A 59,841-nucleotide genomic window follows, 5' to 3' on the forward strand; every position below is an offset into this window, starting at 1 on the left:
TCCAAGATCCCTTCCAACGCTGTCATTCTATGTTCTATGTTGTCTTCATTAAGCTCAGTTTCTGCCCACGGAGGATTACAGGTTGATTCCATGTGGCTGAGTCACTTTCTAGAACAGGGGTCTCCAACCTTGGCAACTTTAAGATTTGTGGACTTCAACTCCCAGAATTCCTCAGCCAGCTATCCAACCTTGGCAACTTTAAGACTTGTGGAGTTCAACTCCCAGAATTCTGGGAATTGAAATCCACAAGTCTTAAAGTTGCCAAGGTTGGAGACCCCTGTTCTAGAATGGTGGCAAACAGAAGATCATCGCCACTCTCTGCCTCCTTGGAGCAGAACTCCAAATGAAGTCCTAATTATTTCAATTATCCAGCCTGCTGAAAAGTGGGAACTGGGAAAGGACAGTTTTGTTCAAAAAAGCAGCTTGCCCCTGAAATGGACCCATTGCTCACTCCCAATAGTCATGACCATAGTTATGGGTAAAGGGAGAGAAGATAGGAAAGATAGAAAAGAGCAAGAGGAAAAGAAAAAAGGAAGGGAAGGGAACTTGCAGGAACTACGTCTGTCTAGCCTAGTACAAAGAAGGACTAAGGGAGACATGACAGCAGTGTTCCAGTATTTGAGGGGCTCCTACAACCTGTTTTCTAAAGCACCAGAAGGCATGACAAGAAACAATAGATGGAAACTAATCAAGGAGAGAGCCTTGGTGGCGCAGCAGACTAAAGTGCTGTTAAGTAGCACCAGCTGCCTGCAATTACTGCAAGTTCAAATCTCACCAGGCTCAAGGTTGACTCAGCCTTCCATCCTTTCGAGGTAGGTAAAATGAGGACCTAGATTGTGGGGGCAATAAGCTGACTTATTGCCGCTTAGGGGGAGCCAAAAGCCCTACTAAGCAGGTATATACAAAAGTATGAAAGCTATTGCTTAACGCATTGTAAGCCGCCCTGAGTCTCCGGAGAAGAGCGGCATATAAATCGAACCAATAAATAAATAAATAAATAAACAACCAAGAACTAAGGAGAAATTTCCCAACAAGTGAGAACAATTAACCAGTGGAACAGACGTTGCCTTCAGAAGTTGTGGGGGCTCCATCACTGGAGGCTTTGAAGAAGAGACTGGACAGCCATTTGTCAGAAATGGTCTAGTCTCTCTTACTTGAGTAGGGGATCAGAATAGATGAACGCCAAGATCCCTTCCAACTCTGTTATTCTATGTTCTAGACCAGGGGTGTCTAACTGGCATGTCTGACTCTTGGCCAGGACTCTTAGCCAGATGTTAAACAGGGGACGAGTGTGTGTTTGTTTGTTTTTAATTGAAAAGCAAAAATTCATTTATGGGTTATTGGTTTTATTTAGATTAAGAGATCACAATATTACATATTGCTGTTATTCCTTGATTGTTCGATACGTATTTTTTTTGGTATTTTAGCTTTGTTTTTCATTGTACAAAAATAAAAGCATATTATATCTTAGGATCGCATCCATACTGAAGAAAATTGAAAGTACCTTTTTAAATGTTATTATGGGGGAGGGGAGTTGTATCCCTTTTTAAATTTTTGCCTGATGGAAGAAAATTCTGGTTCATTCCAGGCCAGGTTTCCAAAGAGCCCAGGATGAACACTTCAAGCGGAAGTGAAGTTTATTGGAGAGCATGACAGACACTCACAATGGAATGAAGGAGGCCATGAAATTACAGGGTTGACCTTTTTCTCGTCCCAGAAAGAGCCTGTGAACTCAGCCTGCCTTCTGGGCGTTACTGGGAAAGACAGCCGGTCAGGCAAGAAGGAAAATGCGATTGGCAATCTTGACTTTTGTGAGTCAAGTTGGGGGCCTTGTCTAACATTGGAATGAGGAACTTGTCATATCTAGAGGGGATTTTCTGATTTAGTTAAGTTGCTGATATTTGCCAGTTTTAACGATGGGAAAAGGCACTTTCTTATTTTCAGCCTAGGTGTCCAAAGGCTTAAGTGGTCTTTTCTTTTACTTTCAGGGTTCATTAGAAGGCCAGGTAAGCAGAAGGAGCAAAGATGACACGGGAGGAGGTCCTCTGGCCCTCCTTGTCCCACTCCCTACTTAAAATTTTGTATTTTAGCTTTCTTATATCTTTGCAATTAGATAGCAGTGTTCCAGTCTTTGAGGGGCTGCCACAAACAAGAGGGGGTCAAATTATTCTCCAAAGCACCAGAGGGCAGGACAAGAAGCAATGGATGGAAACTAATCAAGGAGAGAAGCAACCTGGAATTGAGGAGAAACTTCCTAACAGTGAGGACAATTAACCGGTGGAACAGCTTGCCTTCAGAAATCCTGGGCGCTCTATCACTGGAGGTTTTTAAGAAGAGTCTAGACAGTCACTTATCTGAAATGGTATAGGTTCTCTTGCTTTAACAGGGGGCTGGACTAGAAGACCTCCAAGGTCTCTTCCAGCTCTATTCTGTTCTGTTCTGTTCTAAATTTAATAAAATTTGTAAGAAGGCCAAAAAGTAAAGGATTCCAGTGTTAAGGAGAATTAAACCTTCAGGAAAAACAGGTGCTAACATTTCATAAGGGTTTCTCACCTGGACAATCAAAACTCCCTTACTGGACAAATCCTTAGGTGGAAAAGTGAAGGCCTTTGTGTAAGAGAGCTGTCTGGCAGCGGAAATGTGGCCATTCCCAAAGGTGTTGAATAGGTGTCTATGCAGAGTCTCAGTCATCCAGGTCCTGGTTGTCCCAAAGGTGCTTTTTCAGGAGGCAACTGTACTTTCTTGTTTTTTCTTTTTAAGACGTTTTGCTTCTCATCCAAGAAGCTTCTTCAGCTCTGACCGGATGGTGGGGAATGGAAGGATTGATAATCCTTGCAGACAGCTGGTCATTTGCATCCTTTTAACGAGTCATTGAGGCCACCTAGAAGTTTATCTGTGTCAACTCGTCAGGGTCACCTGAGTGGTGCAAATGAGTGCAATTTTTCTGGAAATCCATTCATACTCCTGCAGCATTTTGTTATGGAATGATGAGACCAAACATTCCTGGTCAGCCAGAGACAGTTTATTGCGCAGTTTCAGAATCAGATTTGTATCTGCAATTCTGAACCAAGAAGAGCTCTGATACAACTGCTTTTATACATATCCAAGACAAAGGATTTTGTGAGCACAGCCGTTTTCCATATATGGTTAACGTACATTTGTTATATGATAATTGATACTTTCTAAATTACTAAATTCCTACATTATTTTCTAGTTCATGAGATTATCTTAGCTAAACAACCTTCCTCAGTTCTGTGATTGCTGATGCGTAGATTCATGGCTGCTTTGGATAATAAGTAACTTTTGTTTCATATGGATGTCCTTGCATCTTTGACAACTAGGCCCCTCAGAAGATATATATTACCAAGAATGGAATTTAGCTAATTTAGTGTAATCTCTAAACAAGCACATTTCTTTCTTATAATAATGTGAATAAAGAGGGTCCTCCAGTGTTCATATAGCTGACCCTGTATTCCTACATCATTCACATTAATTTGAAGGGTGTCCGTCCCAAAGTGCATAGCTAAATGTCACCATGACCTGGATGACTGAGACTCTCCATAGACAAATGTGGCAATTCTTGGCTCCTGCAGTAAAGTGGGGAGGGAGGGGAGGGCTGGACCTGCCTTACCTTTCCAGATGGGAGAAGCAGGAAAGGTCAGAGGGAGAGGCGGGGGAGAGTTTGCAATGGGAGAGGCAGAGAGGAAGGGGCATAAAGGAAGGCAGGGGGAAGAGTGTGCAGCCTCTATCCATCACAGAGAAATATAAAAAACACATTAAAAGAAAAACTCATGTTGAACATTTCTATGCTTGACATGAGTTATGAACGTGTAAGACCAAAAGAAACAAAAATTAAAAATTGAACCGAAAAAAATGGACCGGCTAAATGAATATAAATTGCCTAAATATATCATCAATCCAGTCAATCGTGTAATAGCAATATATCAAATTGTTCATAAGAATTGTCTGTCCTTGCAAAATATCGTGTAATTTATGTCAAAGGGAAATGTATTGTTTTATTCTTTGTGTAGTGTGGAAGATACCCTTTTGACAAATGTGTAAATTACAGATTTGAATTCAGTTTTATAGCCAGAAAAATAGCACCTTTCCAATCTTAAATCTTTCTCACTTACTCCCCACACCCAATACAATTTGCGGCCCTCAACAATTGTTAGAGTTCACAATTTGGGATGATAATTCAAAATAACACTGATATTTTTAACTTGAAAATAATTACCCAGATATTTACCCATATATACTGCAATATTCTTCCAGAAAGAAACCAAAACCAGGCCTAATCAAACCACGGGAGTTAATATATCCTTACATTGCTAGCAGAGAAACTCTACAATCCCTCCTTTCTGACAAATCCTTTGAAGCATCCGACAGACTTGGAATAAAATCTTTCATGGATTAATTTCAACTTCAGGTCCAAAGAAGCAGATTTAATATTTGTAAAACTTGGTGTCAAGACTGACTCACACTTTCACCTACATTCTTCCTCACTCATAGCTTGGCAATGAAAGGGAGGGGGTAGAATAAAATGCAAGGATTGGGAGGGGGAGGAATGATCTCCAAGCATCCCTCGGTTCTCGTGAGACATTGCTCCCATCACAAGGACACCCTGAGCAGATCTCCCAGGGTGGCTGGCAGGTTCCCATAACAAAATGAGCAGAAGTGATTGGTGGATGTAATGGACTGTGAGTGGCCCGTAGGGAAAGGGGGAATTAATCATGCTTGGGGGTTGTTGTTGGAGTGGTAGAAAGTTAGTTCCATATTCAAGGACTTTTGCCTGTCTTGGACAATTGGACAATGTGATGAACTTGTGGGTGTGGGGCAGGGCTGTGAACTGTTATCTGAGTGGAGAAAACCTGGAAGCTTTCAGATTCGGGTTTTCCCAGATGTTCCAACATGACATCTCTAATGTTGACCTCCGGGTTCCGTCAGCTAAACAATGCCGGCTGGCATTGGCCTTCCAAAAAGCGGTGAAGACCTGGCTTTTCCGGCAGGCCTGGGGCCGTTGATCTCGCTCTTGTGATCTGGCGAGATCCAGCCATGAATGGCGTGAATGAATTTTAATGTTTTTAATGTTTTTAATTTTTAAATTTTTTTTATAATGATTTTTTAAAATATATTGTGAGCCGCCCTGAGTCTTCGGAGAGGGGCGGCATATAATTTGAATTAATTAAATTAAATTAAATTAAATTAAATTAAATTAAATTAAATTAAATTAAATTAAATTAAATTAAATTAAATTAAATTAAATTAAATTAAATTAAATTAAATTAAATTAAATTAAATTAAATTAAATTAAATTAAATTAAATTAAATTAAATTAATAAATTGGAACTTTGAGGAACCTCAGGCCTCAGAGCTTTATTTCATTGGGGGTGTTCCTTGGAACCCTGACAATGCTTGCTTTTGCGCGGGAAACCCAGAGCTGGTTTCGCTTCTTCTGTGCCAATGTGGTTTAGTCACTAAAGTTTATATTCTTAGTAAAATAATGTCCCAGGAGTTTCTTTTTCTGGATTTCCCAACTGGACAGTTGACATTTGGTTCCATTGATCTTCCATTATCAAGTATTGTCAGTGCCTTGAGACCAGACTAGGACACCAAAATCATTGAGGAGAATACTACTTTTATTATAAAGTAGTAGTAACCACGTCTTGCAAAGCTGAATATGTTTCTCTCTACCCCCCCCCCACTTTACCTGTGCAAGAACAAGGGAGAGTCTTACCTGAAACGTATCTCAAGTTTGTGCCCCAGAATCAGGTTTCTTATATCTGACAACAATCTTGGTGTCTCCTGTTCCTCAAAGTCATTCCTTCTATCCATTACAGGTATTCCAACTCTACTCCATAAGTCATAAATATTTGTAATGTTGATGTCAGGGTTCCAAGTACCACCCCCAATGAAAGAAGACTCCAAGGCTAGAAGTTCCTCAAAGTTCCATTTTATTAGAGATGTCATATTGGCACATCTGGAGAAACCTGAATCTGAAGATTCCAGGTTTTCCCCACCCAAAAGAAAGTCCAAGTCCCTTCCCCTGCACCCACACATGTCCATCACATGGTCCAATCAATGTACCGTCCCCACTGGAGGTGCCTCCCAGTCATGCCACTCCAGATGCAGGGCGGGATGTCCTTGACTCTCAGAGAAAAGAATATTACTATGGCTAGATATCTCCCCAACTCCATGCAATCCCCCTCCCAGTTTCCCACAGCACTAAATGTGGCAGCCCTGAAAATCCAAAGAAAGATGGCCTCCAAGGGCTGACAGGTTTGAATGATTTGAAAAGCATGTTTAAATTTCTGATATAATTTGGTAGTTGGTTGAATTTCAAAAACAGGCTCAATGGAACATCTGGCTTATTTGGCTGGGAAATGGATAAAGCAGAATTTTTCTTAAGATTCCAAAATGTCATGGAAGAAAAAGGGGAGGATCTAGCGGAGATTATGATTACAATTTTAGCTGAGGCTCTAGAAGTAACTAAAGAAAAGATGATGGAAGGAATTGATGAAATTTATCGAGTCTATACTGGATATGCGATGTGTAATAAGCTTCCAAGAGAAGTACATATAAGATTCACCAAGAAATCAATCAAGACACAAATTTTGCAGGCTGCTCGTGATAAGGCTTTGAAATACAAAGAGAAAGAAGTGATAGTTCTGAGACAAATTCCAAGGAAAGTGAGAGACTTAAGAAGAAGATACCAATTCCTGACTAAAGTTCTATTGCAAAATGGGATTAATTACAGATGGTTGTTTCCAGAAGGAGTAAGCTTAACATGGCAATCTCAAAGATATAGGCTGAACGACTAGAGCAACAAAACCCATTTATAAAGTATGAATATGGAAGAAAGGAAATTAATTTCAATAAACGTAAATGGACTCAATTCAGCCTGTAAAAGAAGAATAGTATTTCATAAATTGGAAAAACTAAAATTTGATATAATTTGCCTACAGGAAGTGCATATTAAAAAGCAACATGAACAACTATTGATTCAACCAAAACTTGGAAAAACTTTTTTATCATTGTCACAAAGCAAAAAAAGAGGAGTTGCTCTGTATATTAGAAATGTACTAACAGCAGAACAGAAATATGCTGATTCAGAAGGTAGAATTTTGATGTTGGAATTAATTGATAACAATACAAAATTACTTTTAGTTGCAATTTACGCTCCAAACAACAATCAAAGTGACTTTTACAGAAAACTACATAATAAGATAATTGAAATGGATTATGAAAATGTCTGTATCATGGGAGATTTTAATGGAATTGTGGACGAAAAATTGGACTACAAAACACATAAAACAACAAAACATAGTAGAAAGGTACTGTCAAGAACTTTTTTTAAAATGATAGAGGAAATAAACTTGAAAGATATATGGAGGGAGAGAAATGGGGAAGGTAAACAATATACTTTCTACTCTGATAGACATTTATCTTGGTCCAGATTAGACATGATATGGACAACAATGGAACTGACTTTAAATATTGAACAAGTGAAAATAGATACTAACCTATGGGCGGACCATAATCCGGTGATTGCTATCTGGAAAGGATGAAAAGGTAGATCTAGATGGACTTTAAACAACACAATATTAAAAGAGAAAGACTTCATACAGAAAATGAAGCGAGAATTGGACTTTTTCTTCAAGGAAAACAAGAAAGAAACATCAACACAAAATCGCTGGGACACAATGAAGGCCTTTGCCAGAGGACTAATTATTGATTATACAAGAAAAAGAAACCTGAAGAAAAGACAAACCCTTAAAATACTGACAGATGATCATAAAAGACTTGAAAAGAAATTCCAGAAAGTTCCAAATAAGAAAGATGTAAAAATTAAAATGGATATTATAAAGCAGAAAATGGATCTACTGGAGAAGGAAGAACTAGTTCAAAAAATAAGAGCTGCCAAACAGAATTATTTTGAAAATGCAAATAAACCTGACAGATGGTTAGCATTTAAATTGAAAAAAGAAAGAGAATTGAGAAAAATAATACAATTAATTGATCATCAAGGACTGAGTAGATTTGGAAATAAAGAGATGGGGGAAATAATACAGGAATACTATATACAATTGTATAAAAAAGACATAATAGAGGAGGATAAAGTGGCAAGGTACTTACAAAAAGCAAAACTACCACAAATCCCCAAAGACATTGAGGAGCTGTTGGATGGAAACATAACGATGATGGAATTGACTGAGGCAATTAAGAAACAGAAAAATGGAAAGGCACCAGGACCAGATGGTCTACCAGCTGAATATTATAGGATATTACAATAATCCTTATCAATCCCAATGCTGGAGGTGATGAATGAAGTAATGACAAAAAGAGAAATACCCAAAACATGGATTGAGGCTTATATTACATTAATCCACAAAGAAGAGACAGACCCACAATTAATCAAAAACTATAGACCTATATCCCTGCTTAATGCGGATTATAAAATCTTTGCTACAATATTGGCAGAAAGGCTTAAGAGATATTTGAATAATTTTATACACTCTGATCAAAATGGATTTCTGCCGAAAAGACAAATTCGAGACAACATAAGAATAATTTTGAATACTTTAGAATATTACGAAGACCATCCGGAAAAGCAGATGGCCTTGATATTTTTAGATGCACAAAAAGCTTTTGACAATGTGAACTGGCGGTTTATGATGTTACAAATGGAGGAGATGGGCTTCGGAAAGAAATTTTTACAGGCAATTGAAGCTATATATTCCAAACAAAAGGCTAAGGTCATGATAAATGGCGAATTGACAGACTTTATTGAAATAGAAAAAGGCGGTAGACAAGGATGTCCACTGTCCCCACTATTGTTTGTACTGACACTGGAAGTTTTAAATAGAAATATTAGAGAAGAAAAAGAGATAAAAGGTATGAAAATTCGGAAAGAAGAATATAAGTTGCAAGCTTTTGCAGATGACCTGGTTTTTATTATTGAAGAACCATTAATGTCAATAAATAAATTGTTAGAAAATATTGGAGAGTTTGGGGAAGTAGCTGGTTTGAAAATTAATAAAGAAAAGACAAAGATAATGACTAAAAATATGTTGAAAAAACAGAGAGAAGAATTGATGGAGACTTCTAATATGCAGGTCATGAATAAGGTAAAATATTTGGGGATACAATTGACAACAAGGTGTAGTTCTCTTAAAGAAAATAATTACAACAAGGTTAAACGACAGATAGGACAAGATTTGGAAAAATGGGGAAACTTGCAACTATCTTTAATTGGGAGAATTGCAACCATTAAGATGAATATTTTGCCTAGAATGTTGTATTTGTTTCAGACAATCCCGATAAAGTTGGACAAGGATTTTTTTACAGATTTGAATAAAATGATATTGAAATATATTTGGCAAGGGAAAAAGGCAAGAATAAAAATTAAGTTGTTACAAGATGCTAAAGTGGGGGGCGGTTTTGGTTTACCTAACTTTGAATTATACTACCAAGCAGCTAGTTTAATGTGGATTAAAGAACGGGTAACATTGAAAAATACTAGATTATTGAATTTGGAGGGACATGATTTGTTGATGGGGTGGCATGCCTTTTTATGGTACAAAGGAACTAAAATACAGGGATATTTTAGAAGACATCAGATACGTGAAGCTTTGCTTTTGAATTGGGAGAGGATTAAAAAATATCATTATTTGAAGATTCCAGTCTGGGTATCTACATTGAAGCTTTTTCATACCCAGTGATATTTAAAGGGGAACAAATTGTTAGATATAGTGAATTATTGGATGAAAAGGGTGAACTTAAATTAAAGCAAGACTTAGAAGATCAGGGATTTAAGATGGATTGGTTTTCATATATGCAAATATTTTCTAGATATCGAGAAGATCTCAAACAAGAAGGTTTTTATAATGTTTTGACTACTTTAGATAAGATATTGATGGGCTCTGATGACCATGTAATTAAAAAATTGTATGGACATTTGTTAGAGGCAAAACTTGAAGAAGAACAAGTTAAAGAATCAATGATAGCATAGGGACAAAATTTTGGTTATGGTATTGATTTAGATAAATGGCAAAAATTGTGGTCATGTAATTATAAAATCACAACGTGTACGGCATATAAGGAGAATTTGTATAAGATGTTTTACAGGTGGCATTTAACCCCGACGAGGATAGCCAGAATGTTCAAGAACAAATCGGAGAAGTGCTGGAAGTGCCATCAGACCCCAGGATCTTATTACCATATGTGGTGGACATGCGTAGAAGCAAGGAGATATTGGACTAAGATACACACGTGGTTGGAAAAAATGACAATACCAGAAGCACTTCTGTTCAACTTTGTCAAATATAATGAAATATGGGAGTCGTTTATACAAAATACAGTGGGTTAAAAACACGATAGTATATAAATAATTAGAAATATATACGTACTTGAATTGCTTTAGATAAGTATATACTGTATATAGTACTGTAACCATTTATTGTTAAATGATATATGTTTTTATATGTTTTGTTGTATTTTTTCACTTTAAAAAAAAAGCATTTTCTGTATGATTTTCCCCCCTTTTCTTTGACAATATATGCAATTCTATCTTAACTATTTTGTGTTTTGCTTTCCCTCACCCTTTTTTGTTATTATTTTAAAAGCAATAAAAAAAACATCTAAAGGCTGAACCTATCTTGAATTCTATCTAAAATATTTATTATTTAATGTAAGTGGTCCAATGCTGGTTTATTTCTGATAAAGATGGACCCCCACCCCCGAGCATGAAGTTCGCTGAAGGGAAAGGGCACTGGTTTCTCTGACTGTTATTTTATTTATTTATTTATTGGTTCGATTTATATGCCGCCCTTCTCCGGAGACTCAGGGCGGCTTACAATGCGTTAAGCAATAGCCTTCATACTTTTGTATATACCTGCTTAGTAGGGCTTTCGGCCCCCCCCAAGCGGTGTTCTTTTTTATACTGTTGCGATATTTTCAGGATCAGACTCAATAAATAATTTGAGAATTAAGAGTTCAAATATATCTCTCTTTATTTACATAAGGCATTCTATATTCACTGAATATTCACAGATAGAAGCGAAGAAGGGATGTATGCAGCTCCTTATATATACAATGGGTGGAGCTAGATATGGGAGTGGTAAAGTATGAATACATTAAGAAGTGAAGAATAAGTTAACCCCTGATACCCTGTTCATGTACTATTTACATAATGGAGAATAAGGCATTTACTTGTGACAAATCCCTCTCTAAATGCCGATTCGATATATTACACCAATTACATTCAGATTCAGAACAATATAAAACATATAACTTAGAAGTCAAGTATTTATGTTGCTTAGACGGCAAAGGCTTTGTTAATACGTCAGCTATTTGCTCTGATGTTTCGCAATGAACTGCTTTGATAAATCCATCCTGAGATAACTGTCTCACATGTTTAAATTTTATATCTATATGTCTGGACCTTTGCCCAATAGCATCAGATCTAGATATTTCGATAGCAGCTTTGTTATCTTCATGCATGATAAATGGCAAAGTGGGTTTTTTCCAAATGTCAGAAAGTAAATCATTAAACCATACAAGGTTATTTGCTGCTTTAGATAGACAAACATATTCTGCCTCAGTAGTTGAAGTGGCTACTAAATCTTGTTTGCCAGTGTACCAGTAAACTGGACAACCGTTAAGGAGGAATATATAACCAGATGTACTTTTTCTACATGAAGTATCGCCAGCCCAATCCGCATCAGCGTAACATGTGAGGATGGGCTCCTTGACATTATTAGGTTCCAATAACAAACAAAAGTCTAAACTATTCTTTAAATATCTTAATATCCTTTTGACAGCTTCCCAATGGTATAGTGTTGGTTTGCTGACATGTCTGGACAATAAGTTGAGAGGCAAGGCAATATCAGGTCTAGTCCAATTGGAAATGTAAAGAAGGGAACCTATGATTGACCTATAAAATGTATTATCTTTGAATTCAGGAGATGATTCGTCTGCATTCTTTAGAAAATCAGTTTGCATGGGAGTGTCACAGGGCTTAGCATCACTTAGATTACATTTATTCAAGAGTTCTATGATCTTATCTCTTTGGGAAAGTTTGAATCCTCTTCTAGTTTTACTGATTTGAACACCAAGATACTTATTTACTTTGCCCAAAGATTTCAGTGAGAAATGTTCATTTAGTTTTGTTACAAATGTTTCTCTCCTCTCTTTATGTTTACCTATGTACAAAATATCATCCACATAGATCAATACGAATTCTATGGAATCATCATCCTTTTTTACAAAGAAACAGTTATCAGCAGTAGTGGCACTGAAATCCATAGTTTTAAGTACTTTTACTAAACAATCATACCATCGTTTACCAGATTGTTTCAACCCGTATAAACTTTTGTTTAATAACCAAGTCTCATTTTTGTTTGTGTATTGACTGTGAGGTGCTCTTACATATATTTCCTTATCTAATTTTGCGTGTAAATACGCAGTCTGTATGTCATATTGGAACACATCGAGATTGAGTGCTGATGCTATAACTAGAGCTGTTTTGACACTCTCAGTTCTTACTGTGGGAGAGTATGTGTCTGTATAATCCTCGGGATATTTCTGTGCATAACCTTGTGCAACTAATCTAGCTTTGTATAGGGTATTGCCTCCCTCTAAATTTTTAACTTTATATATCCACCTAGTGCCAATGATGGTTTTGTCCTTTGGTGCAACTGCAGGTGTAAATACATTTAGCCCTCGTAAACTATCCATCTCTTTAGTCATTGCTGATTCCCATTTTTCCTTTTCTTTAGGAGGAAGTTTTAACACTTCCTCATATGTACTGGGTGTTGTTGATTCTCCATCCATATGCATTACATAATCCTTGTATTTGTTTGGCATTTGATTTCTGGTACTTCTGATTGCTTTTTTAGGCTTACTATCATTGTCATGTAAATACCTTGCTTCCTTTTTTGTTAATGAATCTGTTTTTATTTTGTGTTGACTGTTTGTCCATGTTTTGGTTTTGTTTCTATGCATGTTGTTATTGTGTTCTACTATAGTCCTTCTTCCTTGGATTTTGGTATCTGTGTTGGTGTTTGGGAATATTTCATTAAGATGTATTTTAGACCAGTTGGCCTGTTCATGGAACACAGCCGTTCTGGAAACTATAAATTTGTTATTATTATCGATGAATCTGTATCCTTTTGTACCTGTCTCGTATCCCATAAATCTAAGTCTTCTGGATACGTTTTCTCCTTTTCGCCTCAATTGTTTAGGTATGTGTACGTCTGCAGTGACTCCAAATATGTGCATGTGTGCTAATTTTGGTTTCCTATTATACATTACTTCATATGGTGTCTTATTTACAATGCTGGACCAAGTTCTATTTTGTGTGTAATTGGAATATTGTAGGGCTTCTGACCAGAATTGTTTGCCTAAGCCAGCATCTTCTAATGTGCATCTAATCATGGTTTGTAATGTTGAGTTCTTTCTCTCTACCACTCCATTCTGGAATGCAGAAAATGGGCTAGATGTGTAATGTAACATTCCTTTGTCCTTTAGCCATTGGGAGAATTCCTTAGACATGAATTCACATCCCCTATCTGTCATGATTTGCTTTATTTTAATATTGTGCTGTGTTTCTATACGTTTGTAAAACTCTTTAAATTTCTGAAAGGTTTCATCTTTATGTTTTAATGTGTAAACAAATCCATAACGACTATAATCATCCACAATGGTTAGAAAATAACGTTTTTTATAAGTAATTGATGGTGTTAGTGGACCAACTAGGTCCATGTGTACCAGATCAAAAATTTTGTTGGTTGACCTTGTTGATTTTCTAGGTCTGGGACTAGTTTTAAGCTTTGTAGACTTACATACTGAGCATTCCAAATAGTTTTCACAATTTTTTATTTTAACACCTTCTGCGTGTTCAGTCATCTTTTGTACTACAGGAAAACTGGCATGTCCTAACTTCCTATGTAAAACATGAGCACACTCATCGTGAATTGGCTTACCTATTTTAGGTTTTTTTTTTATCATGTGTATCTTTGTGATTATGAGTTACTTTACATTCATCATTGTCACTGTTACTATTGTTTCCATTATCTATTTCAATACTATCTTCCATATTTGAATCAATGTTGTGTAACCATTTCTCCTTTGTTATTAAATAAGGTAGGCCTCCTTTGATTATTACTGTACCTATATCTATTCTATTTTTCTCTAATGTTGCTTTTCCCTTTGAGAACACAATGTTAATATCAGAATCTCTGCTTAGTTTTATGGCACTAAGTATGTTATGAGGTATTTCAGGTATTAGTAATACCCCCTCTATTTTTCCTAGGCCAGGTAAGGTTACATTCCCTCTACCTATTACTTGGACTTTTTCTTGGTTAGCTACTTTTATTACAAATTTATCCTCTACAAATGAAGACAATATATTTCTATTATTTGTAGTGTGATTAGTTGCTCCAGAATCAATAAGCCAATTATTGTTCTCTGGTTGTTGTATGTTAGTGTTGTCTTGTTTGTTTAGTCCATTCAGTGAACCAGATTTTCTATCCTTTGAATTATCTCTGCCCCCTCTATGTTCTTTATAATTGGGTGGACTTCTATACCTATGTCTATCAATGGAAGACTGTCTGTTGTTGTACTTATTTCTATATTCTGACCTATGTCTTTCTTTTGGAATTTTAGGGCAATCCCTCCTATTATGTTCTTTGGACCCACAATTGTGGCATTTAAATGTTTCATGATATCTTTCTTGAAATGCTACCTTTCTATATAGTTTGTGTTCTATGTGGTTGTTAGAGCGACTCCTCCTTGAATTGTCTTCAGCTATTAACTTATTTGATAGACTTTCTATGGATAAGTATCCTAGATTGATTGTGTCTAAATGTGACATATAATTATCCCATGATGGGTCAAGTGAGTTGATGATAACACTTTTCATCGTTTGATCTGAAATCACCTCCCCCCTTAAATGTAGTTCTGCTCTAATTTTGTTTACGGATATTAAATGTTCACTTATGGTAACCCCTGGTTTTATCCTAGAAGAGAAGAAATCTTTAGACATTCTTGTGGTAGTAGCTACACTATCACTGTGAAACAAATTGAACATGCATTGAATAATTTCTGAGACAGTCAGATTTTGCTTAATGCTGTGATACATTGCAGGAGATACACTGGAAATTAATAAGAAAAATGCTCTATGGTGTAAGCAATCTATCTTTAGAGTCCAAGGTCTTTTTGGGGGATTAGTGATAAAAAACAGTAAGTTTTCTTTCATAAAGACAACCTGGAGCTGCTGATACCATTCTTGCAAATTAATGCCATCTATTCTCAGCTTTGGGAAGTCACTGGGTAAATTTCCAACATTGTTGGGTCCATTACTTACAACCGGGGGTAGTCCGTGGTCTCGTAAATGCTGGAAGTTACAAAACGGCGTGGGAATGCTCGCAACGAGTCTGCACGATTCTCTCCGTGTCTCATGTCTTCCTGGGCCGTCCTCGTAGTCTTGCGCACGCGCGTTGCTCATTTCGTTCCTGGAGTCGTCGTGAGAGGTTCTCGTCGCTGCGGCTCATTCGCTTTGTTCTTCTTCCGATGAATCGGTCTCCGGTTCGATCTTGGGAGTCCTGGTGGTAGCGGGTGCTCGTTTCCTTCTATTGAAAGCGCTGGTCCTTGGATCGGTCTGCGGCGTGGGGTGGTATCTGCAGGGCTCTCTGGGTTCAGGTGTCGGTGCTCTCGTGGTCTGGATAGGAGCGGGTAGATTTTGAGGCGTTGGCTTGCTTGCTTGTTTTTTGGTTGATTTTTTAGTAATCTTCAGTTTCGGTCCAAATGCAGCAAAAAGCGTTTTCATTGCTGACTTTATTTGCATGTCTGTTGAATCTTCTTCGTTCTCTGATTCTGATTCTTCTGAGGTATATATTTTTTCTTTTTCATTTTCTTTATCGAGTAATGCCTTTCGCGCCAGAAATTTTGAATCAAGCTTTCTGATTGGCTCTGCTTCGCTCACCTTGGAGGTCTGTTGAAACCAAGATGGCTGCCATTCGAAATTTTGCGCGGGATCGTTGTTTTTCTTCTTCACTGCGTTTTTGTCTGTAAGCGTATCACTCACTATTTTTGAATCTTTTGGCTTTTCAGTAGCGATGTGCTTCTCTCGCGCTGCTCCGTTGTTTTTTAGCATATCTTGGAGGTTCGCGATGAGGCTTTCATCGCTCTTTTGGCTTTTTAAAAGTTTTAGTATCTCTGACCTGAGTTCGTTGCTTTCTATTTCGTTTTCCTCTTGGTCATCATTTTCATTTATTATTTCTTCGTCTTCTGTGGTGTATTCTTCAGATTCTCTCGAAATTGCGTTCGTGGACTCATCGATTATTTCTTTATCCGTTTCCATTTCTTTGCTGTATGCCCTGGTGTTGGACCTATCTCTTTTAGACATATTTAAGTTTTTATTGAGTCAATTCAACCATCCTCTGCTACCAGCTTGTTGCGATATTTTCAGGATCAGACTCAATAAATAATTTGAGAATTAAGAGTTCAAATATATCTCTCTTTATTTACATAAGGCATTCTATATTCACTGAATATTCACAGATAGAAGCGAAGAAGGGATGTATGCAGCTCCTTATATATACAATGGGTGGAGCTAGATATGGGAGTGGTAAAGTATGAATACATTAAGAAGTGAAGAATAAGTTAACCCCTGATACCCTGTTCATGTACTATTTACATAATGGAGAATAAGGCATTTACTTGTGACATATACAAAGTCAGCTTATTGCCCCCACAAACCGGGTCCCATTTTACCTACCTCGGAAGGATGGAAGGCTGAGTCAACCTTGAGCCTGGTGAGATTTGAACTTGCAGTAATTGCAGGCAGCTGGTCCTACTTAACAGCCTTAAGTCTGCTGCGCCACCAAGACTCTTCTATTTTGTCCCTCTTTATCCAATTATCCAATTGCATCCAAATTTCAGACTTCCTAAATTATCTCTCTTCATTCTTTCTATGTTTTATCATTTAGGTTAACATTTCCAGGCTTAAAGTAATACGGTAAGGCTTAAAGATTTTGCTTGACAGAATGTCTCCAGCTTGTCCTTTGTCATCCTCATTTTCTAGTACCTCCAACCTTTCCTCACATAACTGATTTTTCTAAGGAATTTGATTGTACGATACTACCAAATTAGACAGCCGTCACTTCTTAGTTTTAGCTTCCAGTGATATTTCTGCAGTCTAAAATCTTGTTATTTTTGCTCTCCAAGATGTGTATGTGGAGCAGCCAGCTCCAAAGCCATATTCATGATGAGCCTGGTTTTCTTCCTTCAGCCATTCATTGGTATATTTTTAATATAATGTTTTAATGACTGCCATTGGTACTGATTTGCACAATTCTGAGGGCATGTCCCTGGCAGATTGATCAGACTGCTGCACATCTAATACCACATGCAAAATTTGGCCACGCTTAAGGCAATTAAATAAAATCATTTGAATCCGAAAGGAAAAGTTTTTAATAAAACTGACCAGGATGTCAGCCTTCGCTTTTTCTTTACTTGCTTGCTCGGCTGCCGTTGTAACGGGGGGAGGGGGGAGTTATTGGAATGTCTGGGAGGGGGGAAGTGAGCTAGTAGAAAAGAGAAGGGAAAGTTTTCTTCAGCGTTTTCTTTGAAGCTGATAACAACTCAAGGTCGACCGTCGTGGTAGAGCAGGAGGATGGCACCATTGGACATTGCACCTCACATGACCCCTGGGGGGAATGTTGATTGGATAATTTTCACTGGACGGTTGGGGGAAGGATTTTGGGGATGCTTTCTATATGTATTTTTCGCACCTTTTGCCTCAGACCTTGCTTTTCTTTGGTTGCATTCAGTTCATACTCAGTAAAAGTACCTTTCTCTATGAAAATGGAGTCGGGGTTTTTCTTTCTTGGATATTGAAAGGAGGCGTACCTGACACAGGATATCTAATTATGTCTGGGGTTAACAGCTCACACTGAGTGTTTGGTGTAAAATGAATAGTAAAATAAAACAAGTCTGGTTGAGTCAATGGCTCCTTAAACACATGGCAAAGCCTGGAAGTGAATGGATGGTATCGGATAGGATATGGAATATTTGGAACAGCCTAATGAAAAGGCGGCAGCATTCATTTTTGTTTAGATTACGAGAAAGCCTTTGACACTTTAAATTGGCCTTTTCTGTTTAAAGTGTTAGTAGATGTAAACTTTGGAGAGAGACCCAGGTGATTACTCATGAGAGACTCACAAATAACAACTGCCACACCCCACCGCTGCCCTGCCGTTGCGGCTCGTGCCGCCCTCAAAACCCAGGAAAGCAGATTTCTGTCCCGGCCTCAGAGCCAGACACCAAGAAGCAGGACAAACACCCCTCAGCCAGAGAATTCAGCACCCCCAAAGTGGGCACCTTGTGAGTAAGCAGCATGAGGCTGACTCTGCAAAAAGCCAGATGGATAGATGACCTACAACAGAGGTGTCAAACCAGGGGTGAAATGCTCCCGATTCGGACCGGGTCGCCTGATGTGGTAGCAATGGAGGCGGGTGGTTCGGAGAACCGGTAGCAAAAATCCCTGCCTGCCCCCCTCTCCCCATGCCCAGCTGAGCTGCATAATCATCAGAGGCTTTTTTATAACTTTTAAAAGCATTTTTTCTACAACCTCTTCCACTGAAAAAAATGCTTTTAAAAGTAAAAAAAGCCTCTGATGATCGTGCAGCTCAGCTGGGATCGTCAGAGGCATTTAAAAGAAAAAAAGCCTCTGCTGATCAGGCAACTCAGCTTGGATCGTCAGAGCCTTTTGAAAGCATTTTTTTACAACCTCTTTGGCAAAGAGGTTATAAAAAAACTGGTTTTAATTTTTTTTTAATGGCCACGCCCACCCAGTCACATTACCCGCCCTCCCACCAAGCCACGTCCACAGAACCGGTAGTAACTAATTTTAGATTTCACCACTGTGTCAAACCCAATTTCATTTGAGGGCCGCATCAGGGTTGTATTTGACCTCAGAGGGCCATGTCGGTGGGTGTGGACGGGGATGGGCATGGCCAGGGTGGGCGTGGGCATGCTGAAGGCCGTGGATGCCAAAAATGGGCCATGTGGGAGCCTTGCGGGACCTCCGCATGGCCTGTTTTTGGCCGGCAGAGGCACCGCGGACAAATCCTTTGATATTTCCCAGTTGGCCCTGTGGGCCAGATTTAAGCACCCCATGGACCAGATCCGGCCTGCGGGCCTTGAATTTGACACCCCTGACCTACAAGGCCCCTTCCAACTCTGTTAATCTGTTAAAGAAGCATAGTCAGTCTCATGCTGCTTACTTACTTACTTTGGGGGTGCAGAATTCTCCAACTGAGGGGTGTTTGTCCCACTAACCGGGTAAGGATCTAAACTGCCTTGGATTGCGGGAAGCAACTTTTGCATCTGATTTTTTGCCTCATGAAATCCCGTTCTTGTCTCCTGCTGGGCGTTGACATGTTGCTAGCCATGTCTCCATTTTGTCTCTCGGTGCTTTTCAAGTTATTGTATGTTATTGGATTACTGTCTGTTGGATTACGTCCTCTAATAAACCATTGTGCTCTTTTTTTTTTCCCTGCTTCCACAACTCCTCTTCTGTTCTTAAACTCTCCCCACCCCCCACCCCACCCCCCACCCCACCCCCCCACCTGTCTTTTAAGGCCAGTCTCTCCCTCCCCACCCCCATTTACAAGCCTTGCTGCAAACCTATTGCTCCCAAATGTTTGACTCCTTTCAGAGTGGGTGCATTCACATGCAGCACCTCTGTGGGCCATACCTAAGGTGACCAGACGTCCCGCTTTTGGCGGGACAGTCCCGCTTTTGAGCAATTTGTCCCGCGTCCCGCGGCGTTTCAAAAAAGTCCCGATTTTTCTTGAGCCCCAGCTGATGGCTAGAAGAAAAAAAAACTGTTTAAACTCTTGCCCGGGGCTTCAAAGGGCCGCCCTACAGGCAATCAGTGTAAAGCAGTTTTTTTTTCCCCTAGCTAAGCTTCAGAAACGAAACCGAAACCAGGGTCTTTGGTGCAGCGTGACAAAATGAGGCAGAGAGAGATTTATTTTTATTTTTATTTTTCCTCCCCAAAAAAGGTAGGTGAAAAACTGCAAACAATGGGAAATTTAGGAGGAGACTTCAAGATTTTAAAACACAAAGGAAAAAAAGCTGTATTTAACTAGGGAATTGTAATAATTGAGATACTATTAATTGTATATTGTGTTGAAAGCAGAAATGGTTAAGTTGTGGTTCGGAGGAATATATGGGAGAAATTATTTGGTTTATTATTGGTAAATATAATTAATTGATTTGTAAGAAATTGGATTGCATGGAAATAATTGGAATATTCATGTTCATATTGATTAATATACAAAAAAGATAGTTTTATAACTAATTGATTTATATTAAAATGTTGAATTTGTATTAAACAACTGTATTACATAATTACATAATTAAACAATGTGAGGATGGATATAAAAATAGATGATAATGGGAAGGGGTATAATATAGAATAGAAGGGAAAAATTGAATTTGATTAAGATTAGAGATGAGGATGAAGGGTAATATTGGTTTTTTTAAAAAATAGATGAGGAATAAATATGGCAAAAAGGAAATATAGAAATTGTAAATTTAATTGAAATGACTAAACGCTGTTTAAATTTGTGAACCAGCCAAATATTCTGTTCAAAGAAAATACATTGTATGTTTGTATGTGTGTTTCTAATTATTGCTATTTATTCATATTTGTTCTCTTTTATTCTTTAAAGTTTAACAATTCATTCTTTATCTTAATATCTTTATATTTGCTTGGGGTTGGCTTTCTTCCCTTTCATCTTTTTTATTGTACAGCAATCTTTCTCCTCAAACCTACCACCTCTCTCTTTTCTTTCCTTCTTACTTTCTCTTCCCCCCACCCTCTTTTTCTCCTCCCTACTTCCTCTTTCTTTCTCCTTCTCCTCCTCTCTTCCTCCCTCTCTTACCCTCACTCCTACTCTAATTTCCATTCCTTCATCCCTCTCTATTGCTGTAATCCTTTAATGCATATGGACTACTCAGAGGGCTGAAAAAGTTATTTTTGACTGGTCCTCACACTTTTGACCAGTCCTCGAACTTACGACTGTCCTCACATTTTACATTTTTGCCCTATCTTGTCATCATGGTGAAGAGAAGCAGTTGTGAAATGAGTGACGTGGTTGTTAAGAATACTGCACGGGCATAAATGTGAGGATGGTCATAAGTGTGAGGACCAGTCAAAAGTGCGAGGACCTGTCAGAAATGACTTTTTTCAGCCCTCTGGTTAGTCCTTTTGTGCATATGGACTACTCAGAGGGCTGAAAAAGTTATTTTTGACTGGTCCTCGCACTTTTGACCAGTCCTCGAACTTACGACTGTCCTCACATTTTACATTTTTGCCCTATCTTGTCATCATGGTGAAGAGAAGCAGTTGTGAAATGAGTGACGTGGTTGTTAAGAATACTGCACGGGCATAAATGTGAGGATGGTCATAAGTGTGAGGACCAGTCAAAAGTGCGAGGACCTGTCAGAAATGACTTTTTTCAGCCCTCTGGTTAGTCCTTTTGTGCATATGGACTACTCAGAGGGCTGAAAAAGTTATTTTTGACTGGTCCTCGCACTTTTGACCAGTCCTCGAACTTACGACTGTCCTCACATTTTACATTTTTGCCCTATCTTGTCATCATGGTGAAGAGAAGCAGTTGTGAAATGAGTGACATGGTTGTTAAGAATGCTGCACGGGCATAAATGTGAGGATGGTCATAAGTATGAGGACCAGTCAAAAGTGTGAGGACCTGTCAGAAATGACTTTCCAGCCCTCTGAGTAGTCCCTATACACATAGCCATGGCCACCCGGTCACATGACCAGCTAGCCACGCCCACCCAGTCACATGGCCTCCAAGCCACGCCCACACAATAAGCCACGCCCACAATGGTGTCCCTCTTACCAATGTTAAAATCTGTTCACCTTACCCTATACACATAGCCATGGCCACCCGGTCACATGACCAGCTAGCCACGCCCACCCAGTCACATGACCAGCTAGCCACACCCACAAAATAAGCCACGCCCACAATGTCCCTCTTTACCAATGTTAAAATCTGGTCACCTTAGCCATACCCCAAGTGTCTGCATCACACCCATATCAGCCGGCTAATTGCATGAATGTTTTTCTCCCTTGGATGAAGCCAGGAGATGAAAATTTCAGAGGGAGAAACCCCCTTTAATGTTCAACCACCTCTCACCATTACAAGCCAGGTCAGCTTTTCATTGCAAGAAGAAATAATAAGATAAAAAATAAAAATAAGAGAAGAAACAATATTTGAGGGGCTGCCACAAAGAAGTGGGGGGGGTCATTCTTTTCTCCACAGCACCTGAAGGCAAGACAAGAAACAATGGATGGAAACTAATCAAGGAAAGAACCAACTTAGAAGAAATCACCTGACAGAACAATTAACCGGTGGAAGGGCTTGCCTTCAGAGGTTGTGGGCACTCCATCTCTGGAAGCTTTCAAGAAGAGACTGGACAGACACTTGTCTGGAATGGTATAGTCTTGCTTGGGCAGAGGGTTGGACTAGAAGACCTCTAAGGTCCCTTCCAACTCTGTAATTAAGTCAACCTGACCCGAACCAGGGTCACCAAAGCTCCAGGAAGCAGGTTCTGGGGTTGAATAGGGGGCTAGAATGTAGTACCGATAGTAAACATATTCCTTATCCTGCCATACTTAAAAATAAATCCCTATTAGTTTCCAATGCACAGGTTCAGCATCTGAGAGAGAGAGAAAGAGAGAGAGAGAGAGAGAAAGAAGGAAGGAAGGAAGGAAGGAAGGAAGGAAGGAAGGAAGGAAGAAAGAAAGAAAGAAAGAAAGAAAGAAAGAAAGAAAGAAAGAAAGAAAGAAAGAAAGAATAGTGACATTTCTCCCTTCCATCCAGGCAATAAACTGCTACTTCAAATCTTTCATTTCTGCCCAGGGAGAACTGGATTAACACTTTGAACATCTCTTGAGTGCTCAGTCATTATTTATTTATAATTTCGACTTAAAATTCATGTCGTTCAGATATGATACCCTGTATTTCAGCAGATATAGACCTCTTTTTTTTTTTTAAACCGGTTGACTAAGACCAATTCACCCTTGCCCACATCCAGAGCTAAGAACTGAAAGTCAGTCATGTATGCTCACCCTCAACATCTCCCTTGTCATGTTTATCCGATATCAGAGTTGGCTATCACCCATTTTGCGGGATTATTAAATGCTTTCATATAACTGCCAGTATCCAGGATGTTCTGCTACAGAAAAGTAATCAATCATTTTGCAGCTCCTCCACAGGCCATTTATAATTCCCCTCACGGGAGCAATTGGTGGAAAATTCTACCTGCCTTAAAAGGGCTAGTATAATTCATACTGAATAAAAAAGGCCACACATGCCACAATTATGATCCACAACATAATTGTCAGGAAGGCACAACGCACTGTGATTGGAGAAGAGAGGCTGTTATCATTCCCCTTGCGCTTCTGAGGTGGACAGCAGTGGCTCCTTTATGACCTATGGACTGCAATTTCCAGAATTCTTGAGCCAATAAAGGGGCCATAGTTACCCACCCCTGCCCATGTTTAAGGACCCAGATGTTGTCATGCAGAAGAACCAGAGGAGCAGCACCCAAATGCCCGCCACCCAGAGAGCCTCTGTGTTCTGCCCGAGCTTCAGATTCCCAGAGAATGTGACACACACCAAGCTTCGCAAACACTGTTTAATTCCAAACAAACCTCTTTCAAGAATGCAGGCTTCCCGTGCAAAGGGTCCTTATCAAAGTTATTAAGAACAAAGTCCGATAAAGGTTGGCAACCAGCCCAGAAAACCAGATATGAGAAGTCGCTCGCTTTCAAAGATACTCTGTAGTAATGAGACGTTGTTTCTAGCAAGAAAGCACTAGCTATGTGCGACTTAAATAGGCTAAGGGAGTGGCCAATTATCCTCAACCCCTACTCTCAAGTAGACCTCCTCCTCCTGAGTAGCCACTCCTGCCTTTTGGCAGCCCTGCGTGCCCGAGCATTGAGGAGAGGCTCCTCCACTTTGCTCTCTCCACTGGAAGGAGCCTCTGGACGTTCTAAAAGCCCTGCCTCTGGCATCACATCCTCTTCAGCCTCCTCGCTGTCCAGTGCGAGCGCCGGCTGCGCAGGCTGCTGGTGCAACACCACACCAGCCTCCTCGTCGGGATCAGCCACGATCCGCACAGGCCGCTAGCGGGCCACAACACTCTGCCTGCTTCTAACGCAGTGGCCCTGATCCCAGCTTTGGATCCCACCCTGACCACTGGATCCAAGGTCAACGGTATCAGCAGTAAAGTCTTTCACGTTTTGGGTTTTATAATCTCCCAGGACCCTTAACATTAGAACCATCATTAAAAAGGCACAACAAAGGTGGTTTTTCTTCCTGGGTGAACTCAGGAAGGTCAGAAGCCCCAGGAGCTGCTGATACTCTTTTGCAAAGGAATTACTGAGTCTGTTATTTATACTTCTATAACTGTGTAAGGCCCGGCCTCTCCCCCTTACTCAAGAAAGTAAAGACTCTTGAAACTTAGAATTTCAAAAGGAACCTTTTATTGAAAAGGGGTGATAGCAAGGCAGATTCAAGGCAGGCTCTGAGGTCCCTCAGGCCATAAAGCTAGGATAAAAGAAATTAGGAACCCCTCCCAACAGTCTGATGTGGATCCAGCCAATCCACAGGTGTGAAGATGTTATTGTACCGGCTGCTCTGAGAAAGAGATAAGAGAACTTTCTCAGGGCCATCTTCCGGTGATGCAGTCCTTATAGCCCACCCTCCCCTTACATTCCCCAAGAGGTGAGAAAGGCGCCAGGCAACTGTTATAAATCAGGTGAAAGGTTATACAAGAATGCAAGCAGGGTATGGGATACATAGAAAGGAAAAGAAAGTAAATGTATCAAGTATAAAATCCGCAGAAGAATGGCAGATCGCGTATCTGACAAACTGTCTGGTTTGGTACAGCAACTAAACAGGACAGGTAGAGACTCCAACTGAATATTCAAGATTGCAGAAAGAATAATTGCAACCAGTCTACCTTCCACAGAAGACCTATATACTGCATGGGTCAGAAGGAAGGCTGAGAAGATACCTGCAGACCCCTCACATCCTGAACATAAATTGTTTCAATATCTCCCCTCCGGATGGCATTATAGGGCATTCATTGCACCACGCAAAGACAAGTAGACACAGGGATAGTTTTCCCTTTCATGCCATCACTATGCTGAACACCTAATTCTTACAGTTCTGTCTAAAGTGTGTAAATATTAACCTATAGTTAGTGGCTGTAATATTATGTATCATCTTTAATTCCCCCTTTTGGTATTTTTTTATATTTTTATTGTTATCTCTTTTTTTCATTAAACATGAAACTCAGTCAACTGAACATTCATAAAATGCATCATAAATACCACTGACTGGTGCTAATGGTTGATACAGGTTGCTGCCAGCGTCTTAGATATCAACCAAGTATCTTCTTAAAATATATGATGTTCCGAGTAGCGCAGTTTTTTGCAGTTCCGCTGGTGTTATTGCAGGAAGCTGCAATTTCTTGATGTATTTTGTGCCCCGATGACAATGGGTATCACTGTTATATGTTTCATCCAGAAGAATAAAATAAAACTTTATTATGGTCATCGACCAGCAATAGACATACAATAAATTAAAAATAATAGACATTAATCGTGAATAACATCTGTTATGAAAATACATGATCTCAAACCTAATTTACATGCGTGTAGAGCCGATAAGTATGTGAGTAAATGTATTGTTATAGATATCTCAAAAAAATTGGCACCAGTTAACATTATAATTCGGTAACCAATTTTTTTCTTGTGGACATTGCAGCGACACTGTTTCATCCATAGCCATGTAGTTTCAATGGCCAGGTCGCAATATTTCATGATTTTTTCCAATTCTTTTCTTTGACTCTGGCGTCTCCTGGTACAGCGCTATCAATAAACTGATGCTTCGGCCCTCCACAACCATGATATCTGGTGTGTTATATTCCAAATGATGATCCATCTGTATTCGAAATATTATTTTTCCTATTTTGTATTTTGTATTTCTTATTTCTTATTATTATTCTGTCACTTTGCACATACACTGAGTGCTTGTGTACCAGAGACAAATTCCTTGTGTGTCTAATCACACTTGGCCAAATGAAGTGTTCAATTCAATTCAACAGAGTTACAAGAAGTCTGGTACTCTAGGCTGGGTCTCCCATTTATTTATTTATTTATTTTATTTATTTTTTCATATTTGTATACCGCCCTACTCCCGAAGGACTCAGGGCGGTGAACAGCCAAAAATAAAATACAAAGACATATAAAAGTTAAAAACTATTAAAAACAGATTAAATAATTTAGGCTCAAAGATTAAACATCCAATTTATCTAAAAGAGATTTAAAACCCAATTAAAAGCCAATTTAAAAGGGAGAGTTAGGCCAAACCAGCCTGTTGGAATAAAAACATTTTTAGGACGCGGCGGAAGATGCGTAAGTCTTGGATCCTCCGTATCTCCGGGGGGAGCTCGTTCCAGATGGCAGGTGCCCCCACAGAGAAGGCTCTCCCCCTGGGGGCCGCCAGTCGACATTATGTGGGAGCTAGAATAGCTGGTTCTATTCATCCAAATTGAAACTGGGATTAGAAAGCTAACAGGCAAAGAGTCTGGGACTTCCACTCTTGATAACATTCATTATTTATGAAATTATACATCATCCATCCATCTCTCTATCTGGTGACTCTCGGCAAGCACCATAAAAATGACAACATAAAACATTAAAACAATATAAACATTAAAATTATTTTTTTTTAAAAGCCGATATAGGGACCACTCTATATCGGGATGGAGCAGGGGTGAAATCTACTTACCTTCCTTACTGGTTTGGAAGTTCACATGCACGCGCAGACCTTCTGTGCATGCGCAGACCTTCTGTGCATGCGCAAAACCTGTGCATGCGCAGAAGGTAAAAACACATTACTTCCTGGTTAAAACCAGGAAGTAACAACACCGGGGAGGGTAGGTGGAGCTTTGCTTCGCCATCGCTACCAGATCACCGAACCACCCGCCACAATTGCTACCGGATCGCCTAATCCGGTCTGAACCGGGAGCATTTCACCCCTGGGATGGAGGTGGGCCTTCTTTTAATCCATTAACCACTTCCAGTATGGAAGGTCCCCATCAGGACCCCAGGCCAAAGGTCAGAGCCAGGTTTTAAGGCCCTGTCAATATACCTTTATTTACAAAAAATGCCTTCATTAGGACCAAAAACTGCAAACTCTAAGATTGTGTGTTTCTTCGTCTGTGCACCAGATCCAGGGCTCAAGGGTTAAAATATTACTTTCCCCTGCTTCACAATAGCAATAACAATAGCACTTAGACTTATATACCACTTCACAGTGCTTTACAGCCCTCTCTAAGTGGTTTACAGAGTCAGCCTCTTGCCCCCACCAATCTGGGTCCTCATTTTACCGACCTTGGAAGGATGGAAGGCTGAGTCAACCTTGAGCCTGGTGAGATTCCAACTGCCAAATTGCAGGCTGCCATAAGAAGTAGCCTGCAGTACTGCACTCTAACCATTGCGCCACTGTGGTTCAATGGTCTAAGAGCGCTCCCTTTGTGATGGAGGAGCAGTTGAGATCAGTGCCTGGTGAGGATCAGGTTTCCCACACCTCGTTTCTCATCTCACCTCACCTGGGCCTCACGGACTTCATAAATGACCTAGGTTGGAGAGAAAAGGCTGGAGCCAAGGGCCCAATCAGCCACTGCTCTGGGCTGTTTGGGGAAAGCAGAGCAGGGTACCATCACATTTGGGAGCCACGTTCTAATCTTCCTCATGTGGTGTCCTTGGAACACCTCCTCTCTTGGGTAATTATCGGGGAAAATAGGAAGAAGGAGTCCTGCGTGCATTGCCTGGACCTCTAATAATAAAAGCAAGATATAAATTTAATAAACTCTATTTGTCACAGATAGGATGTGCTGAGATGGCTTCTCCAGCCCCCACCTTAATTTGTAAATAATTCCTTTGGACAAACCGCCTGTCTTAACGTCTATGGAGATTCTCAGTCATCCAAGTCCTGGTTGTCCCAAAGGTGCCTTTTCAAAAGGCAACTGGACTTTCTGGTTTTTCTTTGAAAATGTTTCACATTGTCATCAGAACCGAAGAAGCTTCTTGGATGAGAAGCAAAATGTCTTCAAGGGAAAAAGTTGCCTCTTGAAAAAGCACCTTTGGGACAACCATGACCCAGATGACTGAGAATCTCCATAGACTTAATAGTGGCTTGTTCAATAAAACAAATCATAGCTTAGTTCAGGGGTCAGCAACCTGTGGCTCTGGAGCCGCATGTGGCTCTTTCACCTCTCTGCTGGGGCTCCCTGTCACTCAAAATATGCATCACAACCGTCAATGTGTGACACCCGCCAGCACGCAATTATTGAGCTTTTCAACCCCCGGTAGGCTGCGGTGGGTTCTAAAAATTTTTACTATCGGTTCTGTGGGCATGGCTTATTTTGTGGGCGTGTCTTGGTGGGGGTAATGTGACTGGGTAAGCGTGGCCAACTTTTTTTTTTTTAACTTTTAAAAGCATTTTTTCTACAACCTTAACGAGGTTGCAGAAAAAAATGCTTTTAAAAGCCTCTGTCGATCAGGCAACTCAGCTGGGATCGCCAGAGGTTTTTAAAGGCATTTTTTTCTACAACCTCTTTGACTGAAGGTTGTAGAAAAAATGCTTTTAAAAGCCTCTGATGATCCCAGCTGAGCCGCGCGATCATCAGAGGCTTTTTAAAAAACTTTTAAAAGCATTTTTTTCAGTTTGTAGGTTGTAGAAAAACTGCTTTTAAAAGTTAAAAAAAAAAGCCTCTGATGAGGTGGGCAGGGTAAGCGAGCGGCAACTGGGCGGGGACTGGTTCTGGGGCATGGCCAGCCAATGTTCTTACTGGTTCTCTGAACTATTACAAATTTTTACTATCGGTTCTTGTGAACTGGTGCAAATCAGGAGCAACCCACCACTGCTGGTAGGCCAACTATGGCTAAATCCAAGAAAAGAGAAGTTTCAGAAGAAAACAGAACATTTAATTCAACTACATATGCTAGTTTTGTGGCCGCTCAAGAAATAGTCAGGCACAAGAAGGGTTTTGTGGCTCCTGGTGTTTTCTTTTCGGTGGGAAATGGTCCAAATGGCTCTTTGAGTGTTTAAGGTTGCCGACCCCTGGCTTAGTTTTTCAGTTATGGTGAAATTATCCACTATTCATTCAGAACTGAAGAATGAGAAGCCAAACGTCTTCAAGGAAAAACCAAGAAAGTCCAGTTGCCTCTTGAAAAAGCCCCTTTGGGACACCTGTCTTAACCAACAGCAGGAACGCGGGGGCTTTCGGGCTGGTTGCAGAGGAAGGACAGCCCCCCCCCCAATCTCTAGCCCTGGAAAGCCCGGGGGAAATTCCTTCGCTCCCCGCGCGAAGAGCCCACTTCCACGGCTCCCTTGACAAAGGCCAAAGCCGTCAGATCCTCTCAGCCTCTGTTTCTGCCCCCCACCCACGCAGGCAATGGAGACCCAGGTTCCCAACAGCCAGCGGTGCAATGATGCGCTTCGAAGGAGGTTTTGGACGCGGGTCTCCGGCTGCCAGCAGGGCTTGCACCGCTCTCCGACGGGGAGCGAAGGTATCGAAGGGGGTCTTGAAGGCGGGAGGCAGAGTCCGGAGACCCCCGCCAGAACATCGCGTCGCCCGAGGGCTCCACGCAAGACCCGCGGGGCTGTTTTGGAGGGTTAGGTGGAGCCGGGCTGCCTCCTCCGCCGGCCGATGCGCTTCCTCCAAAGCCAGCGGACCGAGGAACCCGCCCCAAGGGCTGTGAACGGGAGAGCATCCCCACCACCCAGCCCGCCCAGGTGGCGCCTCTGCGGTTCTGCCCCACACAGGGACGGTCTAGATGGCCTCTCGGAGCCCCGCTGGTCCGCAGGGAGAGCCCCTCGCCCGGGCGCAGCAGAGCAAAAGCCCCTCGCCGGAGACCGGCAGCCCAAAGCGTCGCAGCCGCACCGATAACCGCTCCGAGACGCTCCATGGAGCGTCACGTCGTTGCCTGAAGCCGCGGCCCCTTTAAAAGGGGCCGGGCCGGCGGCCGGTCACGTGCCTCCCTGTCAGGGGCGGGCGAGGAGGCAAGAAAGCGGAAGAGCGGCTTTTCTTCCTTTGTCATAATGCGCTGGGTCACGTGGGACCGCAGGAGCGCGCTGTGACGCCTGCGCACTCCGGTGCCTGGCTCGCCCTTTACAAGCGCGCGTTGTGCGGCCGGGGAGGGCGGCTGTTCCTCGCGCGCCCCGCTCTTCTCCCTCTCCCACCCCCCCCCTCCGCAGAGCCCTGCGGCGACCGGCTGGGAGACCCCGGAGCGAAGGCGGAGCTGCCGGAGCGTTAGCGAAGCCTCAGAGCCGTTGCGGCCGCCGTTGCGAGGAGGCCGTTGAGGCTGCGATCCGCCGAAGAGGAGGTGGAGGACAGAGGACGACGACGACGACGACGAAGGAGGAGGAAGCGAGACGAGTCGCTGCTGCCGCCGCCGCCGCCGAGAAGAGAGCGAGGCCGAGAGCGGAAGAGGAGGAGGAGGGAGCCGCCGCTTCCGCGGCCATGTTGGAGGCCTAACCGGCCCAGCGCCGCGCCTGACAGGAGCCGCGGCGGGCGAGGCGGCCTCTGAGGGAGCCCAGGAGGGGAGGCCCGCCCGCCCGCCCGCCATGTCCTGCGTGCACTACAAGTTCTCGTCGAAGCTCAACTATGACACCGTCACCTTCGACGGGCTCCACATCTCGCTCTGCGACCTCAAGCGCCAGATCATGGGCCGCGAGAAGCTCAAGGCGGCCGACTGCGACCTGCAGATCACCAACGCCCAGACCAAAGAAGGTAGGCCGGCCGGCGGGCGGTTGGGTGGGCACGTGGCGGGCGCCTCAGACCGGGAGCTGACGGAGCCTTTGTCCGCGAGACGGTTGAGCCGCCGGCGGTTCGGCCGAGGAGGCCCCGGCGGGGACGGGAGGTGGCGAGGGCGGCCCTGCGCCGGGCTTGGGGTGCCGCTCGAGTCCCGGTCCGCTTCTCCCCGCGATGGGCGCCTTCGGCCCGGCGAGTGGGAGTTGAGCGGCCTGCCTGGACGGTTCCTTCTGGGGCGCCCGGGACGTGGCTGGGCCGCCGACAATGTCGGCAACGATATATATATATTTCCCTAAAGAAAGCTGAAATCTGTAGGGAAAAAGAATGATCCAAAGTGAGGAACCCCCCCCCCCACACTTCAGGCCCTGAAGTTTTCCAGGAATAGCTCAGCTCAGTAACTTTGAGTGTTTTAAATGTATAAAGGATTCAGGATGATGTCATGAATAGGCCGAAGACGGACCCAAAATGCCATTATCGAGTGTATATATATCCTGTATAGATTCCTATCGGATTTACTTTTACAAATATTGTCGAGATGTGTTTTGGTGACACGAAGATTAACAGGCCTTTAACAGTGAGTTGGAGCTTAAATAAGAATTTCCGTGAATAACGTTTTAATTTTCTCTGTCTTGAAACGTCTAAAGGGATGAATATTAAAACCTGAATGTAAATAGGTTAGTTAGACAAATTGTCAGTTTGTAGGCTAAAGTAAAGTTGCCAGAAATGTGAATTGAAAGAGACTTTGGGATAGGACCAATTAAATCATTTCTCAGGTTTCACTATTTATGCTATACCAAATTCAATGTATGATTTTCAGTTCCCATTATCTATACAAACTATTTAGTTCATACAGAAAAAGTAGGAATAAACATTTACAAGGGAAAGGAAAGAAAACTGTCCAGTAGACAGTTTCTGTTATTCTTATATGGTGTCTTTAATTCTTTCTTCTGATTCTAAGACTAGAATTCTAAAAAAGGAATTATCTGTTTTATCTGTATTGGTATTTTTTTAAAAAAAAGACTAAAGAGATGCAAATATTGCCAGAGAGATGTAGCTGTTAAAGCAGGTATGGTTGCAAGAAGATATGCTCTTTAGCTGTAATTATTAAGTGTAAATGAATGGATTTGTGGTCAGACCTAAATCATTGTTAAGGAAAATACCTGTAACTTCCTTTTTCAGTTTCCTCTTTTAAATCAGACTGATGGTGCCAGGTCTTGGCTTCAAGTATGAAGAGATTAATATTAAGTACCTATCCTGAACATATCATTGATGATAAAGATTAATTTGAATAACTTCTGAACAATTATTTAAATCATTTAAGGTTTTTAAAAGTTGTTTTCTAATAAAAGCATTATTCAAAATAATTATAATGTATATAATCAGAATTTGGAAGTAGATTTAAGTTTTAAAGCTAGGTATAGGCTAGATATTTCAGTTATGTATTCTGTTTCTCAAAATCATTAAATAGATTTCCGTTCATAGATCATAAATATTAAAGAACTGTTTGTCATACTATGATACCCCATCATCAAATCATTAGGAGGCCCAATTAGAACCAGAAGTTCATGGGAGAATGCAGAAACACTCTGCTTACATTTGTTTCTTTTCTTATCACTTCTGCTTTTAAATCCGGACTCCTCCTCTTTACCCAGATCCATTCCAGTCACAAAATACTATTAAATTATCTTTGCCCCTTTCAAGAGAGGTAACTGACTAAATGATGCATTTTGCAAGGCTAATCTGCTCAGCAAATATGAAATGCAATTAAAATATGAGGAAATCTTTGATTTCTGTTATAATTTGTTTTCCCAGAATTCTGTAAGGATTTTAAACATCCAGCTTAATTTTAAATGTTGCTTTTAATTCATCTTATGTTGTAATTAGATATGCTTTGTTAAAGGTTTCAAGCGTTCTACTTCGTTAGTTTGGCTGAAGTAGATAATAGCAAAAATACAACTGGTATATATGTAAAGGTATAATTAAAAGATGGAATAGTTAAATGCGGAAGATTGATGAAGTTATTTTAGTTCTAGTGTGAGCAGCCATTTGGTGATTAGAAATACTGTACATTTTTTTTCCTCACATTGAGGGCTGTGATGAATGAAGTCTTTGTTTGGGGTAGGTGTATCTGCAGGACTGGTGTTAATGCTTCCATATTAAAATAATTGTTATATTTCTCTATTTTATTTCTTGGCATTCTGTGATTTCGAAGCTGTATGTCTCTTGCTTGTTGTCCATCACTCCCTAGATTACTGCGATGCACTATCACTTTCCTGGTGACAAAATTACCAAAACATCTATGGAAACTTTTAGGTTAAAATCCCTTGACGGTGCATTATGATGGCAACACAACTTTTTAATTCAATTAGTTATTTTTCATAATAGAGGGTGTTAATTACCCTGCCTGATTATGCCAAGAATTCCTGCGATTTGGTGCCTTACTGGGAGAAATTCTGCATTTCAAATAGGAATTCCTGCCAAGTGTATTTGTGTTTTCCTCCTAGAATATACTGATGATAATGCCCTGATTCCCAAGAATTCATCCGTTATTGTCAGAAGAATTCCTATTGGAGGAGTAAAATGTACAAGCAAAACATATGTCATGTAAGTGTTAAAAAGATTTTTAAGAAATAAGCTTGGGTTCTTATTTGATACTTCTTATATAAGATTTCTGTTGTCTTAATCTGTAATCACTATATCTTATCTTGAATATCCTCTAGATAGAATTGCTTTATATTTTGACTGTCTTAGTGACCATAGTTCAAACTAGATTTTTTTTTCTAATTTTAACATATATCTGCTAATTGAAAATTGTTTTAACATATATCTGCTAATTGAAAATTGTTGCCTATTTCAGACTCTATGGAATTAGCAACTAGACGCATGAACTAGTTCACCATAAGCAAATATTGCTGTGTTTAAATATAAAAAGGTAGACTATAGGAAAATTCCTTGGGACTTATTACCTAGAATAGGAGAAGCTCAGGATGTTTGGGAGCTTAAACTTCTTTGAGTTGAACTATTGAAATGAAGTTGTATTGATAAGAGCAGTGGAGCTCAGCATACAGGTGAATTTTGCCTGGGGGATTATTCTTTGCACCCTACCTGTATTTTAAAAGAATCCTACTCTGGGATCATACATATATAGTATAGTAGTAAGTTGCTCATAATAACGACCAGTGGTATAATTTGTGAATAGCACATCTAAGTAAAGAGTGGTGCGAGTTTTGTTAATTCAGAATCTACTTAGATTCTACTTAGATGTAGCGATGTCACAGTTCCTTTAAGAAAGAATACAAAGGATTCATATTTGTGCTGTCATTAGCTTTCAAGATGTAATCGTGGGCTGGGTCTTTAAATACATCCTAGAACATTGTTACTTATGATCTTTTGCTGCCCAAAGTAAAACCAGGCTTGTGTGCGAAAACTTACATGCTTCCTTTGTACTGTTAGGGTGCAGCTTCTATTTCTAAAAAATACTTGCTTTTGGTAGGCTGCAAGTTCTATAATATACCTTAAACATCAAGCACTAAAATAAAATTTAAAATAAAAATGAAGAATCGGAAATTTGGGTGGAGGTTAAATTTTTTAAAAGTTACTTTATCTTACTGTTATTACAGTAATTAGAAAATGTATCAGCTGAAAAGCTTTGAATCCTGGACATACAGGTAGTCCTTGATTTACAACCGGAATTATGTAAGTCATGGCAGTAGCTAAACAGGTCACCACATGACCATGCCTGATTTTACAACCTTTGTTTTGCAGCAGTCATTAAACAAATCAGTTTTCTTCAATGGGCATTTTTTGTTGAAAAAATAGTAGAATCAGTTCCCCCCCTCCCCCCCCCCAAAAAAAAACCTCCAACAAAAAATGATGGTTGCATGACCATGGAACGCTGCAAATGCCTATAAATGCGAGTTGTGTGGTCATTGGAACTCTGAAACAGGGTTATAAGTAACTCTGGAAGTCTGTTGTAACTTCAAACAGTTGTTGAGCAAGGACTACCTGCATGTATTTCGCCTAGTTCAGAACATAAGGGGGAATACTAGTTTCTGCTTACATCACTGGAATTGTGGTTCTTTTTAGAGATCTCCCTTACCTCACCTTATCTTGTATAAAAGTAGCTTTTGCTTCCATTTTTAAATTCATCATTTTAGCCATTCAGATTTAAAATAGAATTTAAATCTGACCATCATTTTGAATATTCCCTTGTTCTCATTAATTTAGGATTAAAATACAGCTTTCTGACTTTAGATGTCATGGGGATCTAAGCTTCATATAAAATCAGGAAGAAGGCCTAAACTCTTCATGACAATGAAAAAAAAGGAGTTGTGAGCCCATACAAATCATTGATACGGCAAGCAGCAGTGATTTCCCAGTACATTTGAACTAGAGTACTTTGTTGTCTAAGACAATTTTTTTACAGTACATCTTTAAGACATCTAAGATACATTCTTAAAGAGACAAGTCATAAGTGCAACAAAAACTTCCATGTGAGTGAGGCAGTTATATTTATAAACCTTTTATTTTGATAAGAATCATCAAGGTAATTAGCTTAGGTGGAAAATATTGTATGTATATAAAATTTATATGGAAATGCACGTTGATGGCATTTAAAGTATATACTGAACATCTGGACTACAAAGTGTAGTCATTTACTTTTAAAACTCATTATCTAATTATCCTTTCTTTCAGTTGAGTTCTTTTTACTTGAAAATATCCCAAATTTTGTCCCAGATTAGATTATGGGATTGAATAATGCATCAGAGTCGGGAACGACTAGAACATATGTGCGAGGGGAACCTTTACCTTTAATGCATCAGTATTGTAAAGAATATAACTTCTTAAATGTAAAATATTCAGGGGACCTATTTAAAGCCTTTTTTAAAATCAGACCTTTTTTCTTTATCGCAGAACTCATAAGTTTCACAGAAGCGTAGACACTCCTCTCAGGTGATGTTTTTTGACCCCCACTTTGAGTCCACACATCCTATCACTTTTCGGTCTGTCTAGTCAAATTGAGTGCCTTGCTTTTGGTGTGGGGATTTGGCCTTTTCCATAAACTTTGCATGTCAGTCTTAGAAAACAGGTATTTCTAGACGCTTAATGTTTCTTTAGGATCAGAGCCTTTGTCAAATAGGTTTTGGAGGAATGTTTCTTTATGTACAGTTTTAATATGCACTTTTGGTTTCTGGTGGTGAATTTCTCTTTCATGACAGTATGTTTGTTGTTTCTGACAGCATGTTTTCCCTTTTTTAGAAGTCGAACTGATCCAGTGAGTGGACCTTCAAAAGCAGTATGTAAAAACACAATCTCACACTTTTTTCTTCTACACAATCTGCTTAATTTACAATATTGTAGCAATAAAGTATTTTATAAATATTTATTTCCCACAGAGAACCATTGATACTGTAACTTACATTGTAATTTGATTCAGTATAGTAAATTGAGCAATGCAGATCATTTTAATGTGATCATAAACACTGGTGCAAAGTGACGCTCTGAATTGCATATTGGAATACTAGATTATTTACTGTATGACTTTGCGTTGTACAGATAATGTATGATCATTTATGGATCATGTAAGTTAAGGTTTGCACTGCTGAACATAATTATTTTGTTCTACATTGTGTGTGTCTCTAGTTGGTAGCTGTTTGTTTGTATAGGTTGTTGTGTGCTTTTTGTTTCCTCGAAATAAAAATATTTGGAGTGTATCTTTTTTTGCCACTATCACATTGTATCAACTTTTGTTCTTAATATTTCCATTAATGGTTTTTGAAGATATTTTCAAAAACTGCAATATATTAAACTTACCTTTTCTTCTTCAGATTCAATCATTTATTGAAAGGTCTATTTGTGCAATTAGATTTATACTGAAAAACACACTGTTCACATGTTTTGCTCCAGCAGACAACCTAGAATGTGAACTGCTATCCTAAGATCTGTATTTCCTACTAATTATCCCTGAGCAAGACATAATTAAAGTTAATCTTAGTAGCCCTCACACAAAAGAGATATTTTAGCACAATGACAACGCCTGTCAGACCTCTCCAAGGCCTATTCAATTAAGAAAAGATGCCCTTACTTGCTCCTTGGGTCATCACAAGTCCTTAAATTTTATTTTGTCATATAATAGTCTATTCAGTTGCTTCCTTCGGTAAGCTCTTGTTTAGTTACCATTATTGATCAGTGGGATTTTTTTCCTATTTAAATTCATTAAAACACACATATGGTCTCTGTTCCATTTTTAAGTTTGCTTAACATACTGTAAAGTTGTTTTATTTAGGGTTTATTAATGATACAGTTTGGCATTGCTAGATAGTTTTCTAATGTTAGAAAAGAGCAGTCTTGGTGACCAGTTAGAATATTTATGAAATTATGCTTATTTAAAAATATTTAGCATTCTTGTGGTATATAAAAACATAGTTCTCATTTGATTATTAATTATACATTGCATGTCTGAAAATCATTTTTGTTTACAACTAGCCCAAAACTAAATAATATAGCAGATTTTTGTGTAAGCTGCTTTTATTATTTTATAACTGGTCCTTTTTGCTAGCTTGTATAAAAAGTTATGTTCACAAATAAAGTTCAACTTTCATTTAGAATTGTGTGTACCTTGGCATGTCTATTGTACATCTTAATAGCTCTGTTTAAAAGTATATGGTTTTAAGCAAGCTTGCAAACAGCACTATAAAATCCACCAATTCAGAGACTGATTGCCTACAAACGTTTCTGTTATCTGCACTAAAGGAAGGATCAAAGTTAGAGACTGTCAGGCTTTGCAATACAGCTGTTTCAGGCCTACTTTGAAGCTAGGGTGCACCAAAAGAATGTTCATTGAATCAAGTAAAAGCTTTCCCAGCTCACACACCAAAATGCTGTAGTTTTGTTGAAATCTGTAAAGAAATGTTAGGGCTGGGGGTACGTTTTGTTAGGTCTGTGTGAAATTGTCACCTAATGGGCTTCTGGGAGGGGGGTATAGATAAGAGACTTCAGTCCCTACATGCAATCAGCCATTCTATAATCAGTTTAGAAATAGGTTGATTCAGAGTGGGGATCCTGGTGTTAGGTTTTGAATTGTTAGGATATAAATGGAGAATTAGCTGTTGTTTACTATGCTTGATGTTGGTCCATTAAACAGTAAAGACTCCTTTCATTGAACTTCAAATTCCGGCCACTACATACAAAAAAATCCCACGTAGTTCTTGAAAACATTAGACAGGTTTTGCTTTGTTTCAAACTTCTTTGCTGTAACCTACTGCACTAGAATTTACCATCCATAGCTGAAAAACCTTTTCTCTCTTTTTTTTTAATTAGCTAGGTGCTCCCACCTATTGTGGTGTTATGTATACAACTCATGCCTTTGCCAGGACCCCCCAGATCCTTTTGCAATGAGTGCATTTCCCTCATTTCCTAGGAAGACAGAATATCTGATACACATGTCTTTCTCTGTTCTCCACAAATGTAGACTGACTAACGGTGTCTCTCAGAAGCAGGTCTCCTGGCCTGCTTCTGCAGGGGAGTGAAAGAGCAGCATGGTGGCTGTTCATCTAGGAATTCCTTTTAAAAAAAAAAAAAATGAGGTGCCTGTTGCTATTTTCTTTCTGTAGGATACCTTTGGTCTGACATCTCAAATATATATGTATCATTTTAAATTTCAGAACCTTCCGTGCTACATGTGAAATTGAACCTAGTTTAATAACTAAAATCTTAGCCATTTTGAAGAAACATTTTGAGTCATTTAGGGGTGTGTGTGTGTGTGTGTGTGTGGTCTTGACCAGTGTTTGACTGCTAGTGTGCTTTGTTTTTTTCCTGTTTTCTTTCCCCAATCTATTCTTTATATTTCACCATTTCCACAAGAGTCACTGAATCTTGAAAGGTTTTTAGATATAGATAGGACTACTATACATATAACCTTTTTCACATAGTACATGCATACCTGTATGATTTTACTAAAATTTGTGACATTCACATAGTTGAACTAATGCTGAGAAAAATATAAATACATGATCATCAGACAGCTAGAAATATGGTGATTGTGTCTAGGAATTTCTCATAGTATAGTTGATAAGACAGAAAATTCTTTCTCTGATTTTAGTGTTTGCAGTATGCTCTGACATTAGGTACAAAATTTGAATCACTATTTGTGAGTACAGTGACAGATTCTCACATCTGTAACAAAACTCAGGCTCAATGAGTTTTGAGCCTGGATGAATGACATCTCAGTTGAAACAAATCTTGAAAGGGTAAGAGCATTAAAGAAGATAGAGGGCTACCAGTATTAGCAGACATAGATTCACATATTTCTGTTATTCTAATGGGCAAAACGCAATATTGATTTATTTCATAAGAGACAATTTTGTCTGTAATCTGTTTCAAAGAGGACTAGACAATAGTATTTGTTGTTGTATTCAGTCATTTGTTTCTTGTGGCCCAACCATTGGTGTCCAGTTTATCTATTTCATATTTCTTACCTTATAAAAAGTTTTAGCATCTCACATATTATTTCAAACTCCATTTTAAAAAAGATTTTAAGTGTTATTTAAAAAGCAATACTTCTGATCCGCCTCTGTGGCTATTTATATAGCCCAGGGAAATGCTTCAGAATGAACAGGAAACCTAAAACATACATTTACTACATTACAATCTGCAGTTGAAATTTACCTGACAAACTTATATACTGAACATGTAGTCCACACTCACATGATTTCTTCCATATGATGTAGTCACCTCCTGGATCTCTTCCATATGATGAAATAATAAGGAAGAATGTATGTTCAATGTTGAATAAATGAGGCCATAATTTTTATAGAAAACCAAATGGGATTGATGAGATATGTCTGAAGGAATGGCTTGCAGCACCTTAAGATATACCTGGGTGGTTCTCAAGAGACTCCTATGTAGAGCCAGGTGTAGATGCGTGTGCTGCTACTGCCCTGTGGTGGTTCCACCTTTAGGATTGGCTTTTTGTGCTGGATCTGGATGGCAGCTGTTAATTTGCATACATAAAATTATTGTACTGTCCCCAGAGTTGCTTTTTGTGAGTTGGACAGCTATACAAGTTTAATTAGTAAATAAAAGCAAAGGTTTGGTTACTTTGGGCAGGCATTAATTAGAATTGAGTTTTAAAAATGTAATTTCTGTGTGTGTGTGTGTGTGTGTGTGTGTGTGTGTGTGTGTGTGTGTGTAATAGGCCTACCAAACTCTGGCTTTATTGACATTCCTAAAGCCCAGTCTTGATATACTTAACTCAGAGTAGTGATCTATGTTTTTTCTAAGTGAGGAGCTAGAATCTCATAATTACGACCTGTCTGTACACGTGAGGTGCTTTTCCATCAGTAGTAGTTGGCATTCAATCATACATGCCTGTTTGTGGGTCATAACATGGTAATCATCATCATGGACATAACTTTTTTTTAACAATGGCGTAATTTCATGACTAGAATTGTGACATGTATCACATAATTGCAGGTTGTCTGATTTAGTTCTATGATTGACTCTGTATGATAATTAGAGATTGCATAAGGCTTAAGTTAGGACTGGTAAAAATCTATTTTCCTGGTTTTTTAGAACCTGGAAAAAAAGCCCTTGTAACTCCTATCTTACATACTACTAAGTTTAGAAATGTACTGATAAAAAGAACATGGAATATATGTATTTTTAAATTGTTCATTTAAATACATATATATTTATTTTGCACATTAATTTCAGCATCTTCTATTCAGTACTACTTCTCACAAACATCTAAGGGATCTGTCATTGTTATCAGCATCCTGATGATTTTTTTTTAAGTACAGCATCTATCATCTTCAAAAGCTTTGAATCACTCAGATTTTTAACACATCTAAATGAAAATGTCTATAAATATGCTCTTTCCCACAACATGTTTGAACATTTTTACATTCACTTCTCCCACAGCATACATTTACATAAAAATTGAAGGTTTTTAACCTTAACCTACTTTAATATTTATTGTAGCATGTTTTTACTTTGAAAAATGTACACTTGTTTATATTGGTTATAAAACAAAGCCAATGATGAAGTTATTAGGCGAATTGGATATCCATCTTATTTTTTTACAGAACTGAATATTATATATTTGATTGCCCAGGCCATAGAAACAAATGATACATTTCGACTAAAGAATGTTTTTTTTTTGTTTTTTTTTTTTGAAACTCCTCTGTAAAATGTAGTTTCAGGCTAAATCTTAATACCACAGCTGAGGCTAAATATGTTGGCTACATTTTGACTGTGGAACTTGAATGTGTGTTTAATTTTTTATGAACAGATTGATGACTCTTCTGCATCTATTTCTCTGGCCCAGCTTACAAAGGTATATACATATATATTTGTCAAATATAACAGAATATATTGTTGCTTGCTTGGTATTTTGAATGTTTTCTGCTGTGATATTTATACCTTTAATTTCTGTCATAGATGCAAAAAACTATTAAGTTTAAACATTGAAATTGTGTGTATTTATTAATTTACTATCCTGTAAAGAGTAGTTCCCAGTATGGGAAGATAGAAGGGGAGTACCTTATCAGCCTCAACATAATGTTGCAGTTTTATTCATCTTCAAGACACAAAGAAGAAGCACTTCTGAAGCTGTTTTATCATTTCTTTGATATGTTACATTAATTTTTCATTGGAAAAATAGCACAATTTTAAAGAAGAATTTTAATACTATTTATGGACTCCTAGGATTTCTCTGTGCAACAGTCAGCAGAGAAGTATTTCCCTATCACATGGACACTTTATATGATTATTTGGGGAATCTGCACTCAAAGCCAGTGATAGAGCAATAATTTGCATCAAATAATTTCATCAGTTGTACCCTTGTAGTATATATGCAGCGGGCAATAGCTATGCAACTAATTTGTTTGAACACAGACTGTGTAAATGTATCTATAGGAATATACCAATGTGTATGTGTGGCATACTGGCAAATGTGACCTTAAACTGTTGTATCAACTTTGTTTGCAATGAAACTGCTTGCCTTTCTGCTCAGTAATGTGTAATTTTGTCTGGGAAAGCACTAGTGATAACATACCCAAATAAATGGCTGCTTTTTAAAATTTTGAGTTAGAAGCAGTATTGCCTTATATTTCATATGTCTTTTTGTGAACAAAGGCTGGAGTTGTATTTTTTCAAAAATAAACTACGTTTTCTAGTTTGGAAATTTTGACATGCGTTTGCGAATATTTAATTTATATCAAGCAAGTCTGGTTTCCATTAGTGCTGTCCTTAAATTTGTCCTCGGTTTTGTAATCTTATGTCAAGTTTATTTTTCTGAGATGTGAAAAAAATGTCCAAGAGCTGTACAATTTTAAGTTTCAGGTAGAACTTCAGAGAGTATTTCTGTCAAATGCAGAATATTTTTATATAATATAAAGCAGTTCAAAACTGTTACTTACTTTAACCTCTTCGGTGCTGATAGTTCTTACATAGAGGGAATGCATTTAACAGTTTTGTTTTATTCCTACTGTGTATTAAATGCCATATTTGAATTTTGGTCTATTCCTACTAATGTTCTGTGCTAATGGATATGTTCTGTAAACCTGTTTGGGTTCAAACAAATTAGCTAAGTATTTGTAAAATAGTTTTCTGTAAATGTGAACAATTTCATAGTTGTTAATTTGCATTGTTAAGAAACGTTATGTATTTTAATCAACTGTTTAATAAAACGTTGAAACTAGCTGTTTGCTTTTGTGGATGAATGTATTAAAAAGTGTGTATGGACGATCTGAATGTTAGGTGATTGGATATCTGAGCAATTAATAACCAATCCCTTCAACCTTGCTTATATCAATATTTAGTGTGCAATGACCCATTTTAACAAGTTTCTAGAATTGTTAGCTGTACATCACAACTATGGCTTGCACCTTGAAGGGGCTATCATCCTGAAAGTTGTGCGCCCAAAGCATATTATGTGGCATTAGATCCCACTTGGCAGAAAGTTACTTGTTCAATCTTGTTATACCTTTCTGGATATGTTAGCTGTATTCATTCATTTTTACTTTTATAGATACCAGAAGGGGTTTTAGAAGTAATTTCCCAACGTTTAAAAATGGTCTTAGATATGAAATGTCTGAAATGTCAGTTTTCAGGATGATAATTGCTATTTTAATATTTCTAAGTGTAAAATAACGTTATGCTGCAAATGGAGACCATGAATTGCACCTTATCATTCCAAGGTAAACCTCTTAAAATTCATGGCTTTTTAAGTATTGCAGAAAGCACCTTTCAAAAGACTTAGCTTCCGGCCATTTAAATTTATCCAAAGAAACAGATACACTTTCACAAGAGTTTGTGCAGAGTACAAATAGCCTGATGCACAAAGTATCCCAGCATACAAAATAGCAGGTTTTGTTTTGATTAAATTAGTTTAGCGCAACAGGCACATAAACATCATGTAAATGGCATAAGGACTCCCTGGAACATCTTCAGGATAATCTGAGCTGTTTTTGAGACAACTTTAGCTAGCATTGTGCTGCTCTTTACAGGATTGGATGAGTGGTGTTGTCTTTGACTGGATGGCCTTAAATGTGTTTTCTAATGTGTGTTGTCAAATGATTACCTATTGAACAGACCGCCAATCTGGCTGAAGCCAATGCTTCTGAAGAAGATAAAATTAAAGCAATGATGTCACAGTCTGGCCACGAATATGATCCAATCAAGTAAGTCTTCACCATGTCACCCACCAAACCGAAGCAAAAAAGCTAATTTTGGCACAATTTACATACTTAAAAAAAAAAACAATCTGCAAAGTAGCACACTTCTTTTCTTACGCCTTTTTAGTTACATGAAGAAACCCCTGGGACCGCCGCCACCATCATACACTTGCTTTCGTTGTGGAAAACCTGGTCATTACATAAAGATCTGCCCAACCAATGGGGTAAGATTGGCCTTGTCTCAATTGTTGAAGTAGCTTGTCTTTTGTTTCCTGATGACAGCCTAGTCCTATTTTTAAATTCATTGGGGAGAGAGATTCCCTCATCTAAACTAACTAGGGAGTCTTTGGGGGATACATAGTTTAGAGGTATTGTGGCTGGCAGGAAGGGCAAGCAAAGGCTACTCATTCAGCAGCATCTGTCTTTGTATTTGCAGTCTTGGGAGCAAAGGAGGGAGGAGGTAAAGTACTATAAATTGGAGTATTAGTGGAGGGTGTTACTGCTTTTGTTAAATCTCCTTGTGAGTCTCTGGATCTGCCCTCCGAAGGGCAGTAGAATTGTTTGTTGTCTTCTAATGAGAACTGACTTGATTTGAATACAATTCTGTGTAAGGTTACAAAATCCACTGATCAAAACAATTATGTGCAGATAAAGTTGGCAGGAGTTGCAGGAAGTAGATTTTAATCAATGTTTCTGTTGTTTTCTTAACAGGACAAGAACTTTGAGTCTGTTCCCAGGATTAAGAAAAGTACTGGAATTCCACGAAGTTTCATGATGGAAGTGCAGGATCCTAATACTAAGGGTGCCATGCTTACCAACACAGGGAAATATGCTATTCCTACTATTGATGCGTAAGTAATAGAGATCTTTGCAAAACATCCTCATTTAAAATTGCCTGAAAAACTGAAATGGGCAATCTAGGTTGGTTAGATGGTTAAGAATAAATTCACTGGCTATAGAATTCTTATCCTATCTTTCTAATGTTCTGTTTTTGTTTATTGATTATTAATACTTAGGCTCTGTACATCTGTAATTATAGGTTCTAGAATCCTATATCAATTCACTTTTCATCTTTTCTTTCGCCTTAGCTGAATTTTTTTGAGGAAGTTAGCAAATTATACCAGTGATAGCTAAGGGCTATTAAAAATAATTAATTAGAAATGCATCTTCCTGTCAGACAGTTCATAAATGTAAATTTTCCTTGCATAGAAGCTCACAGTCACTTTGCACGCAGGTGAGATGAGGCGGGTTGGAGGAGGAAAGTGTTTCAGTTTAGGAAAAAGATCAAAGTTGAAGACTCCTAGGAATCTTGGTCTTAAAGAAAAGGATGAATTCTCCCTCAGTTCTTTGAATTGCAATTTTCCCCTTAGCTCAGGCTTTGGGGCGATAGGTATTTTTGCTGATTTCAGAAAGCAATAGATACAGTGAGTGACTAACCGAAAAATGTGTTGCCAAAGATCCTATTTTGGTTTACTTAATGGTTGTGATATTTGATTAATTCACTTTCATTTCTCTATTTCAAGTGTTTAAACTTAATCAGTGAAAGTTGACTTTTCTGGACGGTGACATGACCATCACTTAATTAATAAATTAATCACTTATTAAGTGATTGATAAATGATGATCAATCATAATCATGTCAGTGCCCAGAAAGCACTTTCCTGCTACTCTGTGTAGGAGTTAATCTCTGTTTTAAGTACTCTTGCATCTTTTGTAATTTGTTTGCTCTGAAATTTTGAACTTTTCAATGATCAATAAGCTGCTGTCTCACTGCCATCCTGGCTCTGTCAAGTTCACTAATATAAAATTATTTTTCATCCAATTAAAATGCAACTTTATAATTTGTGCTTCTGTTAATTTGTCCAGATGGTAAAGGAGTGTGGAAGAAAAATATTAGGATACGTCCTCAACTTTATAACATGCTTCATACTACTTTTACTTCCACAATGGAGACAAAAGATTTCACAGAAGGGGGGTTTTTTTTGTTCTTCCAGCGAGGCTTATGCCATTGGGAAGAAAGAGAAGCCCCCTTTCTTGCCAGAGGAACCGTCCTCTTCCTCGGAGGAAGATGACCCTATTCCAGATGAATTGTTGTGTCTGATCTGCAAGGATATAATGACTGATGCTGTGGTGATTCCCTGTTGTGGAAACAGCTACTGTGATGAATGTGAGTTTGTAAGCTGCCCAGTTTCTCAGTGTATCACATGGATGGACCTGGGCTTGTGCAGAGTGGTGTTCTTGAACTGAGAGACAGAGAGCCCATCCGTGTACCTGAGGGGATGCCCTCTGTTGCCCTGATAACTTCATATACGGTTTTTCATACAGATTATGCATTATTGGACTATTTAATGCTTTCCAGTCCAGCAGAATGTTGGAAGTGAGTTATTTAAAGATGGCGGGGACTCTGGCAGTAGGATATCTCTACAAAAAACGGATGGAAATAGAGCAAATTTGGTTTGGAGGAACAAGCTGGCAAAGGAAAGATGGAGTTTAAAAATGGCGGAATCAGAGTGGAGACTGCTGACAAAAAAAAAAGATTAGAGAAATGATTAGACCCTATGGCCCTCGTGACACAGGTGGCACACAGCGCCCTCTTCGTGGGCCTGTGAGCCATCGACCCAGTTCAGCTCCGCCGCGCATGCATGCGTGCTGCCTGCCAGCCAGCTGATCATCAGGTCCCTGCTGTGCAGGGGCATGGCACGTGCGGGGAGACACATGCACGTGTGGGGGATGCATGCGGGGGGGGCGCGTGCATTGCATTTTAGAGGTTTAGGCGCGTTTATGTGCGCTTTGGACACTTGGTCCAGAAAAGGTTAGCCATCACTGGATTAGATCATTGCTCAGAATATTGCTGAATATCCCATTCTATTTATTTTGTATTAACAAAATACAAAAACCAAAAAGAATACACATGTTCCGTTCTAAGCCCCCTCCTATCTGGGGCTTCGTTGTGCACATTCGTACATAATACAAGGAGAGGCAACGCAAAGGGAGGGTAATTTCTTGCCAGTATCATACTGGTAATTGGTATGAGTCTTTAAAATTTATTCTAACTTGGGCTGCCTGGAAGTCTGTTCAGAAGCTTCCGTTGACACAGAATGCAGCAGCCCATGTGCTGGCATGTAAAATCTGATTGTTCAGAGTTACATCTCTTCTTCAGCCTCCACACTGGCTTCCTATTGGTTTCCAGGAACAATTCAAAATGCTGGTTTACAAACCTTTTGACTTCACATAGAAGTGGCGTCATAAGTTGTGAAGGCATGCTGTATATGTGCAAATAGAGCTACTGCAACCTCCCTGCTCAGTTGATGGCCATCACCCAGGAAATTCCCCTCCAATAGTCACCCTGAATCTCTTTTAATTTCCACTCCTTGATCTGAGTGAAAAATAGATCTGCCCTCTTTTACAAGTGACAAGCTTTTAGATGTCACTGTCAAATCCCCCCTCCGTTTTCTTTTGCTCAGCTTCTTGGTTCCAGATTCCATATTATCCTGGTAGTTTTTTCCCCAAATCTGTTCTAAATTCTCCATAGCTCTTTTAAACTATGATGCCCAGAACATATAACTGAGGTTTCCAAGTTCTCACTGTGATGCTGCATTTTAAATTTAGCATCCTTTAGAATTTGTGACTTAAAAGTTCTGTGTAACTTGTGACACTTATCCATCCATGAATATAAAGTGGCATACTCTGGTTATAATATTCTTGCAGTTAAAATTGAATTTTCATTTCATTTACAGGTATCCGAACATCCTTGCTAGAATCAGAGGAACATACCTGTCCAACTTGTCATCAGACAGACGTTTCTCCTGATAATTTAATTGCCAACAAATTTTTACGTCAGGTAACTACCTATATTAATCTCTCTGAGGGCTCCTCCCCTGCTGTTTTAATTGCTTTACGCTATTCTGAGTGAGAGAGATTCTGTTGAGCATTTGGAGGGGAAATGATCATTAATCTGGTTGATTAGTCTGTGATTTGAAAGAATTATCCAGGTGTTTCTCTTCCTGCTATAACAAGACCAAATGAATGTTAAGCTTCTGTAAAAGGTGGGAAACCTATTCTGCTGGTTACTCTGTTTACATCACACTAGAGTGGATTGGTGAATATGTAGTTTATTTGGATCACACATTATTCCTGATTAGTGTTAATCTTGGTGGACAGTCTTTTGCTTAGCCTGTTGTGCAAATTCAGTCTGGTTGGACAGTATAATGTATTGTGTAAACCCAGAAGGCTCATTTAATAAGTAACTAAGTGACATAGGCAAGGCAGGTGCAGCCCTTGTCTCTCAGACTCAGCAAATGACCCTGGTGAAAGATAAGCCATGATGTTATTTCAGACAGTTTTGACTCCTCATTTGTTTTTCTCTCTTTAGGCTGTAAATAACTTCAAAAACGAAACAGGCTACACTAAAAGGCTCCGCAAGCAGGCCCCCCCACCAAGACCAGCGGTTCAGCGGAATGTGCCTTCTGTGCCGAGGCCAACAGGCTCCAGGCAACAGGATCCCCTTATCCTCCCAATCACTTCTGCTTCGATTCATGCCACTGCATCTCCCCCCTTATCTTTGACTCCTGGCCAAGCTCCCCTTGCAACAAGCACGTTGGCCATGAACCAGTCTGCCTCCACCTCAGTCAGTGATGTGCCTACAGCAATGTCTCTGGCAATTTGTGCTGATAAGCCTGAAGGACCTTTCCGGTAAGTCAACTAGAGCAGGGAGGTGGCATTCCTTCCTGTGTTTATCTCCGGCATGTCTGATATCACAAGTCCTCCTGCATCCTTCAAGGCCTTTCTTTTGTGGTTTTTCATCCGGTGTGAGAATCTTCATTGGTCTCATGATCCCCACAGAGTATACAAACTATTTTAACATTTCTGCCACTGTAAGTGAGATTTCAAATTGGGTAGGATTGTTAAATCCTTGATCAAAAAAGTAGCCTGTCTTCAACTTTTAACTGTTCCCATTCACTCTTCTTAGAGTAATATTGCACAAATGCTTCCATGAATGATTGGGTTTTTGAATTGCAAAGAATGTTGGAGGAAAGTAAATTATGCAACCTCCAGGAATTGGATTCAGTTCCTATATTTGCATCCTGCTCTTCCTTTCAAAGACATAGTAAAAGACTTAATATGAATTTAAGCTGTATTTGATTCTTGAATCAGTGTTGTGTGTAAGTAAAATACTTTTATCAGGCTACGTTCAAAAGACCTTTAAAATTTGGGTAAACTAGTTACCATTAAATTGATGGTCATTGAAACTGATTTGATCCATGATCTCCAACTACATTTTGATTATCGATCCAGAATTCTAAACCAGCAAGCTGATTAGAATTTTAAAAATCACAATCCCCACACATATGTAAAGTTGAAAAATTCTGAGTCATAGGAACTAGTCAAACAGTTTTAGTATATGTAGATATATAGAGATATATAGAGAGTCCTCTATATATGTTGACAGTTGCATAAATTAAACCATATTTATAAACTTTGTATATTATTTGACAACAATTAAGACAGGGAATTAAAATTAAGAAGGACATGTTGGAGATGGGGAAAATTACACTTATTGGGGAGAATTTCTGTAATAAAAAATGTGTTTCTTAGAACGATGTTTTTGTTTCAAACTATTTTGATAACTAATGCACCATTTAAGTAATGGCAGAAACCTTTAGCTTTGTATTGTGTGGCAAAGCCAAGGATTAAATATAAAATTCTCCAAGATACAAAGGAATGAGGATGCTTGGGATTGCCTGATTGAAAAATTGTATTTTGCAACCTGTTGCTTGGTTTGGATGAAAGAATGGATGCCCTGAGAAATAAGAGAATTATAGAAATAGAAGGTCAGACCTAAGGTTTGGTTTGGTTTTCTGATTTTTGGTATGGCATACTAAAATTAAGGATAATGTAGATTTTAAAAATAATTATATTAGAAGTGCCAGGTTGAGAATTTGAAATAGATATAAACTCAAAATTATACCTGAAAATGCCTTGTAGGTCTCATCACAAGAAGCATTTTATAGGGAAAAACCCAGACAAACAGAGATGGTTAATATAATTTTAGAAACTTACAAATGGGCTAAGGGTCCAGATAAATTTTAAATATCATTTGGGAATTGATTTTAAAGAATCCTTCCTGTACGAAAAAGCTTTTGTTTTGAATTCTATAAAAAAAGTAAAAGACTTTAAAATATTGGATACTAAAGAGAACTAAAGATTATAGTTAAAGGAAAAGAACACTCAAGCTCAAGTTACAATTACATAATGAAGTAAAATATTTTAACATTGAACACATTGAAATATATTTTGAACAATGAACTCGGAAGTTAATTTTAAGAGTGTCTGCCTCTATAGGTAGATTTTGTTAGAGATGTTATTTATTTATTTTATCATTTATTAGTCATATTTCTATGCCGCCCACTGTCCAAGGACTCTGGGTGGTTTACACCAAAGATAGTATACTAAATAACATATTGCCCCCAACAATTTGGGTCCTCATTTTACCCACCTTGGAAGGATGGAAGGCTGAGTCAACCTTGAGCCGGTGAGATTTGATCTGCTGATCTGCTGACCTAGCAGTCAGCTGAAGTAGCTGCAGTACTGCACTCTAACCACTGTGCCACTAGAAACAAGCTTTATATTACTAGTTTAAGACTGATTTAAAAGTGGCTTTAAAATGACCAAGAATGACATGGGAAAAGATGTTATAAACTGACTTGATCAGTCACTAGGTTTTTCAAATTATACTAGCCAACCACATTTTAATCAATATGTTGTGTTAGCCGGCTCTTGTGGTTATTTATTAGTTCGTGTATCTTAAAAATTGGACTTAGTAAATGATAGTTGAGCTTATCTTGTGACATGTCCAATATAGCTGCTTTGTACTCTTCCTAACAGGTGGAAAGTAACTCAGTATTTCAAGACAGGAGGAGGTTTGGTGCTCTGTGATATTATAAGACCTGTCCATGACCTACTAAATTAAAAGCTATTAGAAGATGACAAGTTAATGATAGCACAGAGCACCTCCAGTAGAACTTTCCTATCTGTTTATCTTCAAACCTTTTCCTTGGTATAGAAAACACATTTACGTCTCTTAATGATGATATTTACTTAATCTGTCACTTTTCCAGCTCTTTGTGACTTTGGTGCATAGACCATAGAAATGTATAATTACATAGTTATTATAGCTCTACCTCTGTTGTCAGATGTCTTCCTAGTAATTTATTTATGTGCTCATTAAATATATTTCCCATTTTTCCTCTTAAGTGCTTGTAATAATTAAGATAATGTTTCTGCTTCCCAATTTTATCACCAAATAACCTGGAAATTGTTTCCCTCCAGGGAGGGTGATGGTCTTGGATCAACTGCTGCTATTGTGTTGGCCTCCGATCACACAAAGCCTCCTTCCTCTTTATCAATTAACACTGTGCTGGAAGAGAAGGTAAGCTTTGTTTCCGAATGGAACTGGCTGGTGTATTTTACAGCAGCAGCAGCAATTAATCCCCTTCCGTTTCCTTCCCAAAGAGCTATCGGGTTCCTGTGCTTGGACAGCCGGCCTTGTCTGGGCAGCTGAGTTCTCATGGGCATTCAATACCCATCATGGGTAAGTTTGCGCAGCTTTGATCGTTCTTGTCATATGCAAGTGGAGTATCTGCCATCCGTATTGAAAGCAACTTCTTCTCCACACAGGTCAGCCAATGAGAACAAATCCTGTCCGCTCTGCAGCCAGTAGGTCAGGCTGGGAGCCGTAAGTATCCTTTCAAAATATATATCTGTGTGTGTGCATTCGTGTGCGTGTGTGTGTGTGTGTGTGTGTGTGTGTGTGTGTGTGTTAGGCAGCAAGTGTAGAACATAATCATTAAATAGCTGTTTATATATGCATAGGAAGCATCAGTCGCTACTAAAAGGGCTCCAATGTTATGGTAACGAGCAACACTTTAAATCTTTCTCTGGACTAAAATGAGCAAGGAAATGTAACACATTTGTTCATAGTGTACAGTTGGGTATAAGATTAGAAAAGTGTCTCAATCATATCAATATTAGAATTTAGCATTTCTGGAGGCAAAATGCTATATTATCAGTCATAGGCAAAGCTAGAAAACTCAAATCTCTAACTGTTAATTCTAGTTTAGTTAGCCTTGAAAAACTCAAAGGTGGTTCTGGAAAAGGAGTTGAGGTGCAGAAACTACTTAACCACGGCTGTGGGTAATGGGTAAGAAGCAGAACTTAGCCAATGTGCTAGTGATTATGGGTATAGACAAGGACCGTGTTGTGGAGAGGACTCTATCTAAGTCTAGAGAGCTACAGAGGGAGGATGGCAGAACAGGTTAGTCTGTGGTTGAGCTGTAAGACAGCATAGGCCGTGACTGCAGAAGAATGCTCTCTCCATTTCACGTTCCTCCTCTCTTGCGAACAAAAGACAAGTGTGACACTCAGTGACAACATGTTTTTGGGTTTCTTTAGAAGTTCAAACCGAGGACGCCCGCATAGTGATCGTACACAAAGGACTCAGGCCCCAACACTGCCAGCCTCAACACCAGTCTTTGTGCCCGTGCCTCCACCTCCCCTGTATCCTCCACCTCCCCACGCACTTCCTCTTCCACCGGGGGTACCTCCACCACAGTTTCCTCCTCAATTTCCACCTGGTCAGCCTCCACCAGCTGGGTACACTGTCCCCCCTCCGGGATACCCCCCGGCTCCAGCAAACATATCAACACCATGGGTACCAACACCAGTACCAACGGCTCACTCAAATACCATCCCAACGACCCAAGCACCTCCTTTATCTAGGGAGGAGTTTTACAGAGAGCAACGGAGACTTAAAGAGGAGTAAGTATTTGGCGCTGGATGAAGTTACGTTATATTTCATTCTTCTGTTTCAGTAGATGGTTTGGCTGCAGCTGTGCTCAAAATGCATGTGCTGCGAGCAAACATGACATATAACGTGAGATTTCAGATGTTGGTTTTTCACTACCAGCCTTCAGATCTAAAACCCAGAAACTTGTAATTCTGTTAAAATACTATGAAACGTCTTTCAAAAAAACCCGATGATTCGCATTTTAGTAATATGTGGCATGCAGTCCTTGTTTGAGTTAGTACTCTTAGTGCCTGCTTTATCAGTACAGAATTGCATTGCAGCACAATGTTTTTCTTATTTTAACAGGGAAAAGAAAAAGTCAAAGCTTGATGAGTTTACAAATGATTTTGCTAAAGAACTGATGGAATATAAAAAAATTCAGAAGGAACGCAGGCGTTCTTATTCCCGGTAATTTTTTAAACGTGTCTATCAAAATTTGTTTATTTAGTGCAGCTGCTTTTATGCCACTTAACTTAAATATAAAACAACACCTAAGTAGTCTATGGAAATAGTTTATAATAAGCCGTATAATATGTATAATATTAATAAACATCCTGATTTTAAAATATCACAATTATATTCTCTTCATCCCATCTCAATTCCTGAACGTTAACATTTTCTTGTACAACTGTCACACGGTGGGCAGAGAAAAAATTCTTGGCACGAGCCAATTCCAGGGATTCTGTCTGCTGCTGCTGTTTCCAGGTGCCCTCCCCTCACCTGCCATGGGAGGAGCACCTGCTTTGCATCCAGAAGACGAGTGGGCAGCCCTTTTCAGCTGGTCTCCTGACTGGGAGCTGTGGAGGGTTAGCTTCTGGTGGGGCAAACTTTTTTTACTTTGGTGGGCAGGGTCAGAAGTAGCTGATTGAAGGGAGCCCCAAGACCTGCAGAGGCTTAAGGCAGCCATTTTGCGTCTTGTAGTCCCATTCCCTTGTGAACATGGAAGTGTAATGAATGCTTTCAGTCTTTGCAGGACTTAAGGCATCCATGGCGCGCCTCAAATGTCCTGCTAAAAGCAAAGGCCAAAACAGTCTGAGCATTTCTGCCCTGCCAAGTCTGAGGTGCTCAGGAGGCTACAGTGCCCATCCTTGAGCCTGGGCATCTCTAGCTCTTGCTTTTCTAGGGTCACATGTAGACCAGGCACTCAGGCTACCCTTTATATCATTTTTACCATCCATCTGACCAGTGCAACACAATATCAACAGCTATCTGCCCCAGGCTGAGGTAGTGGGCTCTGTGCCCCACTGGACAGATCAAGAAGTGGCTGTGTTTCTATTCCTGCGCTGAGCAGGGTGCTGGTAATGAGGAGCAGTTGGTGATGGTGGTGAAAACGGGCATCTCCATTTGCCTGCCACCGTCTTCCTTGCTCTGACAGCTGGGCAGGCAAGGCATGGCCAGTACTACTCTGGCCTCTCCGCGTGCTCCTCAGCCATTTCTTAGGGAATAGCTGCCTTGGAAAAGGAGGCAGGAAGCAAGCAAAAGAAGTTGCGTGCCCTTCTTGTCCCAAGAACAAGGATGTACCCCTGGTGGGCCTCTGCTTGCTGCTGCCTGTGGCCAGGGCTAAATCATGGCAGCTGCTGCCGCGGCTGCTGCATTCTCTGCCAGCATCCTGGACTCTCCTCACCATTGCCCAGGAGTTGCATCTAGCCCAGCCCCACTTGTCCCCTTCATAGACATAGGGCTGTCTCTCCTGCTAGGAATCCCCAAGGGCTGCTCCTGCACTCTCCCCCAAGCAGGTCTCTTTCCAATACAGCCCTTGGAGGCCTAGCCCCCTAATCCCCCTTCATTCTGTATTAATTATAGCAGGGAAACACCAATTGGTAATGGCTAATTTTCTCAGGGGCAGAAAGTGTTATTTGCAGTCATATTCTTGCCTGCTCTCTATTAAAAGTAATTGAGTAATTATAACCCATGTCAAATTTAAAACAATGTATTGGGGTTTTTTTCCCCTTAAAGCAAACCAGCAGTATCATTTCTTGAGAAGTCCAGCTCAATTGAGTGGCATTAACCCAAATTGCTCTGGAGCCTCTCAGACATTTTTGGCCATTTCTCTAGCCTGGTTCTGAGGAACCGAAGCAGTGGTTGTCTGTCCTCCAGGCGTGCAGCGAGGCAGCTTGAGAGCCCAGCCTTGCAGGCAACACAGTTCTAGAATGTTCATAGCAGTTCTACACAGAGATTAGGAATCCAGTTTGTACATACACACACAGGTGTCCTCTCAAACAATTGTGGACCCTTTGCAAGATTGCTAGACAAAACATGTGTTAATTATCTAGCTGATATCCAGCCACAGTCTAGGGAACTGCCGGAGTAGACATTTGGTGAACCTTTCTGAAAAAAACCTTTCAGAATCCTTTCTAAAAACTGGAAAAGTCCTATGGGTCGGCTCATTATTAACCTGTTTTTGAATTGTATATAGCGAATGTCTGTGTTTTTTAAAAAATATTGCAGAAATCTCTTGTCTCTGTGATGCAAGGTAATTTTTACAGAGATCCAGAAGCTACAATTAAACATTTCTTTTCATTGTGTTCCAGGTCCAAATCGCCATATAGTGCATCTTCCTACTCAAGAAGTTCCTACACTTACTCCAAGTCAAGATCTGGCTCGTCCCGCTCTCGCTCGTACTCTCGGTCCTTCAGCCGCTCCCATTCTCGCTCCTACTCGAGGTCGCCTCCCTACGGCCGGAGGGGCAGAGGCAAGAGCCGTAACTACCGCTCCAGGTCAAGATCACACGGATATCATCGATCAAGGTCTAGATCACCCCCCTACAGAAGATATCATTCTCGGTCAAGATCTCCAGCGTACAGAGGCCAGTCCCCGAATAAGAGGCCTGTTCCTCAGGGAGAAGGGGAACGGGAGTATTTTGGTCGCTACCGAGAAATCCCAGTTTATGACATGAAAGCATATTATGGGAGATCTGTGGATATAAGAGACCCCTTTGAGAAAGAGAGATACCGCGATTGGGAGACCTACAGAGAATGGTATGAAAAATACTTTAAGGGCTTCCCAGCTGGAGCTCAACCCAGACCTTTGCTTAACAGAGAGAACTTCTCCCCAGAACGATTTGGCCCTCCTGGACCAAGGAGAGAGAATTCCCCTTACATTCGGGGTCGCAGAGATGATTATCCTGGAGGGCTTGGGCATCGGAACCGAAATCTAGGTGGCGGCTACTCTGAAAAGCTGCCAGGAAGAGAGGGCCACAATATGAAAGACATGACAAAACTGAAGGACAAAGAAATGGACAATCTTTCAGGGGATGCAAAAGGGAATAGACACAAGAAGCACCGGAAAAGACGGAGGGGAGAAGAAGGTGATGGTTTTCCTAGCAATGACTTGTTGGAGGGCTCACGGAAGCCTGCTTGTGGCGAAGAGGGCAGACCTGACTCCCTTTTTGTGCCCCCGAGCAGGGATGATGCCACTCCTGTCCGGGACGAGCCGATGGAAGCGGATTCAGTTGCCTTTAAGCCCATCTCTGACAAGGAGAGGAAAGAGAAGCCGAAGGGAAGAGTGGAAAAGACGAAGCAGAAAACCTCCGAAGGGACTGCCACTACCAAGAAGGAGGTGCAAGCCAAACCAGCTAAAGCAGCACCTCAGGAGAAGGCGGAGGCTGACCGTGAAAGATCCCCACGGGCTGAACCTCCTGCCAAAAAGGTGAAGGAAGAATTGCCAAAGGCTGATGGCCCCAAACCTTCCTCCCAGAAGGACGAGAAGCCTCCAAGCACTCCCCGTAAAGTCCACCCCCGAGGCGCAAAAGAGCATCCAGAGACTAAGTCCAGCAAGGATGAGAAGGCCAAGAAGGAGCATCCCAAGGAAACCAAGCAAGAGAAGCCGTCGAGCAAGGAGGAAAAATCCAAGAAACCCGTTGACAAAACCAAACCAGTAGATGCCAAACCTGAAAAGAGGAAGAGAAAAATGGAGGACAAAGTTGAGAAGGAGCCTGAAACCACATTGCTAAAAGCTTCTAAGCCAGAAGTCTCAGAATCGAAGCCATTGCCAAAGGGGAAGAATGACCCAGAAGCAGAGAAAACAGAGAGGACCCCTGAGAAGGACAAAGCTGTTTTAACAGTTGTTCCTGCAAAGAAAATTAAGCTGAACCGAGAAACGGGCAAAAAGATTGCCAGTGCTGACAACGTCCCTCCGGTGAAAGAAGCCTCAGCCGAGAAGCCTGAGCCGGCAGTGGCGAGCAAAGCGAAGCAAGAGAAAGCCAAGGGGAAGCTGAGGAGAAAAGTGGCGGCAGCTGATGGATCGGGTTCCACGCTGGTCGATTATACCAGGTACTATGATTTAGGAGGAAGGCAATGGTGGCTCCTGCCCATGACTTGTTAAACCCATCCCCAGCCCTTCCATTAAGCTCCTTCAGACCCTTTTGTTAATAGTTCTGAATTCTTCTGATGGGGCTGAATCCCTTCTCTCGTACAACCTCTTAATTCTGATACCAGTTAGTTGTCCTTTCCTCCTGACCCATGTAGTCCAGAGATGACCCCAGCCTTTTCCTTCATTATTCTCTGGGGCCTTGTTTTTGGGTTTTGGGTCTGGAGGTTTCTTTCCCTTGTATTCCTGATCAACAACGACAACAACAGTAATAATAATGTGAATCGTACTGGATGACCAGACTTGCCCTGGAGGCAAGGAGTGGTTGCCTGGAATTTTGACAGTTTTTTTCTCAGAACTGTAAGATGCAGATTTTTAAGGTTAGTTTAGCAAGTCACATTCTGCTTCTCTAGAATTAGAATAGTTGAGGATGAAACTAGGCCATTTTATAGAATAAGTTTATTCTATTAAAAAAAAAATTAAAGCATCTGTGGTAGTTAACAGGACATTTCCATATGTTAGGCCATTAGGCAGATGTCTTTTTGGCGAGACAGGGAAACTCGTATTGCCACTGCAAAATTAGGAATTGAAATTACACACTTTGATATCCCCCATAATAAATCTTTATTGGTTTTTGCCTCCTCAGTACAAGCTCTGCTGGAGGCAGTCCAGTAAAAAAGCTGGAAGATAAAGTAGACACCAAGCGCACTGTCATCAAGACTATGGAAGAATACAACAATGACATCACTGCCCCTGCTGAAGATGTCATCATCATGATCCAGGTTCCTCAGTCCAAGTGGGATAAGGATGATTTTGACTCTGAGGAGGAAGAAGAGAATGTTAAGTCTGCACAAGTCCCTTCTGCCATTGGGAAGCCAGCCAGTGTCATAAAGACCGTCAACACGAAGCTGCCCAATCCTGTCAAACAGAACGAGAAGGATCCTGAATCCGTGGAGAGAAATTCAAGAGCCACAAAAGAACCTGGCCGTGAAACTTCGCAGCCTGACCCCAAAACCTCCAAAACAGCAACATCAAATGAGAAGGGGAAGGCCAAAGACAGGGACCATGCCACCTCTGACCGAGACCCTTCTGAGAAAAGAAAGAGTGGAGTTCAGCCAGAGAAGGACCGTTCCGAACGCGGGTCAGAGCAAGGAAATGCCAAGAGTGGGTCTTCTCACTCCTCCAGGGACAGCAGATCTTCAGACAAACATGACTCTGCCCATGGATCCGGCACAAAGGATTTTACTCCTAGCCGAGAAAAGAAGTCAGACGGGGACAGCAGCAGAGACCACTCCAGCTCCAAGCGAAGAGAGGAACGAAGTGGGCTCACACGAAAGAAAGTGTCTCCTTCACGGACCCGGGAACCAGCCCCCTCCTCATCCAAGAGCAAGACCAGGGAGGAGCGAGCGGAGCAGCCCAAGAAGGAAAGCTGGGACTCCAAGCGGAGCAGTTACAGCCCATCCAGGGACCGCAGGCAGAATGACCCCAAGAACACCTACGACTCCAGGCGTCCAGCAGAACAGCCCAAGGCCCAAGAGAAGGGCTCGGGTAAGGAGAGAGAGAAGCAGCGGCCATCCTCGGAGGCCTGGAGCAATAAAGAGAGGGGGGCATCTGGAAGCAAGTCTTCATTCAGACGGGGCTCTCCAGAAGCCAAGGAACAAGGAGCTCCCCAGAACGACAAGAATGCCACCAAGCCAAAGCCTCAGCCGAGCCACACGTCCCGGCTCTCTTCGGACCCGACGCGGGAAACGGACGAGGCAGCTTTTGTCCCAGACTACAATGAAAGTGACAGTGACAGCAACGGTTCAACAAAGCAGGATAGCTCCCCAGGGAAAAAAACCAGAGACGGGAAGGAGAAGTCGAAAGAAGCTGCAGCCCCCACTGCCCTGGCCCCACAGCCCAGCCGGAGCCAGAGTCCCAGCAGCCCCAGTGCCAGCCCCTCGGGGAGCCAAGGCCGGAGCCGCAGCAGCAGCGCCAGCTCTGCGGACAGTCAGGACAGCAAAAAGAAGAGGAAGAAGAAGGACAAGAAGAAGCACAAGAAACACAAGAAGCACAAGAAGCATAAGAAACACCCTGGCACCGAGTCAGAAGCCGAGAAGAGCCAAAAACATAAACACAAGAAGAAGAAGTCGAAGAAGAGCAAGGAGAAGGAGAAGGAGAACCCCAAAGCAAAACCTGTCCCAATCTAGGGGGCAGGACGGACTCAGCCACCGCAATGGCATTTTGTCCTCATGTAAAGTTACCAGAGCCTTGTAAATAGAGCTACAACAGGCCCCGTGCTGCACTTACCGAATTGCTGCTTGATTTGATTTTTACATCAGAGCTTTATAAAAGTGAACATTTTGTACAGATTTGTGAGTTGTGACGATGTAATATGGGAGGAGGAGGAGGGTGGGTAAGTTTTCTTTTAATTTGGGGGGCATTTTATTTTTATCCACCGTTACCTTAGTTTGGGTGGAGTTGACTGTACTGTGAAAAATTTCACACTTTTTTTAATTGCCTGTCAAAATAAGTAAAAGGGCTGGTATCTGTTTAAAATATCAGCTGGAGGGATTCATTACAGCCCTGTTCTGTTACTTTTGGATGATAAATAAAAAAGTTCATTGAATCTTAATGTGGTAGTTTTATAGCTCCAGTGTTAATAAAGGAAACGGATAAAAATGTGGCATAAATTCTACATAGTGAGAGATGAACAAAGTTTATTGCAGTGGCCTTCAGTAGCTCCATTCCTCAACATGGAGAAGCGAGAAAGAAAGCAGTTGCCATGTGCATCCTTGTCACTATCCATCCGGGGTTTGGAGTCCTTTCCGTGATACGAGAGGGTGGCTTTCTCCCGGAATCCCATGAAGCATCTGTGCCATATATTCCATGTTAAAGAGGAAGGTGCTCTTATGTACAGAAGGGGCTGATAAAAAGATTTGGTGGCCTTCCAAAGTATCAGTAAAGTGAACATTACCTGTCCAAGTACACTTGATGAGCTGAAACTATTGCCTTATCACCATAGAGAACCATCAGTCCATCTCAAAGTTAGTTGAAGTGCAGATGGGTCTCTGTGAGGACAAACATCTGGGCAGATAAG

General features: G+C 40.3%; 1 protein-coding gene across 5 annotated transcripts; it reads left to right on the top strand.

The window, feature by feature from the left end:
• The first annotated feature begins 30,243 nt into the window (after positions 1-30,243).
• On the top strand, positions 30,244-59,376 carry RBBP6 (RB binding protein 6, ubiquitin ligase). 5 transcript variants are annotated; one of them, XM_070955331.1, is made up of 17 exons: positions 30,244-30,912; positions 33,438-33,537; positions 36,193-36,229; positions 41,225-41,269; positions 43,528-43,616; positions 43,738-43,834; positions 44,322-44,461; positions 45,604-45,776; positions 47,347-47,450; positions 47,982-48,301; positions 50,939-51,038; positions 51,122-51,200; positions 51,287-51,344; positions 52,061-52,426; positions 52,761-52,862; positions 54,986-56,725; positions 57,409-59,376. In XM_070955331.1, the coding sequence occupies exons 1-17, from the start codon at positions 30,747-30,749 to the stop codon at positions 58,949-58,951; spliced, it is 5,259 nt and encodes a 1,752-aa protein (XP_070811432.1). In that variant the 5' UTR covers positions 30,244-30,746; the 3' UTR covers positions 58,952-59,376. The 5 variants fall into 5 exon arrangements, with proteins under 5 accessions (XP_070811432.1, XP_070811433.1, XP_070811435.1 ...); XM_070955332.1 differs by lacking the exon at positions 52,761-52,862; XM_070955334.1 differs by lacking the exon at positions 52,061-52,426.
• The last annotated feature ends 465 nt before the right edge of the window (positions 59,377-59,841 follow it).

This window comes from Pituophis catenifer, unplaced genomic scaffold, assembly GCF_029215685.1.
Source record: "Pituophis catenifer annectens isolate HBS135680 unplaced genomic scaffold, rPitCat1.0.hap2 SCAF_16, whole genome shotgun sequence".
Classification (NCBI taxonomy): Eukaryota; Metazoa; Chordata; class Lepidosauria; order Squamata; family Colubridae; genus Pituophis; species Pituophis catenifer.

Coding starts and splice junctions, on each gene's coding strand:
- RBBP6 (XM_070955331.1), top strand. CDS start 30,747: ATGTCCTGCGTGCACTACAAGTTCTCGTCGAAGCTCAACTATGACACC. Junction 41,270..43,527: donor CTCTGGCCCAGCTTACAAAG/GTATATACATAT, acceptor CCTATTGAACAG/ACCGCCAATCTGGCTGAAGC. Junction 45,777..47,346: donor AAACAGCTACTGTGATGAAT/GTGAGTTTGTAA, acceptor TTTCATTTACAG/GTATCCGAACATCCTTGCTA.